This window comes from Brassica napus, chromosome A2, assembly GCF_020379485.1.
Source record: "Brassica napus cultivar Da-Ae chromosome A2, Da-Ae, whole genome shotgun sequence".
Lineage (NCBI taxonomy): Eukaryota > Viridiplantae > Streptophyta > Magnoliopsida > Brassicales > Brassicaceae > Brassica > Brassica napus.
This window is the reverse complement of record NC_063435.1, coordinates 16849434-16920346: the sequence shown is the minus strand read 5'-3', so window position 1 is coordinate 16920346 and position 70913 is coordinate 16849434. Positions and strand designations below refer to the sequence as shown.

The 70913-nt window shown below is 34.2% G+C and overlaps 7 protein-coding genes and 1 long non-coding RNA gene across 11 annotated transcripts; 1 reads left to right on the top strand and 7 right to left on the bottom strand.

Moving 5' to 3' along the window:
- Positions 1-10714: 10714 nt before the first annotated feature.
- On the bottom strand, positions 10715-14478 carry LOC106423455 (probable receptor-like protein kinase At4g10390). Its single transcript, XM_013864238.3, has 3 exons — positions 14258-14478; positions 11713-11750; positions 10715-11606 (listed from the first exon to the last, which is right to left on the bottom strand). Exons 1-3 carry the CDS (start codon positions 14476-14478, stop codon positions 10897-10899), a joined length of 969 nt encoding a protein of 322 aa, XP_013719692.2. The 3' UTR covers positions 10715-10896.
- Positions 14479-18560: 4082 nt separating this feature from the next.
- Positions 18561-21206, bottom strand: LOC125587640. Of its 2 annotated transcripts, XR_007323892.1 has the most exons (4): positions 21082-21206; positions 20954-21008; positions 19981-20817; positions 18561-19762 (listed from the first exon to the last, which is right to left on the bottom strand). XR_007323892.1 is itself a non-coding variant. In XM_048758489.1 (3 exons), exons 1-3 carry the CDS (start codon positions 21097-21099, stop codon positions 20483-20485), a joined length of 408 nt encoding a protein of 135 aa, XP_048614446.1. In that variant the 5' UTR covers positions 21100-21206; the 3' UTR covers positions 18561-20482. The 2 variants fall into 2 exon arrangements, 1 of the variants encoding a protein (XP_048614446.1); XM_048758489.1 differs by having other exon boundaries at positions 18561-20817.
- Positions 21207-24690: 3484 nt separating this feature from the next.
- Positions 24691-26609, bottom strand: LOC125587638. Its single transcript, XR_007323891.1, has 2 exons — positions 25523-26609; positions 24691-25175 (listed from the first exon to the last, which is right to left on the bottom strand). It is a non-coding gene; the product is annotated as an uncharacterized LOC125587638 (long non-coding RNA).
- A 2724-nt stretch (positions 26610-29333) lies between these two features.
- LOC106399355 (transmembrane protein 120 homolog) lies at positions 29334-32399 on the bottom strand. Its single transcript, XM_013839845.3, has 9 exons — positions 32002-32399; positions 31842-31936; positions 31647-31751; positions 31487-31566; positions 30549-30639; positions 30369-30476; positions 30188-30274; positions 29867-29935; positions 29334-29724 (listed from the first exon to the last, which is right to left on the bottom strand). Exons 1-9 carry the CDS (start codon positions 32264-32266, stop codon positions 29584-29586), a joined length of 1041 nt encoding a protein of 346 aa, XP_013695299.1. The 5' UTR covers positions 32267-32399; the 3' UTR covers positions 29334-29583.
- Positions 32400-43273: 10874 nt separating this feature from the next.
- Positions 43274-45924, bottom strand: LOC106399339 (probable methyltransferase PMT17). Its single transcript, XM_013839816.3, has 5 exons — positions 45044-45924; positions 44715-44925; positions 44335-44635; positions 43802-44269; positions 43274-43699 (listed from the first exon to the last, which is right to left on the bottom strand). The coding sequence occupies exons 1-5, from the start codon at positions 45689-45691 to the stop codon at positions 43465-43467; spliced, it is 1863 nt and encodes a 620-aa protein (XP_013695270.2). The 5' UTR covers positions 45692-45924; the 3' UTR covers positions 43274-43464.
- Positions 45925-46711: 787 nt separating this feature from the next.
- Positions 46712-47889, bottom strand: LOC106399345 (60S ribosomal protein L9-2). The gene is made up of 3 exons (XM_013839824.3): positions 47414-47889; positions 47211-47333; positions 46712-46993 (listed from the first exon to the last, which is right to left on the bottom strand). The coding sequence occupies exons 1-3, from the start codon at positions 47786-47788 to the stop codon at positions 46907-46909; spliced, it is 585 nt and encodes a 194-aa protein (XP_013695278.1). The 5' UTR covers positions 47789-47889; the 3' UTR covers positions 46712-46906.
- Positions 47890-56802: 8913 nt separating this feature from the next.
- LOC106399329 (subtilisin-like protease SBT3.10) lies at positions 56803-62630 on the top strand. Of its 2 annotated transcripts, XM_048758473.1 has the most exons (11): positions 56806-57616; positions 58025-58313; positions 58402-58493; positions 58594-58691; positions 58775-58930; positions 59010-59677; positions 59775-59836; positions 59928-60173; positions 60246-60360; positions 60431-60623; positions 60729-62630. In XM_048758473.1, exons 2-11 carry the CDS (start codon positions 58221-58223, stop codon positions 61298-61300), a joined length of 2295 nt encoding a protein of 764 aa, XP_048614430.1. In that variant the 5' UTR covers positions 56806-57616; positions 58025-58220; the 3' UTR covers positions 61301-62630. The 2 variants fall into 2 exon arrangements, with proteins under 2 accessions (XP_048614428.1, XP_048614430.1); XM_048758471.1 differs by having other exon boundaries at positions 56803-57616; positions 59928-60360.
- A 3433-nt stretch (positions 62631-66063) lies between these two features.
- On the bottom strand, positions 66064-70590 carry LOC106423442 (subtilisin-like protease SBT3.6). 2 transcript variants are annotated; one of them, XM_013864219.3, is made up of 10 exons: positions 69641-70590; positions 69455-69546; positions 69268-69365; positions 69008-69163; positions 68227-68903; positions 68048-68136; positions 67705-67953; positions 67490-67604; positions 67223-67415; positions 66064-67162 (listed from the first exon to the last, which is right to left on the bottom strand). In XM_013864219.3, the coding sequence occupies exons 1-10, from the start codon at positions 69737-69739 to the stop codon at positions 66591-66593; spliced, it is 2340 nt and encodes a 779-aa protein (XP_013719673.3). In that variant the 5' UTR covers positions 69740-70590; the 3' UTR covers positions 66064-66590. The 2 variants fall into 2 exon arrangements, with proteins under 2 accessions (XP_013719673.3, XP_048614424.1); XM_048758467.1 differs by having other exon boundaries at positions 68048-68903.
- Positions 70591-70913: the final 323 nt, after the last annotated feature.

Sequence of the window (70913 nt, the reverse complement as noted above, 5' to 3'; positions counted from 1 at the left end):
TGCTTCTTGAGAAGCTTGTGAACATTGTCCAGCTTAGCCTTAACATCGTCCAACTCCTCTTTTCCTAGGGTGGCCAATTTTCTCCTCTCAAAATCAGTATTCTTGGTGCTCTTACTAGACGCCAAGTTCTCAATTAGCCTCACAGCCTTTTCTGGATTCCTAGTGTTGAAGTTCCCTTTGCTAGCGGTCTCTGAAGAACATGCTGAGCAGCTGCACTTTATTGAATCGATGGTGTGGACAGTCTCTTTGATAGGACTTGAATCTCATCCAAGAGCTTCTAAATGACTTTGTAGGCTCATGAGTGAATATAGCAATCTTTCTTCTTAAGTCCTCTGCTCGTGACTCATCAAAGAAATTGCGCACGAACGCATTCTTGATTTCAGCTTAGGATGTGAGAGATCCTGGTGGTAACTGCTTAAGCCAACGCGAAGCTTCTCCAGCCAGTGAGTACATGAAGAGTTTGCATAAAAGATAGTCCTCAGAGACTCCATTGGCTTTAACGGCAGAAACCAGATCCTCGAACCGCTGCAGATGGTCTATAGGATGCTCGTGTGATAGAACACATGATGGTGTCTGCGCCACGAGTGTAAAGTATTGACATTTCAGCTCGAAATTGTTCCTATGAATAGCAGGATGACGAATAGCAGATCTGTTGGCGTAGTACTGATCTAGGTCGAGCAGCCTCATCTACAGCTTGAGCAACTGCATGGGCTTTAGCATCTTGATCAGGAATTACAGCCCTATGATCATCTAACCTCTGGCCTGCTGCATTACGCAGATAACCTTCCTGGTCATGCAAGTCTTCATTCTCATCCCGCTATAGGATTAAAGTCGCAACCATGTCTTGTGGAAGAATGCCGATCGATGTTCTGATGGAAGTGTCGATCGGCGATTGATACCACTCAAATTATCGTAAGGAGTGATTTATACTCTCTCAAATAAGAGGTCGAGTTGTAGTACTTAGAGATCGAATTCACATGGAGCTATGGAACCTAAGAAATCTAATATGATTTGTTAAGCTAGATGGTTTCATAGATTTAAATGTAAATTGCAGTTTTATATTGAACAAGTGTTTCTTCAATAGATTGATTGAGGTTTTGGTGCTTAAAAAGGAAATAGTTAGATTTAGGATTTTTATTCAAGATATTTGGGATTATAATCCTACAGATGCCTAATGAGTTGCATGCATGATAATGTAAAGCTCAACTACTTAGTTAACAAGTCCAACAGCGTTCGTAATGTTTGGACTTGTCTATTAACTAGATCTAATGATCTCAACTATCGTATGTCGACCAATAAAAAGTATCGATCGGTAATCCTATAGGGATATCGATCGATACATCTTTCGCTCCGTCAATCAATTATTCAATGATGATATCGATCGACGCGCTTCTAGTTAAGCTTTATGTGCGGGTTGAATGAATGCTTACTAAGCTCACTAGATCAACTCTCGCCTTACTCATAGCAAGAAAATTAGCTCAGTTAAAATGTTTTCAGGATGAGAATGAAGCTCTCGCTTTTATCTATCAATCCTAGCGCATGTTCTAGGTAGCTAATCTAAAGACATGTATTAATGAACAATCCTAATGACAATTACCACAACTCAGCAATCTATAGTTGGGGTTAATCTCTCCTAACCTATTTAAACCTTAAAATCTAACAATGAAACTACTCAGACATGGCTAAGCGATTCATAACATCAATTAGATAAGAAAACTTTATTAGAATAGTAAATAGATAATAATGAAGTTCCAATCACAAATTATAACTTTGGATCTTCTCTCCATTCTACCAAAATCCTAGAAAACATTGCTGTGAAAATAACAAAACAAGAAAATCACATTTTGCCTCTAACATGGTAGTAAAGCTTATATAATTAGGTTAAAACTCGTTAGGGGTAATCTTGTAAATTGGTGAAGACTTGGGCTTAAAGATGGTTGTGACCAAATGGGGTTTATGCGCCTTCACTGTCGATCGATGTCAAGATATGAACATCGATCGATTATTCCTCTCCAATATCGACCGATGGTCGAGGTTGATGGTCTTCTCGGGTGCTTACTCCAAATATCTCCAAAATGCTCCAAAATCATCAATTATCTCCAAATCACTCCTGATCTTATAAATATAATAAATAGACTGTATAATATAATAATTATTAGTAAAAACACCTATAAACCATGGATGAAAATTGGTCAAATCCATGGTCTATCCACTCCCTCAGACTTACCTTTTTGCTTGTCCTTAAGCAAAACAAACAGGCAGTCTCTCGGAAAGAAGTTTTAAAACAGCAGAGACTCACATGATTTAAAACTTAGAATCATAACCTCTACAATATTGCAATCCACATATAAAAGGTCTTAATCATAAAAGCACATTTTACCATATCCTAGCTTAGCAACCAAATTCATCTAGCCAACAACTTAGCAAATCTTGTCTGACATTCCTCTCTACCAACCTTATTTTTTTGCATAAATAAAAGTGTAGGTTTTACCTTGGGGGTATCGATCATAGGATGCAAGGACTTTCAAACAAGTATCTTGACCTGCAGGTAAACATTAGTTCATATCTTCTCTCTCTACTAATTTTCTCTCTTAGTCAAAATCTGCTTATTTAGCAAGATCATTGACCAAAATTGAACAGGCTTCCATGAATCAAGCCTTAATGGTGGTTGCCACCAAGTCATGTTCACTTCTTTTTGACCTATATCGTAGGATTATTTGTGAAGCAAGCCTTAATGGTTGTAACCACCAAGTCTTGTTCTAATCCTTTCCCTATAGAATTCTTATGAAGCAAGCGTTAATGGTTGTAGCCATCAAGTCATATTTGAATTCCTTCTTAATAAATCTCTAATAGATATAATAATAATTTTTTTTCTATCTATCTATAATTTCAAAAATAGAGAGACAAAGGGTGATTATTGTATCTACACAATAAGGCTTTACCTTCCAGACTTGTTTGAAGAATCCGATCTCATGCATACCAAGCCCCAAGACAAGTAGTTGTGTCAAGTATAGTGTTGGGAGTCAGCTTTGGTTCCTTCAAACAATCTTAGCAAGTGTGAATAGTTGATAGGTTGATCCACTTTAGTATCTTTAGTACTATCTTCAATCCGTAAGTCTAGAATGGTGCTAAAGAGTGGTTAGATAACAAGCAAAATCTATAAGTTCATTATCCCCTTCTTGACTCAATAAAACTTTTTGAATTTTTTTTAAATAAAACTCATAAATAAATTACTATCAGTAAACCTCCCCCAGACTTAAACTACACTATCCCCAGTGTAAATTCAGTCGGAGTTATGGTGATATCTAAATCATAAGGACTCAATGTAACAAGTTAGAACGATATACCAGATCAGAATGGATGTCGAATGATGTAGGGATGTTGATATCGGTCGCGGTAGGTTAGACAATGTCAATCGATGTCGACAGCTTCTCGTCGGTCGATATTCACGGCAATCGTCTACTTGGATCTCTCTTTTTTTTTTCTTTTTAACCTTCAATAATTAAAAACCAAAATAAATAGTATATCAATAAAAACTAAATAAATATTACCTAATAGTGGGTTGCCTCCCACTCAGCGCTTTGTTATAGTCATTTAGCTTGACATTGGAGGTGATTGGTCTAGTAGTGTTGAATGCTGGAACTTGTTGGAAAACAAGTATCCATCTCTTCTTTCCTCTTGTTGAACCATGTACCAGTGAAGTCTCTCATAGCGTCATCCTCTCTACGCCATTTTTCTTTCATTTTGCAGTTGTGTTTTCCATCCTCTGCAATCTTTCTTCAAGACTCTCAAGGTTGAACTGATTTCTTATAAGTGTGGCGTAAATGTCTGCTGACATCTCCTCTCCATGGTAATGTGTGTCGGACTTGTCTGATGTCATCTTTGGTACTAGCCGGCCTCGGTTTGTAGTGTTGTCAACCGATGTTCGATGATGAATGTTGGTCGATTTGTTGTTGTGTCTGTCGATGGATGACGATGCTTCTGGCCGACGGGCAATGTAGCTCTGAATCTCCACCAATTCCCCTTGCATAGTGATACCACTCAGATTACCCTAAGGAGTGTTACTCTCATCAAAAGAGGTTCAGATGTAGTACTTAGGGATCGAATCCACAAGGAGTTAGGGCACAATTAAATCTAGTGTTTATTAATTCTAAGAGTTGTAAATGTTTAAATGAAATAGCAATAGTAACAAGCGAAGTATATAGTAAATGTAACTTGGTTGGAAATGATATTAGATGCATGGCCACTATTCAGGTGTTGGAGATTATAATACCTATAGATGCCTATTTGTTGCATGCATGATATGTTAGAGCTCAATCGCATAACTCAGTGATCAGCTGTCGCATGTTTCACTGGTTAACAGGCTAGATCTCGTGTCTCAACGGTTAGTATGTTGACAACGAAAGAGTGTGGATCGATGGTCCTATTGGGACATCGACCGATACACCTTTGCCTACGTCGACCGATAGTCAGTTGAGGACATCGATCGATGGGTTCTAGCCAGGCCTATGCGCGAGTATGATATGCCCTATTAAGATACTAAATTGGCGGTTAACCCTCTCTAACAGTCCTAATATGATAGATAGATGTCAAGATGGGATAACAAGGGTGCTTGAGTATGCAATCCTATGATCAAGTTCTAGTTAGCTAGGCTAAAAAAGCAATGAATACAAATCCATCATGAATATCACAACAAGGCATATCTATAGTTTAGGGCTAATCCCACAAACCTATAGTTTGGGGCAATTCATAACAATGAAATGAGAATTCATAGAATAGATGAAAAGAAATAGAAACAAGGAGTTCCAATCACAAGTGATCTTCTCTCCAAAACTCTCTCTTCTCTCTCAAAGTAAAACTGTAACTAAAAAGCTCTTCTGCCGTCAAAACACTTAGGCAGTATATAATCTACTAGGTTAAAAACTCGTCAGGGCATTTTCGTAATTTGGCTTGGCCTTGGGTTTTAAGTCCGCTTGATCCAAAATGTCGCGTGTCTGATGTCTCGACATCGATCGATGGTACTTGTGTACATCGAGCGATATTAATCTTCATCTGTCGAGGCATCTCCTGGTATCGATCGTCAGCACTGGATGCGCATCGATCGATTGTTCTTCCTCTCGTCGACCTCTACATGGTCAGCTCGGGTGAAACGTCCTTTAAGCTCCAAAATGCTCCAAAGTCATAGCTTTACCCGAAATGCACCTGAACCTGAAAACATACCTAGAAGAGTAGAAAACGTAGATATATATATAGTAAAACACTTATATACCATGGATGAAAACGGGTCAAATCCAAGGTATATCAACTCCCCTAGACTTACCTTTTTGTTTGTCCTCAAGCAAAACATAAAGACAATCTCTCTGAAAGAGGTTTGAAAATATTAGGGACTTAAGATTTTAAAGCACATAAATCTTTTCCTCAACAATTTTGCAACCACATTTAAAAAGTTCTAATCACAGAAGCACACTATGCAATATCCTAGCTTAGCAACCATCTCTAACACAACTCATCAATTCACGTCTGACATCCCCTCTACTGATTTCATTTCTTAGCATAAATATAAAGTGAATGCTTTACCTTGGGAGTATCGATCATAGGATGCAAGGATTTTAGACAAGTATCTGGAGCTGCAGGTAAAATTTAGTTCCTAGTTTTTCTCTCTCTAATTTTCTCTCTTGAGTCAAAGTCTGCTTCCATTGCAGGATCAGTGACCAAGATCTGACAGGCTTCCATGAATCAAAACTTAATGGTGGTTTCCACCAAGCTCTGTTCACTTCTTTTTGACTTATATCCAAGAGTTCTTTGCGAAAGCGAGTCTTGAAGATTGCCGCCTCCAAGTCCCGTTTCGAACTCTTTTATTGGAGTCTTTATGAATCAATCCTTAATGGTTTTAGCCATCAAGTCTTGTTCAGACTCATCCTAAGTAAACAATAGATCTTATTTTTTATTTATTTATTTTTATTTATTTATAACTCACTAACTATTCTAGGGTCGAACTTTAGAGAGAGAAAATGTGATAAATAATCTACACAAGGCGTTACCTTCCAGACTTTTCTGAAGAATCCGATCCATATATACCAAGCCCCAAGACAAGCGGTTATGTCAGGTTTAGTGTTGGAAATCAGCTTTGGTTACTTCATACAGTCAAGGCAAGTGTGCAGTTGATACGTTGATCTGCTTTAGCATCTATAGTGCTATCTGCAATCAATAAATCTAAAATGGTGCTAAAAATTGGTTAGATATTCAAGCTTAAATCAATATAAGATATAGTCCTTATTTTCAATAGCTTAGCATAATTTATTAAAATTTCTTTTATATAAGAATAAAATAAATTATATCAGTAAATCTCTCCCTAGACTTAAATTACACTGTCCCAGTGTAACTCAGCCGGAGTTATGATGGAATAGTTCATGATGTACAAAATGTAATAAGTAAGGAAGATACATCTGACCGGATTAGATATCGATCGGTGGGTAAATATTACATCGATCGTCGTGTGGTTGTCTATGTCGAGCGATGTCGACGTCCCATCGGCGGTCGATATTCAGGTCCTCCTACTTGGTTCTCCTAAATCTGAAAGAAATAAAACGAAAGTAAATAAATGCTAGCTAATAAAACCAAAATAAAATACCTAATAGTGGGTTGCCTCCCACACAGTGCTTGGTTATAGTCATTTAGCTTGACTGTGGTAGTGATTGGCTATTGGGTGGAGAAGCAGCTGCTTGTTGGAAAACAAGCATCCACATCATCTATGTACATTCTGAACCAAGATGCAATGAAACTTCTTGTGGCCTCATCATTTCTTTTCCATTTTGTCATCCATCTTCTCAAGTATATTGGAGATGTTCTGTAGCCTATCTTGAACGTTGTCAATGCTGACCTTGTGAACGTACATCCCCTATGACAACTTAGGCTGGCACCAGGTCATGCGACAACGGATCACTGAGTTAAGGGGTTGAGCTCTAACATATCATGCATGCAACAAATAGGCATCTATAGGTATTATAATCTCCAACACCTGAATAGTGGCCCTGCATCTAATATCATTTCCAATCAAGTTACATTTACTATTTACTTCGCTTGTTACTATTGCTATTTCATTTAAACATTTACAACTCTTAGAATTAATAAACACTAGATTTAATTATTCCCTAGCTCCTTGTGGATTCGATCCCTAAGTACTACATCTGAGACTCTTTTGATGAGAGTAACACTCCTTAGGGTAATTTGAGTGGTATCAGCTCTCTCAAGTAGTAGAGAAGAATTTCAGTTTACCTTGATGTCCAAGACATGAAAATCAACTGGAACTAGGACATTACCAATCTACACCTCTAGGTGTCTTACAATTCCTCTTGAGTTCTTCTGGGAACAATCCACAAAAGTGAACAATTCCTGCGAAGGCTCTACCTGCAGAGCCAGATGGTCTGCCATAACCCTAGGTAGGATGCAGACTGATGGTCCTATGTAGCACATGGCATGTGAAAATTCAATACCCTTCACCGTGCATGGTATTGCAAATTTCCCAAGATCACTCTTCTTCTTCAATGTAATCCTCATCCTCATCTTTTCTCTAGCTTCACATAACATTCTCTTGATGTCTTCTTCTTTCTCTCTATTTTACATCCACAATCTGTGGGTAATAATAGGCATCTTCGGATGGCTTATCTAGAGGAATCCTGAAGACTCTTTTTAGGAAATTTTCTTTTTCTTTTTCATTAGCCCCCCTCTTCATATGTTTCGCCACTTTATCCTTTCTTCTCCTTAGGGTTCTTCCAGTAGGAACCCTATCCTCTTCCATATGATCTTCTCCATCATCTAAAGGTGTCATGACGGTCTCTGGTGGGTTTTCTGAAGGTTTGGGTTTGGTCCTGAGTGCATTAAGACGTGCCACATCTATCTATGGCATCTGCATTCGGTAGGTAATAGGTGCTCGTCGATCGATAGGCGCTGGAGGTTGTCGATCGATGGCGGCTTCTGTTTGTCGAGCGATAATAGATTCTCCATGTCGACCGATGGAGGTATCAGCTTGTCAAGCGATTCTTACGTTATCAGGGCTGGGCAGATGTGGGTGTTTTGCTGCGAACTCCTCGTGAGTCAGGATCCTCATGGCATTGCACGATGCGGATGACTCCGTTGGTGAGTCATCGGTCGATGCTCTGGAGATCTTATCGATCGATTCGGACTGCACGACGTCGATCGATGTTCAAAGTCTGGCGTCGATCGACACCAATGCAATCCACCGAAACTCATTAGACTTTCCACTTCGAAATCTCCTTCCTGCAGCTTCTCTTCCTTCACCACTTGCCAAAAATCATCCTCAATGATAGCATTCACGTGGTATTTCATTACATCATTCGAGGCTTCCTGCCTCTTGACAGCATCTCCTGTATGCACAACCTGCGTCTCCAGCTTCTTCACATGAGTGCTCAAAGTCTCAAACTTTGTGTTCATGGTGGTGTAGAAAGAATCAATCTTCCCATCGAAGTCCACTGTCATTCGCTGATGTGCCTCAAGAACCCTATTAAGCATCTCTTCAATCTTTCTCTCTTGAGTAGGTGGCGGTGGCTTCTGGTAGTAGAAACTTCCATAATTCTTGTTGTTGTAGGGTTTCTGATACTGCGAACTCTGGTTGAAATTATCCCTATTTCCATAGGAGTTTATGTTTCCACCCTGGTTCCTAGAACCTTGGATATCCAGTTCCACCAATGTAGTTCACCTCTTCTTCTTCCTCTGCTTTACCAAGTAGACATGCTTTCTGAGAAGCTTGTGAACACTGTCCAGCTTTGCCTTCACCTCATCCATCTGATCATTCCCAATGATGGTGGCAGACTTCTTCCTCTCAAAATCAGTGTTCTTGGTGATGTTGCTAGATGCTAGGTTTTCAATGACCTTCATTGCCTCTCCTGGATTCCTGGTGTTGAAGTTCCCATTGCTGGAAGCATCAAGAGCCATCTAGTATTGCACCGCGATGCCTCTGTAGAAAGTACTGAGCAGATGTACTTCGTTGAATCCATGGTGTGGACAGTCTCTCTGATAAGACTTGAATCTAATCCAAGAACCTTTGAATGATTATGCAGGCTCCTGAGTGAATGTAACAATCTTGCTCCTCAAGTCTTCAACACGTGCTTCATCAAAGAAATTGCATAAGAATGCATTCTTGATGCCGTTCCAGGATGTGAGAGATCCTGGTGGTAGTTGCTTAAGCCAATGCGAAGCTTCTCCAGCAAGAGAGAACTTGAAGAGCCATAGGAGATAATCCTCAAGGACTCCTTTGAATTTTATAGCAGATATCAGATCCTCGAACCTCTCCAGATGGTCCATAGGATGCTCGTGAGACAATCCATGGTAGGGTATTTGTCCCACGAGTGTGTAGTATTGTGCCTTCAACTCAAAATCCCTCTGAATAGTGGGAGGACGAATGGCTGATCTGTTGGTCTAGAACTGATCTGGACGGTTGTAGTCAGCCAACGTGTTGGGTCGCAGTCTCATCTACAGGTAAAGTAGTTCTTGTAGCATTAGCATCAGACTCAGGGATTGCAGCCCCATGAGCATCTATTCTCTGACCTACTGCATTACGCAGATGACCATCTTGGTCATGCAGGTCACCATTATCATCTCGAACAAGTATCAGTGTGGCAACCATGTCGCGTGGCTCAGTATCGATCGATGTCTGGGATAGAGTATCGATCGATGTCGGATGGATGATGTCGGTCGATGGAAGATGAGTGTCTTCGGTCGACGGTGGTGAACGAGTATTGGTCAACGGGACTAGTGTATGGGTTGACGGTGGTTGAACGAAATCGAGTGACGAACCGGTGTTGTTGTCGATCGATGAGGAGAGCACTTCTTTGCGGATTGAACGCTCTAAACTTGCAGGATCTGGTGAGAATAGTAGTTGGGTTTCCTTGTTGCTTCTAGTACTGCTGGGCATGTACCTGAAAATCCAAAAGAAAAAAAAATTGTTTCAGAAACTTAACAAAAATTAGATCGAATAGGCGATCAAAGCTCCCTGGCAATGGCGCCAAATTTGATACCACTCAAATTATCCTAAGGAGTGATTTTTACTCTCTCAAATAAGAGGTCGAGTTGTAGTACTTAGGGATCGAATTCACAGGGAGCTAGAAAACCTAAGAAATCTAATATGATTTGTTAAGCTAGATGGTTTCAGAGATTTAAATGTAAATTGCAGTTTTATATTGTACAAGTGTTTGTTCAATAGATTGATTGAGGTTTTGGTACTTAAAAAGGAAATTGTTAGACTTAGGGTTTTTATTCAGGAAACTTGGAATTATAATTCTACAATTGCCTAATGAGTTGCATGCATGATAATGTAAAGCTTAACTACTTAGTTAACAAGTCCATCAGCGTTCGCAATGTTTGGACTTGTCTATTAACTATATTTAATGATCTCAACATTTGTCATTTCTAGTTTTGACCTCGTTCGCACATTATCGCAAATAATTTCTGATAGGTCATCCATCCTTCTATTATTCCAGGTCAAGTATGTTTAACTTTAGAGTTTTAAACTATGCACTTTTGGTGACATAGATACCAAATTCAATTTCTCTTAAACATATTTCCATATACCACAATCACATTGACATGAAAACAATATCTCTTTCTCTGATTTTCAGACAGCAATCACAAAGAAGACCCAGAGGCTGATCCATTAAGGATAGACTCCCTTTAAATTTGTATAATTAGTTTTTGTATGTAAAAGTTGCAAGAAGTGTTTGGCGTTTATGGTAAAATTCAGCTATTGACACCCCTCAATACAAGTTCGAATCCATCCTATTCACATCAGAAAACAAAGAGTATTTAGTTATTTACATAGTTTCACACAGCCCTATTCAAACAAAAATTTAAACGCCATCCAAATCATTGGATGCCTTCAAATTACACTCTTTTACCAGAACCAAGGAAACTCAAAGATGGGATCTTCTGTATGAGAGTTTCCGTCACTTGAGAAGCTGAAGGTCTTAGAGATGGTGGGCTGCTGATACAGAGCGCAGCCACACCAAGCATTGTCTTCACTTCATCGATATCAATGCTATCTCTTAACATCCTCGGATCCAAAAACCCTCTCACACTGTCTTCTGTAATGTCTATACTTGAATCCAGAATCTCATGCATAAGTGGAGCCGCTACATGAACCAGCATCTCGCCATTGCCAGCAGAAAGCGCTTCTTTTCCGGAAATCAACTCAAGAACTACAACTCCAAACCCATACATATCCATCTTCTTAGAAGCAACCCCGGTTCTTAAGTAGTGAGGGTCTGTGTAGCCCGGAGATCCCACCATCGTAACATGTCTGGATCTTGGTGAGATCGCAGAAGGCTGAACCATTGAAGAGAACCCGACTTTAGCTGACCCGAAATCACAGAGCTTAGAGTTGAAGTTTTTGTCTAGAAGTACGTTGGAAGATTTGATGTCCCCGTGCACGATCTGAGGGATACATTTCTCGTGAATGTGTTCAATGGCTTGAACTAGCTGAAACGCAATGGCGACGCGGTTCCTCCATGGCAAGACTTGTTTGCTGTTGCTATGTAGATTCTCCTGTAGGTTTCCTTGAGGAAGATATTCGAGAAGAAGAGCCCCATTTTCCTCTGATATACGAAAAAGAAGAACATCAATTCATATGCAAAAGATTCTAAGACAGGCTTAATCACTTGTGGTCTTGATCAAACCACAAACTGGTTTCAGAAGCGGTACCTGAATCGTCGAAATAGCCGAGAAGCTTGACGATGGGTCTGTTAGATTTGTAATAAAGAAGAAGACTTTGGATCGGAAGGCAAAGTTTGACCGATTTTTAAATCTGCCATTTTTGAAGAATGTTGAAAGCTTCCTCTGAAGCGACGCTCTGAGTTCTGACGTTCTAACTACTACTACTCTTCCTTTTTAACTTTTTCTAATCATTCTTTTTCTTTGCTTTTGGTTTTCGCTCTATACACCGCATTTCTCACATTTTTGGCATTTTGGTAAATTTGTAAGCTTTATTAATAAATATCTCAAAAATAGTAATATCTATATATAAAAATTAATTTTATTTAATATATTTTCATTTTTAAAATAGTATATATAAATTTTATGTAAATTTTGTTAAATTATACATAGAAATAATTAAAAACATTATATATGTTTTTTTTATTTTTAAATTAATGTTTATATTTTATATAGAGAAAAAGACCAAAATAGCACTAAATCAAGTTTTTGTTCCCAAACTAGCACTCAAGACCAAAAGTCACAAAAATAGCACTCAAGGGGTGAGATTTAGGGTTTAGAATTTAAGGTTTAGGGTTTAGAGTTTAGGTTTTAGGGTTTAGAGTTGAGAAGTGAGGTTTTGGGGATAAGATTTCAAATTTTAAAAAATAAAAAAAAAAACTTAAATTTTTCAAAAGATAAAATGCTATTTTGGTCATTTTAGTTTTAGAGTGCTATTTTGTGATATAAACTTAGAAAGGTGCTATTTTGGAGATTTGCCCTTTTATATATATATTAATATCTTTTTATTTATTTTAAGACTCCAAATCCGGATCCGGATATTCGCCAGATATTACAATTTTTAAAAGGATATCCGACACCAAGATATCCGAGAATCCCGGATCCGAATAAGGATATTAAAATTTTAGATCCGCTGGATAATGATCCGGATCTGGATATTTTAAAATAGTCCGGATACCCGATCCATCTCAGGCCTACTATACACCACATTTCTCACATTTTTTGGCATTTTTGTAAATTTGTTAATAGGGGGAAATAGTTGAAAATAGTTAAATATAAAAGGTGATCGCGTCACCTTCGTTCAGATATGAAACCAATTTCAATAATCTTCAATGGGTACTTCCCTTTGGATATATTGTATACTAGGACAAGACATGCGCATAGCGAATGATGAATTTATAGAAAAATTATTTTAAAAATATCCTATGAAAAAGTGAAATTTATATTCTTAATCGAATAAATATTGTTGGCCCTTATACAATTTTTTGAAAACTTTTTTGTTAATTATGTAATTTGTTTACTAATGATCTGAATCCCATTTTAAAAAATATTTTAGGTCAAAAAATCACTTATCGCATAAGAACCTAACGTTTTGGCCAAAAATCTCAGATTTGCTATTTGGTTACAATGAAACTATGGCAGCTCGGTTTTATATCATGATTTAGCAATTTATAAGTTGTTGTTCAAAAAAAAAACAATTTATAAGTTAATTATGGTTATGAAAAGTTTACGTTCAAGTGCCAATCCTATCTATCTTCAATATTTTTTTCTTTTTTGTGCCGCTTTTTTATTTTGGTTATAGTTCGATATAAATAATGATTTTTGAGATTATTTTCATTTTATTATTTTGTTTTGGCCTGAGATTTAGAAAATGTTTAAGATTTGAAATTATTAAAGAGATACATACTTAGGTTAAGATATGCGCATTGAGCAGAATAAATATTTTATATCTATTACTTATTTTATGTTTTTCTACATATTATGAAATAAGAAAATAATAATTATATATTAAATAACTAAGAAATCATTTCTATTATGTAATAAATGGGTGTTCTCATATAAATCAAACGACCGCTCTTGTTTATTCGCAATTATTTTAGGGTAAATAAATCAAAACAATCAATCTTATATATCATATATGATATTAATATAGATATATAGTATACTTTTAATATCCTCATTTATTAAATGAGGTTTCAACTTATATGATTTTATGATTAGTTGCATATTTGTGTAACAAAATTTTACACGGACGATTTTTTTTAATCTTGTCACTTTGGGAAGAAGACATCTTGATAAGAAGATTCGAGGAGAGAGGGAAGAGAGAATTTTGAAAGATGGAGAAGTGTGGAGAGAATGGAGAATGAAGGCTTGCTGCTTATAGAAATAGGCAAGGTGACTTTCCGCAATAAAATAATCTTAGAAAAAGGTTTTCTCGAGAGAAAAAGGAAAACAAATTCCTAACCGTAGATTCCGATTAACAAAAAGTAAAATAACTCGCCCGCAAGGATCGTATCCGAAACTTGCAGGCTGGAGGGCTAATTGTTGGGGTCAAAAACAGTAATCTCGAAAACAACGTCCCGGATCTTCGTTTGAAACAACTAAAGTTCGGGAAAAATAAATCTTTATAAAAAGAAAGCCGCCAAAGGCAATTCGCGGCCAGAAACATCGCAAACAGTTTTCCCGAGTAAACTCTGGTCGCCCCCGGCGACCGGCATGACGTGAGGACAGGTCGCCCCCGGCGACCGGCTCATGCCTTCTCGGGTCTCCCCCGGCGACCAGCGCGTGAGGACAGGTCGACCCCGGCGACCGGCACGACGCGAGGACAGGTCGCCCCTGGCGACCAGCACGACGCAAGGACAGGTCGCCCCCGGCGATCGGCTCATGCATTCCCAGGTCGCCCCGCGGCGACCAGCTTGGCGTGAGCCCGGCTCGCCGTATCACTTCTGGTCCATTCTCTTCCGACTCTCCTAGCATCGAATCCAATCGAATTTACGGATAAGTTCAACGATAAAGGACCATCCAGGAACCGGTTCTAACCGGTTACGAACAACGGGAACGACCAGACCGGATGATAGTCGTCTTAGCTGTACGAGTGACCCAAACGGCCCAAAAACTATCCGGATAAGAACAGGCCTGCCAAGGATTTGTTCTTAGCCCATGAGGAAAGATGAACGATAAGTCCCCGAAGGTGATTTCAAAGATCCGAAGGTATACTCTCGTCAAAAGGGGCCGAGAATTAGGCCCAAAAGCGAGATGAACCGGCTTTGGAAGCATATATAGGGAGAGCCGAAGCAGGAGGCGCCAAAAAAAAAGAGAAAAGAAATAAACCTAGAGAACCCATGTTAGCTAGGACCTAGGACGTTTAGATGAGGGTGATTTCGACTCCAAACATTTGGGGCGTACTTCGATTCTACAATTCTCTTTGTCGATTTTTTTTGGCTAATAAGATTTTGGGTGATATCTTGTAACTTTATTCTTTGAAATCAATAAAACACTTTCATATATGTTTACGTCGATATTTTGGTCTATCTCCTTTTCGTTTTGTGTGGTTTTCGCAGAGATCCGAGACGTTTGGAAATTAGGGTTTTCCCGACTTTATTCATCAAACAAAAATCTACGGTGTGAATTTCGTTTCCCATAATAACTATCTAACACAGAATGAGTTTGGTATTTTCAGGGACCAAGAAGGCTATGCAAGAGCAATGGATGAATGACTGCTACAAATATCCATAGAGGACATTGCAGACATCCTTCAGATGGCTAATGGAGCAGAATATCTCTTCATGCAACAACGCAACACTCTAGAGTACCAGCAGAGATTTAGAAACGGGTAATATGACACAGCTGGTGGAGTAGATGATCGTTTCAAGCCAAAGTATCGACAACAATCGACATGAGAGTCTCACCATCGATCGACATATGTCATAAGTTTGGAAAAATAGCCTACGACCATGATGAAATAAGGATATTTCACTGAGAATAGAAGGATGAGTGTGGAGTCTACAGATATGAGCATGTACGCGCACAAGGTGTAGATGGACACATCATCCATGTATCCAAGGATGATATCATAAATCTTCAGGAAAGAGCCTCAATGGATGAGCACAACTACATATGTCTTCTAGAACATGCAAGGTCATTCACACAGACCAAGCTAGTACCAGAAATCTACACCAAGGATGAGATAGATGAAATGCTTTATGGAATCTGTGGAGCTCACGGAAAGAACGAAGATGACTTCCAGATGAAGCTTGATGGTTTCTACTACCCATTGAATGATATCATTAGTTGGTTGACTACATGCATGCAAGAGATGAGGCAAGACATAGCCAGAATGCAGACACATCGTGCGGCCGAAGCCACTACACCAGCATCGATTGACATAAACATCTCGCCGTCAATCGACGATGACCCATCACCATCAAATCCGACGAATTCTAAACCAGATTCTTACACCATAGTAGAGATTGATGGTAGAACAGATCTACGGGACACTGTGAGCATCAGAAGACAGACTTGATAGGAGAGATGTGATGACATCTATTTCCCATGGGACATCACCATCAGTTCTTTGACTTCTCAGACAGGAGCAATCCAGAGGGTGATAGTTGAGATTCAGAGATACATCGCGAGTCGTCCAGAGGCATCGACATCGATCGACAGACGCATCAAAATATCGACCGACAGTCACAGTAGAACATCGATCGACGAAGCAACACCAACAGACCGAGGAAAGCTAGTAACAAAGGTGACATCATACACGTATAATACAATCCACCATGAAGAGGAGCTCTTGGATGACACATACGCCACACTTGTAAGACATCAGTTCAAACTTGAATGTCTTGAAGACAGACTACAGAAGATAGAGAATACAACTGCAACAATGAAAGACAAATGACGCAGAGGAGATAAGGCAATAAGAGACTTCACTGGTACATGGTTCAACAAGATCAGAGAAGAGATAGAGACTTGCTTACCAGCAAGTACCTGCTTTCCACATTATTAACCAAATCCCCTCCAAAGTCAAACTAAATGACTATAACAAAGAGCTGAGTGGGAGGCAACCTACTATTAGGTAATTTTAATTGGTTTTCATTAGTTTAGTACTTATGTTTGTTTTTGAATTTTTGCAGGTCATTAAAAAAAGCAAAAAACAAAAAACAGATCCGAGTAGACGATTGTCACGAATATCGACCGATGAAACCCTGCTGATATCGATCGACAGAACAACACCTGCCGAGACTGATGACAACATCCTCACATCGATCGACATCTATTCCGGTCTGGTATATCGTTCTTACTTGTTAAATTGAGTCATTTTGCTTTATCACCATAACTCCAACTGAACTTACACTGGGGACAGTGTAGTTTAAGTCTGGGGGGAGGTTTACGGATATTGATTTATTTCATGAGTCTTATTAAAATGTTTTCAAGAAAAAAAAGTTTTTATTGAGTCAAGAAGGGGACAATGAACTTATTGATTTTGCTTGTTATCTAACCACACCATTCTAGACTTACTAGTTGCAGATAGCACTAAACATACTAAAGTGGATCAACCTATCAACTATGTTACATTTTCTGAGAATGCCTGAAGGAACCAAAGTTCACCTCCAACCTAACTGAGCTCAACTTTGCTTGTCTTGGGAATTGGTATACATGGGATCGGATACTTCAAACAAGTCTGGAAGGTAAAACCTTGTGTAGATATGTCACCCTTTCTCTCTATATTTCAAAAAAATTTAAAAAAATAATAGTAATAATAAATAATATATATATATATATAACTATAGATGATAATTTAGGAAAAGAATTCGAACAGGACTTGGTGGCTACAACCATTAAGGCTTGATTCATAAGAAATCTATAGGTAAAGGATTCTAACAGGATTTGGTGGCTACACCCATTAAGGCTTGATTCACAAAGAATCCTAGGATATATGTCAAAAAGAAGTGAACAGGATTTGGTGGCCAAAACCATTAAAGTTTGATTCATGGAAGTCTGTCCAATCTTGGTCAATGATCTTGCAATGAAAGCAGACTTTGAATGAGAGAGAAACTATAAGAGAGAGAGAAAAAAACTCCCATTCACCTGCAGGTCCAGATACTTGTTTGAGAATCCTTGCATAATGTGATCGATACTCTCAAGGTAAAGCCTACACTTTTATTTATGCAAGAAATGATGTTGGTAGAGGGGATTGTCAGACATGATTTTGCTAAGTTGTTGACTAGGTAAATTTGGTTGGTAAACTAAAATATGGTATAATATGCTTCTGAGATTAGGATTTCCTAAGGTGATGATTCTGAGTTTTAAATATATGAGTATCTGCTATTTTCAAATCTCTTTTAGAGAGACTGTATGTATGTTTTGCTTGAGGACAAGCAAAAGGATATGCCTGGTGGAGTTGATAGGCCATGAATTTTACTCATTTTTAGCCATGGTTTATAAATGTTTTAATAATTAATTACTATATTTCAGAGTCTATTTAGTATATTTATAGGTTCATGAGTGATTTGGAAGAAAGTGATGATTTTGGAGCATTTTGGAGATAAAAAGAGAGAACATCCGAGCTGACCATCGAGCAAGACCAGAGGTCGACATTCAAAGGAAATAATCAATCGATGCACGCCTTGTGACATCGATTGACAGCGAAGCGCGCAGAAGCCCGTTTGGTTTCAGCCGACTTAGAGCCCAAGATTTCACGAAATTACAAGATTTCCCCTGATGAGTTTTTAACATAATATTTATAGCTTGCCAATGTGTTTTAGGCAAAGTGTGCTTTCTTGTTCTCTTGTTTTCACATGAAAAGGTTTTCTAGGATTTAGTAGATTTGGAGAGAAGATCCAAAGAGATTTGTGATTGGAACTCCATTATTATCTATTCTATATCTATGCAGTTTTTATACCTTATTATTTCTATGAATTGTTTAGCTATGTCTGAGTAGTTCTACCGTTAGGATTAGGGTTCAAATAGGTTATGAGGGATTAACCCCAACTATAGATTGCTAGTTGTGATATTCATCAATAGGATTGTCATTAATGTATGTTTCTACCTTAGCTAACTAGAACCTTGACCTAGGAATTGTAGGCACAAGTTAACACTTGAATCTCATCCTGAATCCGTGCTAATTGAGCTAGGATTGTTAGATTAAGTCGAAAGCTGATCTAGTAAGTCTAGTGAAAATTATTCAACCTGCGCGTAAAGCTTGACTAAGAGCGTGTCGATCGATATTCCAATAGAATAATGGATCTACAGTACAAAAGGTGTATCGATCAATATTCCTCTAGAATCATCGATCGACACTTTCTAATTGGTCTGACCTACTGCTGAGACCATTAGATCTGGTAAATTGACAAACCTAGAAAGCGAACGCCGATCGGTTTGTTTTCAAGTGATTGAGCTCTATAATATCATGCATACAACTCTTAAGCATCTGTAGAATTATAATCATGATTACCTGAATAGAAACCCTAAGTCTAGTTATTTCATTTAAGTGTCAAACACCCAATCAAACCAACCGAGCAACTACATTGCTCACAACTTGCTATTTACGTTTAAACATAATCAACCAAGCTTAATCACTCTGATTAGATTTATTAGGTTCCCTAGCTCCTTGTGGATTTGATCCCTAAGTACAATAATTGAACATCTTATTTGAGAGAGTAATTTACTCCTTAGGGTAATTTGAGTGAGATCAGTTAACATTTGTTGCTTCTGCAGCACGCCTAGTATAAAACCATCTCATTAGCATGATTCGAATGTACTCGATCAGTGCCATTATTGGATACTCCCTGGCTCTAGAACGAGCGGAGTCGAGAAACTCAGCTAGGTTTCTAGTCATTATGTTGTATCCTGCTCCTGAGAATTGGGACCTAGCTCAGTGCTCAAACCCAATACTGCCGCAGCAGCACACTTAGTATAAAACCATCTCATTAGCATGGTCCGAATGTACTCGATCAGTGCCATTATTGGATACTCCATGGCGCTAGAAAGTGCGGAGTTCAGATACTCATCTAGGTTGCTAGTAATTATGTTGTATCGTGCTCCTCAGAATTGCGAGCTAGCTCAGTGCTCAAACCCAATCCTCATCAAGTAATATGCACAGACAATCTCAATAACCTTAATCTCGTTGAAGTGAATGTAGAAGTCTTCCAACCGGTAAGCCTTTGCTATCAGGTAAATCAGGCAATTCTTCTTGAAGATGGTTTGAACGTTTCTTTGTACATCAGGCACGCACAGTGATGTGTCTTTGGTACACCTGCCAGATAACCATTGTCAATTTCAATATTATAAACAGTAATACATTCGATATTGAAGCTAAGTGAATGTGTATAGTCCAAGCGATCATGTTTATGATATGTTATAACTTAGCGACTAATAGTTTTATTTACCATAATACAATTGTATCACAATATGATTGTCATCTATATTTATCATGTTAAGACATTAGATAATGGCGTAGTTCTCATTACTTACCCATTTTATGCCAGAGTAAATCACAGTGTGGCGATCAGAGACGAAAACCAATTCTTCAGAGTCCGGAACGACACTCATAAGCTTGTCGGAAAAACAAATCCAAGACTGGTCATTCTTTCTGTCTACAATCCCAAATCCTATTGGGAATATATGGTGAGGAGGCATCCTGCGAACTTCCCCTTGAGGTGTGTTCCGTCTATAATAACAACCTTTCTCATGTAAGGGAATCCCTTGATACTCGCACCAAATGCGAGAAACAAATATTTAAAGCTCTACGCTCAATCTGGTGTGGGACTGTTTCAAATGCTATTATAGACCACGGGTTTTCATTAGCAACCTGCTCTAAGTATGATGGTAACGACAGGTATGCTGTCTCAGCGCTTCCCACACCTTGGTCAATAGCCGACTCTCTTGACCTCCAAGCCTTCCAATACGAGATTGGAACTTTATGGTCATTTCTCATGATCACCCCAAGTGTCCATGGTCTTTGACCTCTTCCACCTCATGTCCCATATTTGTGCCCCATCATATCTCCAATAACGGTTGAAGTTGCATGGCTCTGGAATGCCCAACGATCATCAACTGAGCAGGTGTGCACGTTCTCCATTGTATTTATCTCAAACTTTGGAAATCCTCCAATCTTAGTGGCATACACCCTCCACCCGCAGCTTGCTCCTTCTACACACTCGAGCAGTATTTTTCTCGGCTCCAACTTCTTCACTAAGTATCTTAACTTGTTGGATATGGCGTACAGAGTCATATGAAATTTGAAAGCCTCCTTTCTTGGAAACACCTGTCCAACATATAGCTGATCCTTGGAAAACATGTGTGCACCTTCTGCAGATGTTAAAATATTTCACAATATGATGTTTTGTCGGTTCATTAATAATTTAATTGATAACATATAATGTAAAGGATAATTTAGATGTTACAAATTCAAAAGTATTGCTCAGTTGTAGTTGCGTATACTTACCCAGAATTTGACAGTCATCTGATGCCTCTTTTAAAGGCAATCCACTTAGATGCCTCTTCAAAAGGTAACGGATAATTTAGATGTTACAAATGCAAAAGCATTGCTCAGTTGTAGTTGCGTATACTTACCCAGAATTTGACAGTCATCTGATGCCTCTTCTAAAGAGAATCCACTTACAATCGGAGGCACTCTTGCCTGGGAGGTGACATCGAACTCCATGTTTAGATTTCTGATGACGTTAACTTCTACTATGATATACCATGGATTTTACCAGGTTTTACCCATGGTATATAAGGGGATTATTGGTAAGCGTTGTAGCTTTATATTTTTTGCTGTATAATTTAATATGTAGATTTTTTTGTTGTAACTTTCATTGTTGTAACTTTCGAAACCACTAATTTTTTGCTCTGAATATAAAGCTCTATACAGCCATATTTTGATTTTGCAGAGAATTTTTGCTGTAAGTTTTATAAATAAAGAAAAGCTCGATTGGTTGACATATATAGCTCTAGACTAAATTTTGGCTGTCCAGAGCATCTACAGTCACAACCAATCATCTCCTAAGTGTTTTAGAATATATATATATTATTAGAAATGAAGTACACATTGGAATTGTTTGGAAACATGAATATCAGTATAAATGAGAATTGTTTGGAAACATAGATAGCAATATAAAAAGAAGTATATTTTCCTTTTAGTAATTTCATTAATATAATTAAATTAATTATATTTCCATATTTCACTCAGTTTAACAATTTCATTAATTAAATTAGCTTAACAATACATAACATCGTTAATTATATTACCATAATAATAATAGTGCAGATTTTTATATATTAGTTTTTAATATTAATTTTGTGCCAATTATAAAATCAAAAAATTAAAATAATTGGGTTTTTCATATAGTTAAACGTTCGGTTTAGTTTACTTTACTAAAAAATTATTTTAGTTTCAATCGGTTAAAAAAATATATATCCAAATATGTAGTCACGTAATTTTTCACTCCATATAATTGTTTTACTAAATAGAAAAAATCTTTATGTTTCACTTAATTTAGTCAAACACATAGAAAGAGTCATTTTTATTAGTTTATAAAATCATTTAGGCATAACCATTGGCTTTCCATTTAGGTACGGGTTTTTCCTTTCAGTTATCTTTTTTTGTTTTTTTTGAAATTAGGTCCTACTTGAATATTTTAAATTTATATGTGGGTTTTTAGTTGGGTTCTTCTGTGTCTGGATGAGTTCGGTTCTGATGTATAGGAACCTAAAAATATCTAAATAACAAATGTATCTGCAACGGGTACGGATATTTGTACCAAAAATAACTATATTACGCGATTCGGTCCAGGTCTTATGAATACAATTAATTATATTACGACACATCTAAAATATATGACACTAATGATGAAAAACAAATATCAATGTATAAAAATGAAATAACCAATACCTACGCGGATGCACAGATCAATCTCAAGTATTTATTGTCTTTTGGATTCTTTTTAGAGTATTTACAGATTTAAGTATTTTTTGGAGTAATGTGATGATTTTGAAGTATTTTGGAAATAAAGATAGGAGAAACTCGTAGTTGTTCATAGTACAGCCAAAGATGATATTCAGAATCAACCGTCGATCGACAAACACTACTTGTCGTTGTCGTAGAAGAGGGCAACTTGTTTAACAGACAACATTTAATCAAAATATACTTTAATGAATAAATACAATTTTTAACAAAAATTGAGATTTTTATAATAGCACGTAAATTTTATAATTAATTAAAATTGCTATTATTAGTAGATATGCAATAAAAAGAATAGAAAGCAAGGAAAAAAAAATGTCCCACCAAATCAACAACCGAGTCGTTTGCATAGAAGCATGGGTTCATGTATGTGCAGTCGATGATCTCATATGTATTTATAAATACTAATTTATTACACATGCGGTGATCACAGCGAATAGTCCAAGAATCATTGTCCCAATACTTTTCTTCTTTTTCTTTCTCTTTAAAAAGAATACAATTTTGGCTCTTCCATTAATAAATATTGTCGTCAAATCCGAATGTTAGATTCTCTGTCCCTTTCTTTCTTCCAAGACAAACGTAAAAGATGCCACTGTAAATTCAGTCCCCTCCCCCACATATACTACTACCAAGCACCAACCAATCACCGACAGTCTACTCATATAATTTAGTGATGAGATTATAACACTGAAGGTCACTTTATGAGTTTATATTACACTTGAAAACATTTTCAACTATTAGGATAGTTTTTCAGAGTGGAATAACCAGACTACTCTTAGTATCAACTTCTTCTTTTTTTTGTTACAACTTCATTTCTCTAATTTCTCTCCCGACAAAGAATAGCTAACCCTTTACCCATCAAAATATTTTTAATCGGAGGAAACTCCTCCCAGTGTGCCTCCATTGTCTGAAAATCAATACTTCCCAACCTCGTATTTACCACAATCTTAAGTGGTTCGTTTCGATGTAGTAATGAATCCTTTGAATTCAGATGAAACTCTAATCTATCAAAAATTGGGGAAAATCATTTTCGATGGTGAAGACTCACCAGTGGCTGTCAAAAATACCATAACCTCGCCGTAAATCTCCACTTTGGCGGAAGACGGAGCACTAAATCGAGGATTTTATCTTCTGTTGTGTCAAGAGGAAGAGTGATATGAAGAAAGAGGTGAACTTTTTGTCCCTTTGATTGTTGTTCCCAAAATTTCTGTAATTTAAGTGGAGCAACATATTAACAGAGGTGAGATGTAAACCACTTTTGGAGGCAAATAAGATCGAAGGTTCTTGATTAACTAGTTTTTATATTTTTTTTGGTATTTGAACATTTAATTGCTTTACGGAGGTGAAATGTGTCTGTAAGAAGATCAAAAGATAACTCAAGAACAAAGGTTCCAAGAAACAAAATGAGGTCGTTTCTTAAGAATCCGATAACAACGGGATATGTTGCTTGTGTTGAGATGTTAAGCAGTGGTTGGAGAATGATATCAAAATTTGATTCAATACGAGCACATGATTTTATATTTAAAACATACCTGATGCTTCTTGCTCTAGATTTCAAGGTTTACTTGGTGTACACGTAGATATATGTAATCTTGTGTACATGTGGATAGAGTTTCGAAGATGTACATGTGGATTGTGTGTGGACTGTACATGTGGACACAATATATTTTCATCTTTATAAAGATTTCTCTTTTTATTTACAAACACATGTCCATAATAACCCGTACACAAGTGGATATCTATATGGATGTGTATATTCATATCAGTTAGTATCCATAACCCATTGTCTATTTTAATTTGTTAATATGGCTATGTTTTCATAAAGAAACAAACATTAAGACTTTGATAATATGTGATAACCTACCAACTACGCAGTACTTGATACTTTGCTCGATCCTTTCTCAACATAAACACGAGTAATGGCTTCAAAATATTCAACCCTTTATTTAAATAAAATTTTATCTTTACAGAGTTTTAAGGAGTAAAAAACAGCAACATCAATTGAGAGCTTGCACTTGATCAGTTAAGAAAATATTGGTGATTCGTAACTAATTCATAAGTCAAACTGCTACACATTGGTGTAGTCACTAATATTCATTCACAAGTATAATATTCGGTAAGGGTGTTACCTTGTAACTCTCTCCGCTCAAACAATGTGAACTACATTCAACAACCGAGACATGAGATTTCGTGGTGACACCAGTTGATTAAAACTGCTCTTACAAACAAAAAACTCCTATGCCATTTATATCACTTTGAAGTTTACACTACTATCTTAGCGACCAGAAATATCCATTCATATTCTCAAGGTATATGTTTGTACATGTGTACAATCATTATTATGTACAATTGTTTTTGTTGGTGTACACATGTACAAAACTATATTTTTTTTGGTGTATATACATACAATACATTTTTGTTGCAGGTTTCTACTTTCTTTCTTTTTGGTCAACTGGACGATCATAGTAGTTCCGCTGCTGCTCATGAAAAGCGGTGGTGGAGGTGGAGGCTTGTGTGATGGTGAAGATGGAGGCTTATATTGCACTCTTCTTTATTACCATGTATATGTTGCTTTCTTCATTAAACGCTATTAAGCTTAAGAGATAATTCAGAGGAATTGATGTAGCTGTTGTAACATAAACATACTACTCAAACTACTGTGATAAGGTCGTACATCATAATCCCAACATCTGCTAGAGAAATACTGGACACAATATCACAACAGGGAGGTCACCAGCAATGTAATACAATTCGATAACATCAAAATATGCCAAACAACAATCCTCTAATAACATGCAACAATTTATATCCAAAACTGAACTCCAGAAAACCAGTAAGCAAATTCATACGCTTCCGTAGCATTATTATACTTTTTAAAAGAAGTAGGATAGCATTTGACTATTGTTGAAACTGTTAGAAAGTACAGAGGTATGAGACTTAGTGTCTCCAGATTCAAGCACCAGTGCAAAAACATTGCAAAAAAAAATTGAAACTTTATAACAAATTAAGATTAATTTCAAAAAAAATTTCAATTCTCTAACAAGCTAATACCTTTGGAATTCGGAAGAGGTGGGGAGGAGCATAGTAAGCATCTTCTTCGATTCTTCTTACAAGGAAGACAAACCAGAGTCACTATCACAAGAAAATGACTCCTCAGATGGCTTTACAAAACACAACCCCTGTTGATAACCCATCTGAAGAAGGAGACGACGAAGATGGAGTCCGAGGAGATCTTCCTCCGCTGCTTCTCAACGGATTCGACGGTGGTTCTGAGATTGAAGTTGGAGAGTTTCGAGTAAGGGATTCAGGAGGAGTAATAGGTGCTGGAGAATACGGCTGAGGAGGAGGAGGAGGAACAGAAGACGGAAGAGGAGAAGTGGGAGTAGTGGTTGGCGGCCGATGAGTAGAAGAGGTGTGGTTTTCTTTCTGAGTAACGTAGAGAAAACATATGTTTTTTTTTCTTAATTGCTGAGAGGAAGAAGGGTAAAATTGGAAGTTCATGTTTCCCTTTGTGTTGAAAGCTTGGACAAAGTGTCTGAGTAGCATAATGTGTCCTATTATGATATTAAAAGATGAAAACTGACTCTGGATGTAATTGTTTCTTTAGTGATATATGATGTATCTGTAACTTAGATAAAGAGGTTCGTAAATTGATGCATATCAAACAAATAGTAATACATATCATCCCGAACAAATACAGATCAAGTACAAATTCATCTAATCAAATTAATATATCAAATTATCATATTTAACTGAATGTCAAAATATAAAGAATGTAAATTAAAGATCTAAAACAAAAAAAAAAAGAAGAAGATAAAACTTGAGGTACCATTCTGATTAAATTATGTGATTTTATTGTTGCTGGTACCATTTTTTCTCAACATACATATCATACATTAGGTAAATTAATATATCAGATTATCATATTTAACTGAATGTCAAAATACAAAGAATGTAAATTAAAGATCTAAAACAAAAAAGGTAAAACTAGAGGTACCATTCTAATAAAATTATGTGATTTTATTGTTGTTACCATTCTTTTCTGAACATATATATTGTACACTGGGAACTCACAAAAAAAAAATTAAAACTTTGAATGTCCTCTCAATAACAAAAGTCAAAGATGCTTCATACCGATTTAATAAATTTTGTTTGTTTCTAGAAAGAGGACCTATTTCAAATTGGAAGATATGATGTCCAACCGTCACAATCTATGAAGATCTATAAGGAGTCAAATTGTAAAATTTTATTTATTTGGATAACCATAATCGACTAGATAATACTTATCGACTTGAGGTAAAGAAGATAATAAATGCAGTTCCATCTTCTTCTTATTTTATCATCAGCATAAATAGACTCAATTAAGACTCTGTAAACCAAAGAAGGGACTCCGTGTCTATGAAGACAAATTGGGTCGGTTGATTGTGAGCACCGCGTGCTAAACTATATGCCCTTGTGTTTTGATTCTGGGATACATATGTGATTGCAAAAGTTGAGAAACTTTCTTTGATCCGTTGTATTTCTTCGAGATAAGATGCAAAAGCAGACCATTCTCCTGGTTCATAAACTATCTTCACCAAATTAAAACAATTTGTCGCAAACATCACATAGAATTGTCGTAGATTTTTCATGCATTGCATTACCCAAATAAATGTGTGATCCGCCTGTAAAGGAGAACAGTTGTTCCTTATATTTCTCGCCCACTTCAATCCATCAAAACTAGCCATGGGCATTCGGGTATTCTGTTCAACCATTCAGTTCCGGGAATATTGGATAAATCACTCTTATACCCAATAGGTACTTATGAAATTTTAGTTCGGTTTCGGTTAGGTTTCAGTTCGGTTTCATTTTGGTTTTGGTTCGGTTTTGGGTACCCGTTTAATATATGAATCAAATCTATTTATATATATATATATATATACAAAATACATTAGTTAACATGTTAATTTAAGTGGTTTAATGGTTAAACACTTATATAATCGTGAATTTGACCGGCGGTCAAGTCACTAAAGTGTTGTTTTATAAGTATTTATTGTATTTTAATATAGAAATACCATATATATATATATATATATATATATATATATATATGTGTGTGTGTATAATATAAGAGAGTACATAAAAGATAATGCGCTCTGGTGGTATAACAATGTTTTCACTCTTCTTGACAAACCCGAGTTCGTGTGAGGTTGATGACATTTTACCTTATATCAAAAAGCTAAAACTCATTTTTCGGATATTCGGGTATCCTTTCGGTTCTCGGTTCGGTTCCGGTTCCAGTTTGATTATTCGGGTATAGAAATATAGGAACCATTCGGGCATTTGAGGGTTTCGATTCGGTTTCGGTTTTGAATAATTTGGTTTGGTTCCGGTTCGGTTACGGTTCTGGTTTTTTTTGCCCATTACTAATCAAAACCTTTTAGTGTTCTATATTAACCACTGCCAGCGTATCTATAAAAAAAAGAACTTCCTATCCTTCTAGGGGTAGTTTGATTTTCTTCACCTTTGTTTTGAGTGGTTGTAATATAAGTTCCATTTAGCACACATGAAAAACATTCAAAAATTCACCATATACCCTATATATTAAAAGAGAAACATTACAACATATTTTTGTAGCCACATGTCATCACCACAATTGTTATTAGAATCCTTAGAAAAATATGTTGGTCCATATAAATATATAATAAGTTTTTTATTAAACTAACTATAAATTAATCATAAATGTTCTTCATTGTTTTCTTAAATAAAAATCGCGGAATTACCTAATGTGGCTAAAGTATATATGATAATTAATGATTTTGAAAAATAAAGATTTGATAAAAAATCAGTATATTCTCTATCATTTTTAATTCATTTTAAAATAAATTAAACAACCACATTAACTATATAATAAAAATTTAGATTTTTTGGTATATGTTATATTTTGAATTGAAAAAAACGAATATAAATGACTAAAGTTGTTAAAAATCTCACAATGAAATTTTTGTGATTCATGGTTTAAAATTTATGTTATAACAAGATACAAATGATTACGAAATTACATAAGTAGGAAGTCTCATTTAATAAATATTATATATATGCATATTAATATTTTTTTAAAATAAATTATATACCATATAAAATACATAAGTATTTTAATTTCAAATTTTATTTGAAATTTTTTGATAAACATTTTGAACAATTATTGACAACTTAATATTTAGATTTTAAACTTTGCATTGAATGTTTTTAAAATTATAAATTACTAAACCTATTAAACATCCCATAAATTTTTTATTGTTATCATTGATTTAAAATTTTTGTTATAAAAAATACAAAAGATCAAAAATAATATGAGTATAAAATATTTTTTAACCAATGTAAATATTAAAAATGTACTATATATATATGTTAATATCATTTAAACTTAATTTATAACATATAAAATAGAAAAAAATGTTTGTCTAGATAAACAAAATTTATTTAAGTATTTGTACCAATTTAGTTATATACGTAATAGTTACTAAATTTTTAATTATTCAATATATATTTATTATTTCATAATATGTAAAAAAATATATAATACTTAAAAATAATTTATATATAATATTCATCATGCGCAAGACGCGGGTCTTAATCTAGTCATAGCTTTATATCATAAGAGACTTGATGAAGCCTGAGAAAGCAGATTCAAATCCGACAAAACAGACTCGGAATCAAAACACCTAACTCAACGTCTCCAATCTGCTCAAACGAAAACTTAAACTTCTTGGTCGGTTTCTACGCCCACTCATACGAACTACTAAAGATAGACAAGAAAGCCAAACATAAGTATCAAACCATGTGTGAGTTACCGTATTCCCAATCCCACTGATGTTTCATGAGCCAAAAAAAAAAGGCCGGCTCTGTCTATTTCATCACAATCACCTGACACTTGCAGAGAAGCCTATAAAGTATAAGTTAAAAATTATACAAATAAAAGACAAAACCATCAAAATATCAGCTGCCACTTCCATATACAGAGAAAAGGATGTTCATAGTTTTCAGAATCCCAGGATGAGTTTCGTGGCATTGAAAAAAAAAACAAAATTTATGAAATGCGAGAAAGAGACGAGAGAGCCCAGAGTTGAGAACTATGAAGTGTGATTAAGCTCCGCTCTGCTTTTACTTTTCTTCATCTTTGCCTTAACCCTCGACTTTGCCATCAATGTCTCTACTGTGTTTATGAAGTTTCCCACAGCCATCACTACCAGAAGAATGCCACAAACCATCACCTGAAATATGACAACCATTGACAAAGTTCTCAACATATCTGTTACTTTCATTCACGTCCTCGTCGGCTTATACCAGAGTGCCGTGGAAAAAGTACCAGTGGTAAATAATGCACTAATGTTGCCAGAAGAGTAGAAATTAAACCTGCCATTCAGCAACAACTCCGGTTAATGCTGCCCTTAGCAACAGTACTCCAACGTATGCTTGAAACCCCTGCTTATTGCCAAAATTAATAAACATGTCAAGCCCAATAGGCTAAACAAAAAAAACTCTTAAGATCCCTAGCATAAACTGCACGAAGTTTCTTTTGGATTGGTGTGGAAAGAACAGAGTTCTATTGTTAAAAGCCAAAAGTAATGAAAACTAGTTAATATATGAAATGTCTAAGAAAGGGATATTTGACTTATAAAAATCAACGTAGGACAACATGGTATTTATAATCTCCAACGGGTTTTTCCTGATGACCTGTAAAATGAAGAGTATAGGACATAACAGCCATAACTGTCCATCAACTCCGGCCGTTTCTCCCCATACAACATCCATCCTCTTAGCCTGGAAAAAACATTCTCAACACAAATACTAGAGTTACTTTCCAAAAGCGGATACGATTTTTAGACTGAGGAAAAAAGTGCAGATAATAAGCCACCTTTCCCAGTGCTATGCGAGTGTATAATCTCTGGCGTTGGTATCTGTTTTGCAGAAGCATGGCAACACCTTGCATCATAGCCCATTGCAGGAAGAGATGAACTCCTCTCTGTAGATGATTAACCTCAGTCCTGAGATTTACTTTTAGTTTGCATAATAAGGAAATAACTCTAAGCAGTACCTGTTTCTGGACACAGTTTGGTTGCCCTTTGATTTCCCATGTGAGGCTGACAAGGGCCATCCCCATGGCACAGTAGTGATGATATAGCCACCTGCAAAAAAAACATATCAGGTTCAGAGTTGAAGTCACCCTCAACCCATGTGACTATTTTGCTAAGCCAAACGAAACACATCAATAAAAGTAAAGAGATTCTCTAAGTAATAACATATTAAACCCCCACCCAAAGAGGATTCCATCGAAGCTAAAGCTCTTTCTCCCTCTCTCTCTCTCTCTCTCTCTCTTTTTACACATGAAATAATATAGAGCTCTAGTTTTTACTAAGCAAAACAATATAGGCTACCGCTTCACCAAAAAATATCTACGCATATATACCAAATAAAAGAGACCCTTTGGAGGAGAGTATCAAGTAACAACATGTTCGACAAGGCACATGATGAGACAATACACTGTATTTCAAACTGATAATCCTGTTATTTACGCTAACTATGATATCACTGATTCAACAATAGATTCAGTGCACTCTGAGGAGCTACCAATAAACAGAACCCTACAGACAGTTACGAATAATTCTTATAAAGGTCAACACAGCCATCTTAAATGAGATTCAAAATGGATATTTGCGCACTAAGATAAGCCTTAGAATAATGAGATGAATCAGCAGCAGCATAGATGATATATAAGCAAGGTAGAGAGGACGGCACAAAAAAAAACAGAAGGAACTTAGATGCGTATAGTGAATATAGAACCTAAGGTCCACATGTTGCATGCAAACATTCTTACAAACAAAATGTTCTAGACTTAAAAGTTATTTTCTATGACTTCCATTGAACTAACTACACATAAGACCCAAGTTCAACGTATAGTTAGTATGACAATATTACTCTGAGATACACATTACTGAAGAGACCATAATGGAGTGAGCATAAGAGTAGTAGTACCATGGACGGATATCGCTCCCGTTGGCTCTTAATACGTTCTCTCGCATAGCCAACCCAGCATAGAGGAACAAGAGCCAAGCCTGATTTGATTTAAAAAGAAAAAAAAAACATTAATTAAGAAGTCATCGGTTAGAAAAGGCAAAACAGATAATATTAAGACCTCGTAGAGCTGAACAGGAAAGGCAGGCAAACATCCATCCCAGTAAAAAGATCTGAGAATCATGAGTGCTGCAGGAAAGAACAGAAAGAGAAGCGCAGTCTTGTCCTGCTCCATAGATAGAAACAAAACAGTAAGGTTGAGAAGAAATCAACATAGCCGCCACATGCAAGGGACAAAACACACTAACTAACTAACTCTGTAGCTATTGTACTCTTCTTTGACTTTGAGCTGAATGTCTTTACGCGAGGCTCGAACATTCACCGGCCCCAGAAACATTCTAACAAACCGTCCTGCTTCAATCAAAACGGGTCAGGAGCTAACCCCCAAATCGAAATTGGAGAATTTGAATGGAAACCTTGGGGTTTGGATGGGAGAAAGGAAGAGAGATCTCCATCAGCGAGCATGCATCTAGCCCGGTGCAGATCCTCCTCGAGCTTGGGATCGAGACTCTTGTCGGAGGCGAGAGTGGAGTGGAGGCGGCGGAGGGATGCGTCAACGGAGGAGGCTTTTTGACGAAGGGTAAGCTCTTGATGGGAAGAAGAAGAGATGAAGGAAGCGGCCGAGTCATGGAGCTCCTTCACCTCCTCCACCATTCGTTTAACTTCTTCTTCAACTTCCATCGATTGAGTGAGATCGGTTGATTGATATTTGGAGAGGTCTTCTTCTCTTCTTCTCGACAAAATGTTTGCATTTAGGAATTCACGAAAATAGTATCACGCTTGCTCTCTCACCCACACCTTTTCTTTCTTTCTTTTCTCTTTTCAATATCCTATTTTAAGTTTTGTTTTTATATTTTTTTTTATTACTCTTATCTATTTTTTATTAAATATTTTAATAGTAAACAAATAATTTTAATTTTAATTTTTAACATTTCTAAAAAAAAATTATATCTAAATATATTCCAATCACTGATAAACAAACTAGACAGATAATAATTAAAATTTTAAAATAAACAATCTCTTATTTATTTCATTCTTTTACTTTTATTTTAATTGTAGTTAATATTATTTTTATTTGTTTGGTCAACCTACTTTAACTATAGAAACTAGATTTTGACCCGCGCTTGGAAAGCGCGGAGTTGTTGGATTATATTATATTACAAAGTTTTATTATATCGAAAAACATAATTTTTAACAGCTATATAATCTACAAATTAGTTTATTTGAGATTTTATATGTACATTTTTACGTAAGTTTTTTTCGACATGAGAATTATATCCGGATCAAAAAAACAAACCGAACCGACCAAAATTATAGGTTTAGTTCAGGTCCAAAAAAGATAACATATTGTGTTTTTTTTTGAACCGTATGTCTTTGTTTGAGTTCGGGGTCCTACTCTAGACCCGATCATAAATATGTGTTTATTAGGTATATTTGGATATTTTGAATATGTTTCCGGTATTATGGATATTATTTTTAAGTTTTTGGTTCAGATTAGAGTTTTGATTTCATGTAAATTTTTCAAACTAAAGTTTTTTTGGGTATTTAGATAAAATTTTGGGTCTTTTTCAGTTCATCGTATCAGATTTTGAATAAGATTTTAAATTTTTAGGTATTTGAATTTTTTTGGTATTTGTTTGGAGTTTCAAATACTTTTCGTGTTTCGGATATTTTTCAGATTTTTTATATATTTCGAATTCTTTTAGGATCTTAAATATCCGAACAGATGTGGACTCATTACGTCCATATCAGGTCCAACAACCTTTTGATATAGATTTTTAACGTTATTGTACAAAAACATGGTTGATGAAATATTTTTCTGAGTAAAGGTATCATAAAAAATAATATTAAGATCTGTTAAAAATATTTGAAATATTGTATGTTTAGAATGATTAATGTATTATCAGAAAAATAATAAATAGTTATACATAACTCTAACAAGTTTTTTATATTAGATTTTTTAAAACTCTTTCCATTTTAATAGTATTGATTCGTTTTAAGTGAAAAGTATATAAAAATATAATATCTAAACAAATAATTTTCAAAATCTTGAATAATCAATACTGATATCGTGAAGTCGGGTTAGCTTTAATAGAACCAATGAATTTCTTCATTTTTGTGAAGGTAACATGAATATTCAGAAAAATTATTTTTAAATATGAAAATATTATCAAACTATAGACAGTTGAAAGTTTAGTATATGATATGAGATCTTAGTGAAAAAGTTTATATATGATATGATTACTTTATTATAAACGAAATAGGAAGTTAGAATGTACATATATATGTCTTGTAATTTATCTTGCTTTAAATTATATATTATATGATAAAAGTGATAATATAAATCATTAGTTTCAATGCTTTTACAATTAAAAATCAAAATGATAAATATAGTAATAGTAATGATTAGGATTTAGGAGTGAGATTTAAATAAATAAAAGAATTGACTAAATTTATTGTTAGAGAAATATATGGCAACATATTGTTAGTATAAATTTAAGTTAAGACCAAAAAATAATGAGTTAAATGAAAGGGTCTAAACAATTTTTATAGGTAGATTTTTTTAGATTCCTTCTCTTTTAATATATTGATATAGGACCAGAAAATGCAAGTGACGTTAAATGTCAAATTTGGATCCTGATATATAACGGTGCTTAATTGCCATCGTAAAGACGGCATTTGTTTGATTCCAAGTATTATTTTTGTTATTGCTTGAGTTTATTTAAAAATTATAAGAAATTAATATAGTCTTACTATATTTCTTTCTACTAAATCATATATAATTATCATTTTCTGTTTTTAATAATAAAAAATGTGTGTGTTATAGATATTAAAAACATAATAAAGTTTGACTATAAGTGCATTGTAATTTTTTATTTAATAATTAATCATTAATTTATAAAAATACATTTTTTTTGGCATCAATTATAAAAATACATAAACTATTTCACAGGTTTATCTTTTAAAAGTACTTATTAAAATGAAGGAATAATATTTTTACAAAATGATGAGCATTCGTTTTCTTAGTTCAGGTCGGGTTTTTTTTAACAGCAAAAAGCTAAAACGAAACTAAGTTGATTTCTGATCCAAGAGCCACTTCGGAGGAATTGAGTCAAAATAATTTATAGCAGAAGGCTTCTTTTTAATATCTCGTGTCAGTTTATCCGTCATTATGTTTTGTGCCATCAGAATATAGTAAATAGTAAAGGGATGAAAAGATTCCTTACATCGCAGAAACTCCTCCATGTGTGTAGTGAACGCCGGTTATTCTATTGGTGTAGACATCATCTTCACCAGTTGAGAACAGTCAGTTCAGGTCAGTTTAGATTATTTGATTTTTGGATTATTCGGATTGAATTATTTAAGCTCCGTCTAAAAACTGGACATTTTTGAAAGGGATAAGATCGGTTCAGGTAATGTCAAGTTCGAGTCGAGTTTCTAATTTTTTCATAAAACCTAAAGTGGAATCGAGTTTAGTTTGAATTTATAACCAAAAACTAAAAAAACTCTGAAAACTTGGAAAACCGAAAAGTACTTGATTTGATTTCAGTTTAGCTTTTAGATTTACAAAAATATGAACTTCTCGAGTTTTTCTAAATTTCGGTCTAATTTTAATTTTGATTTTTTTGTTTGGTTTGATTTTTAGATTTCACATAATATGCCGAGGACTAGTTTTACATTTTGGTCAAACAAATTTTCTTTTTTTTTGTCATATTTTTTGGTCAAACTATTTAAATTATAGAAAATAGGTACCACAGAACGGTGGAGTTAATAATAGCAGCCAACTAGTAATATAGTGAATGACAAATGTGGATCATGGTATATAACGTTGCTTTACTGAATTACAAGTGGCCTTTAATCCATCAGAAAGACGACATTTGTTCAATTCAGAGTACCTTTTGTATGGCTTGTGTTTATTATCTTTTCCTTTTAAGTGTAAAATCTATTTATATAAATAAAATGTTCTTTTATGGTGATTGCAAAGCATCATTTGTTTTAGATATTGAGAGGAATCTCTTATATAATGATTGAAAAGCATTTTAATAAATGACATATGATAATGCGTCACTAAACTAATAAAAACTCTCGACTAAAGATGAATCGTAAAAAAAATTCTAAACTAAAAATCTTACAAAATAAATATTTAACTAATTTCAAATTTTAAATACTATGACAGAAGATGACATACATTGACGATTTAGAAATTAAAAGTTAATAATGTTGAAAATTTAATTGAATTGTTTCTTCAGATTCAAAACTATTCAATGAATTTTATCATTAGAAATCATAAAACATTTTAACACTTTTATTTTCACTTATGCATTGTTTTAAATTAATTTATAAGCTTTTAAAAATAATTTATCAATCTTTATACACTACTTTATTATAAAATTAATTTGTAAATCCTAAATTAGTTATTATCAACACTACTTAAAACTCAATATAACTTAGAATTATTAAACTATTTGCTATTTGGCAATAGTGATATAAGAAAATATGTGTCTTATATTCTCATTGTCAAACATCAAATAATTTAAAATATTTTAGTTATATTAACTCTTAAGTAGTGTCGAAGATAATTTCATAAATTCAATCTTCCTATTTAGAGTAGGATGCCAATCTTCTTTTCTTATTTTCACGATTTCCGACCTTCAGATCAAAATTCCTCATTCTCTCAAAAATAATGCAGGGTTATTTTTTTTCTGAACCAATACGTTGTATTTTTCCCTATTAATCAATAATAAATAAAATTTGATATATTATTTTTTATTTATTACTTTTTTTGTTTATATAGTGTCACGAATAACTTTCTATGATTTTATCCTAACAAGTAGCAGAAATTTTATAAACTTATAAAATTACCGTGAAGCTGTATTAATCATTTGTTAGAGTGTTAAAATATTTATAAAGTTTTATAAATCGAATGTAAGATTGATAAAATAATGTATAATAATTTATAAATTAGTTATAAAGTTTATAAATAAATTTTGAATAATGTATAAATGATAATACAGATTTTAAAACATTTAATGATTTGTAGTCGAGAGGTTTCTTTATACAGGTTAATAAAAATAATACAGAGAAAATTCAGATATTTTATGGTATTTCAATATATCCCAACACTAGATTTGTCTCTCGGGACAATTTAGATTACATTGTGATGATTTGGATCTTTTTACCGTTTTTAGCGGCTCTTTGAATCTAATCTGCTCTCGAGCATAAAGTGGTTTCAAGGTTTTTTTGTAATCAAATCGACATTACTTCAAAATGAAATTTATACTTTAGCAACAAAAAAAAGAACTGTGCTAAACAAATATCCTCTATATATTAGTAGAGAAACATTAAAAAAATTGTAACTTAAGTTTATAATAATTACAAAAAAACTTGATGAATTGTCATTCAATTAAAATGTTAATTTACCTTAAGTGACACCTTTTAAAACAAAAGTTGATCAAAATTTGAGTATGGGATTCAACCTCCCCATTGAAAACCACAAAATATGTCACTAACATAACTTATCAATTTCATTGTTCTCTATTTCCATTATGAAAGCAGTATGACACTCGGTGAAACTATCAATATAGAGCTTGGTCATAGGGCAATCAAAATATTAATTCAAAGCTTTGTCACCATCAAAAATCGTTGTGTCATTCGTCTGTAAAGCACTAAAGCAAATTCAAAGCTTCATCACCTACATATTGATAGTTCAACGTCGTGAGAAATCAAACTTTTCATATACAAACTATCATGTTTAGTGTAGTTCTTTAAAGTTCTTGGAAATTCACAAACCATTACATTAAATTTGTCCAGATTTTTTTTTTGATGAAATGTGAAATTTATTGATCAAGTAGAATGAATAGGCATTTACAAAGATTAAAAAAGCCTAAAATAAAACTTTACAATGCTGTAACAAAATTGGTTAAGTCTTCCTTCTACTAAGCTGTGACTTCAAACCATCTTTGCATCAGTCCCATCAACTTGTGATCCTTTTTGTAGCGCAGAGAAGTGATCCGATTTCGAATCCCCTTATGTATGATCCGGATCAATTGCTCCACTGAACCGTAGCCAGTGCCGTGTCTTCTCTCATTCCTCTCCTTCCACAAATGGTATATACAACTTTGGAATGCCATTTTCAGTAGCGTCTTGTCCACTACGTGCAGATTATTACGACAAACAAACTGCAGCGTTGCTGTCTAGTCAGGGTCAGTTCTGTGGCCACTCAGCCGATTCACCAATGTATTCCAAACAGTGAAGGAGTAAGGACATGCAAAGAACACATGATCCCGTGTCTCATCTCTTTCTCCACATAGCATACAGCTCTGATGAATTCCCCAAGCTCTCATTCTATCGCCCATTGACAACCGGTTCCTTACTGCAAGCCACACAATGAAGGAGAAGCGTGGAGTTCCTTGAGTAAACCAAATGCCTTTGCTCCAAAACACATTGCTCCTTTTCTCTCTGATTTGCTCTCAAGTCTTGGCCGATGAAAAATAAGGTTTATATTCTCCATCTGAGTGTTTCCACAGCACAACATCTTGTCCCTGAGAGAGGTGAGGGACCGGAGTACTAAGAATTCGTTCATAGAGATCATGGAAAAAATACTTCTTTGTCCTCTTATATTCCAAGCTTCCTGCGTGACTGCATCACACACCCGAGCAGTACGAGCCACGCCAAGATGATAAGTGCCTGCTGCTCCAGTTATGTCGATAAGTTTCCCTTGCTGCAGCCAGTCATCAAACCAAAAGAACGCTGTCTTACCATCATATACCTCATATCTGATGAACTGGTAGACCTGCGCCCTAAGTTTTAAGAGTTTTCTCCACATCCACGATCCCTTTCCATCCTCTTTTAGCTCCCAAAAAGAATTTTGTCTCAATAAGTAACGTTGAATCCATGAAACCCATAGTGAACTCGCGTTAGAGAAGAGCCTCCAAATCAAACTCATAGCAAACACAGTAGCGGAGTCGCGCAGCTTCCTTATCCCTAAGCCCCCTTCTTCTTTGGGACAACACAAATCCTCCCAAGCGACTTTAGCTTTGTGCGTCTGATTCGGAGAGCCTGACCACAAGAACGCACTACACATGCTCTTTATCTCATCTAGACAAGCCTTGGGGAGAATAAACGCTTGACTCCAGAAATTGACAATACTAGCAATTACAGACTTGATTAACTGAAGCCGGCCTGCATAAGATAGGTATTTATTTCTCCAGGACAGCATTCTTCCACGGACCTTGTCTATCAGAGGCTCATAGTCTGGTCTTGTTAATGCCTTGGTGGTTAGAGGCATTCCTAAATACCTCACCGGTAATGTGCCTACTGTAATTCCTGTGCTCGTAGCTTCGTTCATCAGAGGGGTTATGCTCTGCCCTGTAGCGAAGATAGAAGACTTTGCTACATTGATACCTAAGCCCGAGATATCTGCAAACTGCTTCATAACCTCCAGCACTCCTTTCAGAGAGTTAGCAGAACCATCCGTAAACACTATGATGTCGTCAGCGAAGCAAAGATGCGTGAGTTTCACCTCGAGGCATTGCGGGTGATAGCCAAATTGCTGAGCCTCAGCGGCCCTATTCAACAATTTAAAAAGGACATTGTTCAGGATTACATATAAGTAGGGTGAGAGAGAGCAGCCATGTCGTATTCCTCTAGCACTGGTGAAAAAACCCTCTAGGCTTCCATTTACAGACACTGAGAACGAAGCCGTAGATATACAGACCCTGATCCAATGAATGAACTGTATCGGCAACCCCATAGCTTTCAGAACTGCGGTGATAAACGACCACTTCACAGTATCAAATGCCTTGGAGATATCCAATTTTATTGTTGCTCTGTTGCTTAGCGTAGTTCTGTGATACCCATTGACAAGCTCCGAAGCTAAGAGGACGTTTTCAAGCAACAACCTTCCTTTGATGAACGCTGTTTGGTTTGGCTCAATTGCATCCGGAAATATCATTTTCAGTCTCCTTGCTAGTATTTTGGAGATGACCTTATAAAGAAGGTTGTAACAGGCTATTGGACGGTAGTCCTTCATAGTCCGCGCCTCCTCTGATTTGGGAATGAGGGATAGGATCGTTGCATTGATTCCTGTGGGCAAAAATCCAAACAGGAAGAAGGACTGTACAGAGATGATGAATTCCTCCCCAACAATTGGCCAGGCAGCAACAAAGAACTCCTTCGTGAATCCATCAGGTCCAGACACCTTATCATTTGGTAAGGCATGAAGTGCAGACTTGATCTCCTCTCCGGAAACCGGGGCTACAAGGCCAGCAGCAGTACCCAAATCACATCTGTATGTCAAGACGTCCTGTAGCAAGGGGTAAGAATCTTCTTCATTACCCTGATCTTGGACTTGGAGAAATCGCTGAAAGTGCTGACCAGCCTCCTTTTTTATGTCTGATAGCTTAGTAAGAGTTTCTCCAGCCTCATTAACCAGGATCTTGATAGTGTTGCGAGAAGACCTAGTCTGAACTGCTCGATGAAAGAAGACCGTATTCTGATCCCCTGCTCCCAACAACTTTACACAAGACTTCTGTCTGAAAAAACGTTTCCTCAATACTTGCAAGCTTGTTCCATCTATCTGAGGCTGCAGCCGCTGCTGCAAATGTTATCGGGTTTGGATCCAGTAAGGCCTGATTCTGACAATAATACATTTATGTGAAGGCCTGCTTCGTTCTTCCCGGCAAGTCACCATAATGCGTTTTGTTTATCATACGCATCTCATACTTCAGCATCTTCAACTTAGCGTGGAATCTGCTCAGAGCCGACCGGGAGTGATGAATTGCTTGAGTTGAATCCCAGACTCTCTTAACTGCAGGTAGAAATTCAGCGTGCTCAGTAAGATAGTTGAAAAACCGGAAAGGCTTCCTAGCTTCATTAGTGGACCCTGTAAGATGAACCACACAACGGGCGTGGTCTGATATTCCTCCTGCCTCAAAGCTTGAAGTTGACTGGGGGTAGCTCCTTAGTCAAGCCGCATTGACCAATGCTCGATCCAATTTTTTCCCTAAAGGGTCCTCATCCCTCTTATTCCACCAAGTGAACAGCGCTCCTGAATACGCAAAATCAGTTAAGTTGCAGTCCCCCACGAGATCCTGAAAGTACCTCATACCCAACTGCAAAGAAGCTATGAAGCCTCTAGAGTGCTCATTAGAAGCCAGAGCTACGTTAAAATCCCCCATTACTATCCAAGGAACATCCAGATGACTATATGCAGCCTGAGTTCCCCTTATCTCATCCCACAATCTTCTTCTCTCTGCTTCAAAGTTCGACGCATAAACTGCAGAACAAATGATCTGCTCACCCGTCTCAAATACTTGAACTGCACAAGTGATGATCTGATCACTCATATGCAGCTTGGTGACAATAACCTTATCCGACCAGAAAAACCAAATACGACCCAGCGGATGATAGTCATAATTAGCTAAGGACGCCCACTCCGGTAGTGCTGAAGCCATACACTCTCCATATTTCTCATGTTGCACCCTCGTCTCCATAAAACACCCAAAATAAAACTTCTCTGCCTGAACCCATCTTCTAACCTCCCGATGTTTGCGCGGCATGTTGAATCCCCGCATATTCCATACAAAAAAAGACGTCATAACTTCCGAGAGGAAGTTTTCTTGGTGTTGGTGTTTATCCTTTGCACTTTGAGGTCTTTAGCTCGAGCAGGGACTTGCTTACTAAGTTTGAAGCTGGAGCCAAAATCATGTCCAGGTTTTTATCATTAATAACATATTGAACTATAAAATTCAATAATAAATAAGACCATATTTGACCGCTTGATTTATAGGTCCACAATATTCGTGAAATATAAATTTTGTGAATTTTTTTATGGTAAATCATTCTTCAGTAGTATTATTGACTATATACTTTTTTCCAAGTGCATGATTTTGTTTTATAGTTAGTCATAATCAATCCTTAAATTTGTAAAAGCACTGTAGCCTAGTAGTTAAGGTTTAAAAGTTTCTACACCTAGGCCTGAGGTTCAAATTTCAGGCTATGCAATTTCTTGCAGATTGCACATTACATGAGGTCCAGGTTTCAATTTCAGGAGAAAGTGACTTATTAAACAATTATGCAAACGGTGGAAAAAAGGCTTACAAGAAATCTTCAACATGGTGCAAGTAAATCCGGTCAGGCGTAGGTCTTCGTAGGACGGCTCATGTGATGCAATTAAGCGTAGATCTTCATAAGGCAGGTAGTATTGTCGGTTGTCGAATCGTCTATGTAATTTTTCTCATAATAAATCAGCGTTAAAAAAAAATCAATCCTTAAATTTAGGGGATGTCTATATTTTTTTTGGCTTGGTATGCAAGTTTATATATGATTCAGAATTGTTCGTTTATAGAAACAAAATATATAGATTAAATACTACAGATTTAGTGTGTTATGCTAATATGTTAGTTTTGCCATAATATTTTAGAGACATTAAGTGATGTACATATTTTGTAAAATATATACGATTTCAACACATTTTATTCTGATGCATTGAATAGCAGATTTATCAAAAATGGAGATACCAACCTGGGATTTGTTGTCATATATGTAGATTTTTGAAGGCTTCATATACATCCTCACGGTTTTAAACTTCCAAGAGGGATGGGAAAGGGTCCCGTAAGATACCTTGCCTACCACCTATGGGAATCGAAGCAGGTACACTCGCAGCCTCCATCATTTGGTCTCTCTGGCGATCGCGAAACAATATCATCTTTGAGAAGAGAAATTTCACACCAGAGGAGACACTACAGAAGGCGCTGACGGATGTTCGAGAATGGAAAAGAGCACAACCCCTTCCAAATCCAAAGATTTCGAAACCGTTGATCAGACTCGAACCAAGCCCTAGAAACCCCGATCTATGCTCGATCTTCATAGATGCTGCATGGAACCCCTCCACGGGTGCTGCAGGACTTGGTTGGGTTGTTGATGATCTGGTCTCTCCATCCCAACATTCAGCGGTTGAAACTTCAGTTTCATCGCCCCTTATGGCAGAAACGTTGGCGGTTCGCTCCGCCATGATCTTTGCCCTCTCTTGCAGATTCGAGTGCGTCGCTATCTTCTCAGATTCACAGATACTGATCAACCTAATCACAAGGAAGACGATGAACCTCGAGATCTTTGGAGTATTAAAGGATATTTACCTTATATCTACCGCTTTTAAGTCTATCACTTTCTCTTTTTATTTCCCGCTTACAAAACGCTAAAGCGGATCTTGTGGCTAAACAAGCCATTTGGGCCTCAAACCCATTTTAAGTTTAATTGAAAGTTATGTTTGCACAAAAAAAAAAGCTGTATGCGGATCTTAATCACTTATGCATTTGTTTTGAGAATATAATATTACGTATATAACCAAGCATTGAATCAATCCTAAGGTTGTGAAAAAATCAATTCTAAGAGCATCTCCAAAGGCACTCTATTTTTTCCTCTATAATTTACATTAAAATAGAGTAACATCCAACTCTATAATATAGTTACTCTATTTTGAAGTGAAATATAGAGAAAATTATAGAGTACCATTGGAGATGGTCTAAGTGATTATGTATATAACCGATCAAATCATGGTCTATTACCAAGCATTGCAAAGTTTTTGAATCATTCATAAGTGATTACATATATAACCGATCAAATATACAAATATAGATATGTTATTATATTATATTATATATTTTTATAATTTTTCACTCAGTGCAATGCGCAGATCTTATCCTAATAAAAATAACATATAAAGTATGTGAAGTCCAAAGTCTTCTTGAAATTGTTTGTTACTACACCTGATTGCGTCATTAAACATGAGTTTAGAAAAGAAGTAGAAACAGAAATTTAGTAAAAAAAACACACACGAGAGGACATGGACTTCAAGCGACCAAAGAGAGTTGAGAACACTAGTTGTTGTTGTTGTTGTTAGAAGGCTGACCAGTCCAATAAGTTTTAACAGCAACAAGAATCTTCTCAGGATTGTACGGACCTTTCTCATGATCTACAATCTGAGTGTTCCACTTCATTCCCTTGGCTATCCTCTCTACTTTCGTCAACGTCTCCACATTATCTCTCATCACAACCGTTCCTTCTGGTCTCAGTATTCGATCCATCTCCAACAATATCAACGTCAAATCACACCTTACAACACATAAGAAACTCACATCAGAAGTAAAAAACTTAAAATAATATATAACGCACAAAGTTTTGAGTCGGAAGCTTATCATACTTAACGCTACTTACTTGTTTTCGTATAAGCTAAACAGTCCTCCCGCGTGAATCATATCATAAGTTCTTGGATAAGTAGAGAATCCTTCACACCAGTCTTGATACGTCCCAATCAGTCCACGCTCGTATATCACACCTAACGTTTGTTTCTCTGCATCGACCGGAACAACATTCATGACCCATGACGGGTATTTCAGCATGGACGCGGCGAATCCACCGAGGTAAGCGTTCATGTCCATTATGTTCCTGAACCTCCCATGTGAAATCTCTGGGACTATCTTCTTGTAATACGCTATCCTCTCTTTCCAAACCTCATTGTCTTCTCTGAACTTCTCCGCGTTGATGTCTTGTATCGTTCCTCTAATGATCCTAGGAGGAACCGCGAATGCTCGGTCTGGCCAATCCTCGAGCGCACCGTCCGAAGATTCCTCTGGATTGTTTGTTTCTGGTAATGGCGTTATGCAAGATTCCAAGTCTTTGTACCTAAAACAAAAGAGAGATCAATTGTTTCAACTCTTTTCCACAAAGTTAGACCAGATGGGAGTTACCAAGCGAAGTCTGCGTTGTTGTCCGAGGTGCACAGTGGAGGTGACTTGTTGTTTTGTTTGAGCTTCTTACACTCAATGTGATTGATGGGCTTTCTCCAAATGGCTAAATCGCCTTTCTCAGTCACTTTCTTCCAGCAAAGACTCTTTGCTACATCCTCTATTGAATCTTGTTCTTTCTTTAAATCCTCCTCTGTTCTTTCCCAACCTCTCCAGTACTGTTTCCAGTTTATAGGTGGACCGGAGAGGATCCAGTAACCGCCCGGTCTTAAAACCCGGTCAACCTCCATCAGGTACAAACCCTCTGATGAAAAAAAAGAAAATTAGTTTGTTAATGGACATGAGAAAAAGAGACTAGTTCCATTCACATGGGAGAGACTTACCATTTTTAAACCAAGGGATCAAACAACGAGAGCAATGAGCAAGATCAAAAGCTCTAGCTGGATAAGGAAGTCTTTTTGATCCCATGATCCCGATTATGGCAGGAACTCCACGTTCTAAAGCAAACTGGACCTGAGCCTCATGTGTGTCTCTTGGTGCAAAAGACACAGCCATAATGTCTCTCTTCAAGAGGTAAGCACCAAAACTCGCAACCTGATTCAAAACAAAAATCAATGAAGTGATAAGAGAATATAATATTACCAAAAAAAATGTATGAATTTAACATGATTACCAAAAAAAAAGAATATAATATTGAAACTGAACAACTTACACCACATCCAGTGTCAATAGCAGTTCTGATTCCACCAGCAGTAAGGGGAATGAGCCTAGCAATGTCATCAATATAAGCATCAGCTCCACGGGGGAACATAGTTCCTCCACCAGGGAATCTAAACCGGTCACCTTCTACTTGAATCCAGTTTTGGACTGCCTTCTCAACACTGAGCTCCTTGTGAGGGATGTTGTCATACCAAGCGTAGTCTCTGCTTTGAGGCCATTTGAATGGAATCTTATAGTTTGGTGGAGGAGGAATCAAACAATAGAGAAGCTCATCTTTTGAAGGACAGTGTCTTTCTCTATATTTCATCATGTTCCTATCGAATCTTCTTCCTCTTTGTCGATCTTCGCAAGGTGTGTATTCACTGAGGGATAAGTCACATGGTTCCAAGTTCTTGATGGTTAGGTTTGTTTCCTTGAACTCAAACTGATTATGGCTTTTGAAATCTAAGTCAGCTGACTCAGAAGAAGGATTTGATTGAGTCTCACATCCTATTTTGGAGTAAGAAGCAGGGACATTGCTGGTTTGCCATGCGCCTAAAACGTAAAACAAAATACATAGCCCGCTTACACCAAGAACCAAAGTTAGTTTCTTTCTTCTTGCTTCTGTTTGGTGATGAAGACCAGTGTTGTCTTTCGCCATTCTTGAGTGCAAATACTGAAAACTTTGTGAGAGGCAAAAAGAGTGATCGAAAAGAGATTGAACAATGGATCAAAGTTTGATTACAAATTATGACTTATTGGATAAGAAGGAGAAGGTCATGGTGGATTTTTGTAAAGGAATGTCACATGTGAATCACCTCCATCATAGAAAGCATAATTAAGATTACTGAACGATGGAAAAAAAGAAGATAAAACAAAATTAGGCAACAAAACGGGAGATTCTTTAGCAAAACAAGAACTAAAGGTCAGTTAGTTAGAGAGAAAAGAGGAGGTTGACCAAGAACAAGCCTCATTTTCCTCCATTGGCTCTTTTTTTTTTTTTTTTTTTTGAAACACTTTTTTTGTTTTTGAAACACCCTCCATTGGCTCTTTATTCTCGGTTTGCCATATATAAACATTGTTTCGTGAATTTAAATGAAACCTTAATTATGCATATACATATATATATACTGTACAGAAATCCATGTGAAGAATAATAGACAGGCTACATTTTTCTAGACAAAAATACACAGTGTTCTAACAAAATATTTCTCTGTCATACATACTAAAGAGAAACCTGGTTAAAAATGATATTGATTCCCTTTAGAAGCTATGTTTTATGGAACTGTGAGTTCAAACCATTTCTTCATTAACAAGGAAACCACTCGCATTTAACAGACTTTTAAGTATATGGAAATGGAGGCATACACAAAGTATTGAGGGTTGTGTATATACCTTGAAGCAAGGGAAATTCGTGGAGACTTGGGAGTAAAGTTGAATCACTATATCTATGAACCCTAAGTATCGAAACAAAAGGTTTGCTTTGCTTCCTATTTGACTGACACAACTCTACAAATGCTTTCTATATCTCCTGTTTTGTTGAGATAGACAAATCTTGTTGGAGAAAATCAAGGTTGGGAAGCTAAACGAGTATATTCTTAAATTTAGTTTTTTACTGGATCTCAACTCTTATGAGGAAACTAGAAAGTATATATTCTTTGAAGTTGAATAAAACAGCATATAACTGAAAACCAATTCCAAGTAAAGAAGAAAGATAGTCTCAAAAACTTTAAAGAGAACATGGTAAATAAAAACCCAAACATAAAGGATAATGAGTTTGCATTATCAATTGGTCCAGAGGAAACAAAACTACAAACCCATACGAGAAGTGAACAGAAAGCTACGACGACTATATCACTCTTCCACCATACTGCCTTCATTCTTCAACAGCGATCTTGCCCTTCTCGCTCACATAGATACCATCAAGAAACTTTCTGATATCCTTCTTCTTCACATGGCATTTCTACAAAATCAAACAAACAGCAAGATGAGAATATTGTTGACAAAGGAAAAAGACTGCTGCTTACAATTGCAAAACATCACCAACCACATCGCAATCAAGATTCAACACCATTACGTTTCATTTTTCTTAGTTTATATACAACATTATGTAGACATTACAATTTCATACATTGACCATTTTCATTTTATTATCAGGAAAACAAAAGAGCAGAGAGTACCTGGTTGATCAAAGCGCATGAACGTGAGACAAGCTCGATATCATTTCCCTCAAGAGTAATCTCATCCTTAACCTTCTCAGACCGAACAATGGTAACACCATCCAACATATCAACCTTCCTCACCTGTTCATACCATTTCATTACATTACCAAACAAAAGACAAAACCTAACAAATCAAGCAAAACAGAAGAGCGAAACGAAACCTTCTTCTCCCCAAGGAAGTTACGGATCTCAATAGACTTGTTGTTACCGGAGATGGAAGCGTTGATCGGAAAATGAGCGTAGACAAACCTCATCTTGTAAAGGAAACCCTGAGTGACACCGGCGATGAGATTGCTAACGTGGCTCAAGGCAGTCCTGATGGAAGCACTGGCTTTGCGAGAGCCGAACCACGAATCGATCTTGAGCTGTCGCTTGCCGGTGACGGCGTCTTTGATGAGCTGGAAATCGAGGTTGAGATGCTTGAAGTCGCGAGTGAGTTTCCCGCGTGGGCCTTCGACTTCGATAACCTTGGCGTGAACCTTGATGACGACGCCTTCGGGTATGTCCATCGTCTCAGATGACAAGATCGTCTTCATCTTTCGTGAGTGAGAGAAAAAGCGACGGCGGCGGGTTTCGGTGTGGAGTTTAGGGTACAAGAGTAAACCCTAAGTTCGCTTATAAATAGGTCACGTGCTCTGTTAGGTTTTTTCCCCTCTGATAATAATACTAAATGGGTTTAAAGGGCAATACAAAAATGGGCTTTAAGTCAACTAAAACCCATCGGATTCATTACTAAATTGTTGTTTGTCCTTGTCCTTGTATGAACCTTGATCACTAAACGAACAACACACCAACTAAACATTAATAACATCGACATTTAAACGAATAACACCAGCAGTCTTCGATTAGTCGTTGTTATTTGTCGATGATAGCAACTTACAAACGAACATTATGTGAAACTCTGTAACATCAGATCCTTGAAAGTTTATGATCACAATGGATATCTTGAAAACATACGTTAAAGAGGTAAAATATATTTATATCTATTAGATTAATTAATTTAAATTTAGAGTTGAGATCGGAGGAACCAGGTTTTGAGAAGGGTTGGGGCTTAGGAAAAAAATAATTAATTTTTAAAATTCAGAAAAAGATTAGATTTTGAAATAAAATGTTTTATACTGGAGATTATGAATATTTTAGATATATATATATACGGAGAGCATCGGAACAAATATTAAATGAGGCAAAATTATTCATCATTTTTGGAAACCAAGTTGATAATTCTCTAAAACAAGATATTAAAAATGTTTTGGATCTTTTAACTAAAGGAGGCATGGGAATACTGTACCTAGGATTGCCCAAGCAAAATTGTGGATCGAAGATGACAGTTTTCTCCTTTGTACAAGATCAACTCAATGAACGTGCCTAACACATGGTCATCACGATTGCTATAAAAAAAGAAAAAAAATAAGTCTAAGTAAAATCTGTGATTCAACCGGTTCCCACATTTGTGATGTCGTGTTTCCTTCTTCCATAAAGCAGTATTGACAAATTAAGAATTACAATTTCAAATTTTTGGTGGAGCTCAAAACAAAACATCACATGTTTACATTGGATTGCATGGGATGGAATTTGTACCTCAAAGAATATGGGGAGAACTAGAATTTCGAGATCTCCATGATTTCAATATAATGCTTCTTACAAAACGATTATGGAGACTAATTCAATTTCATCGCCCTTATTGGCACGTGTTTTAAAAGAAAGATATTACAATCATGCATCTCCTTTAGAAGACCGGCAGATGTATTCACCATCATCCAAATGGCAGCGAAACAAATACTTAAGTCGGGTTTACAGAAAACCATTGGATCCGGTCATGATATGAGGGTTTGGAGTGAGCTTTAGGTCCCAGATTCAGTTGCTCGACCACCTCGACCTGCCAACCACATTGTTTACAGAGTGCCAGACATACCATGGATTTTACCATTTTTAGACCATGACATATGACCTATTTAGAGTCTATTTTAGAGTGTTTTCAGGTTTAGGTACATTCTGGAGAACTATGATGATTTTGGAGCTTTTTGAGGTGCAGAACTACACATAAACGTCAGATGTTTAGATATGGATGGAGACCTTAATAGGTTGCGATTGAGCCCATATTTTGATACAGAATAGAGCTTTGGGTTATCGCCGGTTTGAGGTTAATCAGCATCTTATAGCAGACGTTATGCATGATTTACTGAAGAGTGGTACGTCTGTCTCGCGAAAGGAAGCTCTCGAGGAGATGAATGAATGTCGATCGACGACACATCCTTGATGTCGATCGACGGTGATGCCAGAAGACGGGTCGAGTCTATTTCATGACCGACTTAAGCCCATAAGCGACCACAATTTACAAGAATGCCCCTGGATGACTCTGGCTACGCTTTCTTTTACTTCTTTAATTCATAGTTTTAGGGTTTGAGAGGAGATCAATTCTCCTTCAGAGGAGAATTGATTGGAACTCCATTGGTTTTACCATTGATTTATTAACTGTTATATTATTGAAACTATGATTTGTGTTATTGCTTGCATGTCTGAGTAGTCATCTTGTTAGATTTAAGGATTTCATGAGCTTATTGTCAAACTGATAATCAATAAGGATTTCTAGGTTATCTATAGATCTCTACACCAGAATAGTTTGTAATACTAGGATCTAGAGTAGTTAGAAAGCATCACAGTGTGACTGATTATTTAAACCTAGAATCATAGGACAATTAAAAAGCACAAAAATGCAATCAATTAACAGAACCCGAACTCCAGTGGAGTTTTGAAGACTAACAAAACAATTAAGATCAATTGGTTTTGTGAACAAATCAACTAGCCATTTCTTTGACAAAGTGTTCAGTACTTTTTATTCGCCAAATAGTTCTTTGATGAATTAATGTGTATGTCATGTTATTGGTTCTTTAGGTGGAGTAGTAAAATGATGGGTCACCTATCAGAAAGTAAATAATGATATCGTGTGAGTGAGGTCAAAATACGGAAAAATGTCATATGCTGATTACAGAATCAGTAAAAAGATTTTCAAGTCTTTAAAAAAAATTAATGCACCGCCCGTTGTACGAAATGGGTATACATAACAAGTGGGTATGAAAAGTCCATTAACCGTGAGTGGTCAGAATATTAAAGAAGATTTCTATTTTTTATATACTTTGGCATGTAAAAATTTTGAAATTAAAAATTAAAAATTTTTATTTCTATTATTTGTGAAGTGATTTTTCGCATTCGAGCTCTCACATTAAAAGTAAGTCTAGTTAATATCGTTTATACCTTCAATGAATAAAATTTATAAATTAGTCAAAAAATAAAAATTTATTTGATTAGATAAGTGATTTTGGATAATAATAATTATCATCCAAAATATAAAAGATATATTTTAACTAAAGGATAATTACTATATATATATATTGTGTTATTATCTGAAAATATCTTTTAATAAAAATTTAAACTTAAAAAAACATAACTAAATACTGATCAAATAAATTTTTAATTTTATATAACTGAAAATAAAATATTGAGGATTTTTAAGATTTATTTATTAATAATGAATATAATGTACAAAAACTTTCAAAATATTTATAATACATAAGAATTTTGAATGAGTACATAAAAGTAAGTTATCATTACATCCTCCTATATATTAATTGAGAAGTCACTTTAGTGATTTATGCTGACGTGTCGCTCATAGAAGAACTCTCCAATTAATTGTTATAATTTTGATTGGTTGATGGTTATTTATTTTTCATTTATTTAATTAAAGTTTTTAAAAGGAAACTATCATAGAATTACCTAATCTAATCTATGTTTCTAAACATACAAACAATTAAGCATCTTAAACATAGATAAATTAACATAATTTGTTTATAGAAATAATTAAATATATATATATTACATTATATAAATTGATAAGATACATATAAATACATATTATACTATGGAAACAATTATAAAAACGGTTTTATTATGTTTATATTAGTAGTGAATAAAATAAATCATAGATTTTAGAAAACTAATTAACATAAACTTAATAAAATTAATTAAATTTACTCATTCACTATAAATATAGTACAAAAATGTGTCAAATGAATGCAAAACAATCAAATATATAATTTAAAAAAAAATCCAGTCATTTTTTAATGACAATGTGATATCATATATGTGTTACCACTTTTAGAAATGATTAAAATATTTTTTATATTTTAAAACATAAAAATTATATGGTAAGTTATTTAAATGTATATTAATCATTAATTTTTTTATTTAATTCATCTGTTAATATAAACAGATTAATTAACATTATTATATGGTAAGTCATTTAAAATTATATTATTTGGTAATTCATTTAATTTATTTTATGGTAAGTAATTTAATTATATTAATCAATGTATTTTCCACTGTATTTTTCTATAGTTAATATTCTATTCATATAATTCATAAAGCTTGAATTATAATAAAATTAGCATGCTTATTTTTAATAGAAACAAATAAGACATAAATAAGAGAACAAGAGGGAAGAATAATAAAAATGTGTTTGTTGTGTTCTTGGTATTAATATTCTTATATATTTAATTTTTATTTGTTTGTCGATGTACATGTACTTTTTGTGTTACTATAAATGTGAACTAATTAGTTTTATCTGTTTTTAAATGTTAAGATAAATTTAGTAAGAAAGTTCAATAAAAATGATCATCTCTACAATTGTTAAAATCAAAGATGGAAAATACAATATAAATTAAAATTAAGAAAAATTATTTAAAAATTAATGAGATGTATTTTTACGCTATAATTAGAATTTAAAATGTACGATAATAAAATTTCAATAAAATTTATACAAATAAAAATATTTTATTTCATATAATATTAGATCTCACATTAATCATCATATATATTAATTTAGAAATCACTTTAGTGATTTATGCTGACGCGTAGCTAAGAGAAGAGCTCTCCAATTAATTGTTATAATTTGATTGATTGATGGTTTTTATTTTTCATTTATTTAACTAAAGTTCTTAAAAGAAAATTCATAGAATTATATAATCTAATCTATGTTTACAAACATACAAACAATTAAGCATCTTAAATATAGATGAATTAACATAATTTGTTTATAGAAATAATTAAATATCTAGATTACATTATATAAATTGATAAAATACATATAAATACATATTATACTATAGAAATAATTATAAAAACAGTTTTATTATGTTTATATTAGTAGTGAATAAAATAAATCATAGATTTTAGAAAATAATTAATCTATACTTAAAAATATTAATTAAATTCACTATATATATAGTATAAAAATGTGTCAAATGAATGCAAAACAATCAAATATATAATTCTAAAAAATTCCAATCATTTTCCAATGATAATGTGATATCATATATATGTTATCACTTTTAAAAATGATTAAAATATTTTTATATTTTAAAACATAAAAATTAGATGGTTAGTTATTTAAATGTATATTAATAAAGAAATTTTTTATTTAATTCATATATTACTATAACAGATGAATTAACATTATTTCATGGTAAGTCATTTAAAATTATATTATTTGGAAATTCATTTAATTAATTATATGGTAAGTAATTTAATTATATTAATCAAAGTATTTTTCACTGGATTTTTCTATAGTTAATACTATATTAATATAATTCATATAGCTTGACTTATAATAATATTAGCATGCTTATTTTTAATAGAAAAAATCAGACATAAATAAAATAACAAGAGGGAAGAATAATAAAATATGTTTGTTGTGTTCTTGGTATTTTATATTCTTATGTATTTAATTTTTATTCGTTTGTCCAGGTACATGTACTTTTTTGTGTAACTATAAATGTGAACTAATTAGTTTTATCTGTTTTGAAAATGTTAAGATAAATTTAGTAAGAAAGTTCAATAAAAATGATCATCTCTACAATTGTTAAAGTCAAAGATGGTAAATATAATGGAAATTGAAAGTAAGAAAAAATTATTTAAAAATTAATGAGATGTATTTTAACGCTATAATTAAATTTTAAAATGTACGATAGTAAAATTTTAATAAAATTTATACAAATAAAAATATTTTATTTCATATAATATTAGATCTCACATTAATCCTCCTATATATTAATTGAAAAGTCCCTTTAGTGATTTATGCCGACGTGTAGCTCATAGAAGAGCTCTCCAATTAATTGTTATAATTTGTTTGGTTGATGGTTTTTTATTTTTCATTTATTTAATTAAAGTTTTTAAAATTAAACTATTCATAGAATTATCTAATCTAATATATGTTTCCAAACATACAAACAATTAAGCATCTTAAACATAGATGAATTAACATAATTGGTTTATAAACATAATTAAACATCTAAATTACATTATATAAATTGATAAAATACATATAAATACATATTATACTATAGAAACAATTATAAAAACAATTTTTTATTATGTTTATATTAGTAGTGAATAAAATAAATAATAGATTTTAGAAAACTAATTAATCTAAACTTAATACTATTAATTGAAGGGGTTCTTTCAAAAATGACTCAAAATTTCAAGTCAACCCCAAAAATAACCTACGTTTTTTGAAATTTTGTTTTGTCCTATTTACCCTAGAAGCTCTAGTTATTCACAAAAATGCCATTATTTTTTTTCAAAAATAATGTTTTTACCTTACCATCTTCATCTTCACCAAATATTTACAACTTGCCATTGACATCAATACCTCCAGCACCAGGAACTACCAAATTGAGAGTGTTAATGCTCTAAAGTTTCGAACTTTTTCTCATCCTTTCTCATTTCCTATCCACACAAACCACATATCTTACACTCTCTCTCAAAATTCATTTAAAAAACTAAAGATTTTGATTACAAATTATATAAGGTTCATAAGGTCTCGATTCTTGGTGATTAACGAGTAGATAGCTGTTGTGGTGACGTTCTGGGTGATTGGAGAAACCACGCAAGTCATCTCACGAGTTCAAGGTATGAAATCGCGAACTACATTTTATTTTTCAGATATGTTCGATGAAGAAGACTTCTAAAGAAGTCTTCTGGTCAATGCATAGGTTAATTTTGCAATTGACCTTTTGCAATTGACCTTTTGTGTGTGTTCTAACTTTCCTTTGTAAAAAAAAATTCGAAATTCCCAGAGAAGTCTTCTCGGATAAACATGTTACTTTTAAATTTGACCGAAGTTGGTCAGAAATTTGACTTTTTGTAGAAGACTTCTATAGAAGTCTTCCTGGGAAAAACTTCTAAGGAAGTCTTCATGGAAAAAACTTCTACAGAAGTCTTCTGAAAGTCTTTCCTAAGTCTTCTCAATCTTGGAAGATGTCTGCGTGGGTTACTTTTGCAATTATAAAATAATAGTAAAAAATTTAATATCAATGAGAAGAGTGAAAGATGAGAATCATGGAATGAAAAATCTGCAAAAAAAAAAGAAGATAAATTAGTGAGAATACATAAGAAAAAGTGAGAAATGGATAAAATTTGAGATTCGAGAGAGGTTGGAGAGTTTTAGAGTGAGAAACATTACATTTTTGTTGTAGTCATTTGAGAGGAAGAAAGAGAATGTGTAAATTTTCTTTATATATGGAGACAAAAATTCCAATTAGGTTAATTATTTTCGACCCAGAAGACTTATCTAAGACTCATGGAAGACTTATCTAAGACTCATGGAAGACTTATGGAAGACTTTGATTTAGGCGGGAAATCTAAATTTTACTTAAATTTAGACGGGATGTGTCGGAAGACTTCTTTTTAAGTTTTTTGTGAGTCTTCTAGACCCTAAAATCAAATGACTATGCAAACAAAAACCTTTTTAAACTTAAAAAAACTTAGAAAGTGTTTAAATCAAATTATTAGATAGTTACTAAATATATATAGGTCAATTTGAAAAAGGAAAAAAATGAAGATAAGATTTCAAATCTAACCCTAAAGATACATACAATACTATAACATATGTTACCCAACCCTAAACCAATGACTCATGAGCCAATATACATTCACTAATCTATGTTGAAAATAATTCAATTTCAGATGAACTAAATTTACATCATTAAGAAATGTTTATTATTACATGATTTCAATTTTTTACCTATCAAAATATTTTTTATAAAATTATAAAATTATTTTTAAGATCTACTGAACGAGAAGACTTACAAAAAAGTCATCCTAGAGAAGACTTCTTTGTAAGTTTTCTCTAACGGAGGGTTATAATGATAAAACCGAATACAAGTTTTTTGTTTGTTCACAAGAGGGCTGTTGTAATTTTCACTAAGCTTTTGGGGTTACTTTTGGCAAATCTCCCTTAATTAAATTCACTCATTCACTATATATAATATAAAAATGTGTTAAATGAATGCAAAACAGTCAAATATATAATTTTAAAAAATTCCAATCATTTTTCAATGACAATGTGATATCATATATGCGTTATCACTTTTAAAAATAATTAAAATAATTTTATATTTTAAAACATAAAAATTATATGGTAAGTCATTTAAATGTATATTAATCATTAATTTATTTATTTAATTCATCTGTTAATATAAACAGATTAATTAACATTATTATATGGTAAGTCATTTAAAATTATATTATTTGGTAATTCATTTAATTTATTTTATGGTAAGTAATTTAATTATATTAATCAATGTATTTTCCACTGTATTTTTCTATAGTTAATATTCTATTCATATAATTCATAAAGCTTGAATTATAATAAAATTAGCATGCTTATTTTTAAAAGAAATAAATAAGACATAAATAAAAGAACAAGAGGGGAGAATAATAAAATATATTTGTTGTGTTCTTGGTATTATATATTTTTATGTATTTAATTTTTATTTGTTTGTCGAGGTACATGTACTTTTTTGTGTTACTATAAATGTGAACTAATTAGTTTTATCTGTTTTTAAATTTAGTAAGAAAGTTCAATAAAAATGACCATCTCTAAAATTGCTAAAATCAAAAATGGAAAATATAATGTAAATTGAAAGTAATAAAAAATTATTTAAAAATTAATGAGATGTATTTTTACGCTATAATAAAATTTTAAAATGTAAGATAATAAAATTTTAATAAAATTTACAAAAATATTAAAATTTACACTAATAAAAACATTTTATGTTAAACACTAAATTAAAAAAAAAATAAGTGAGAAAGTGTGATTTGGAAAAAAAATTATGAGAAAAATTGTTTAAAATACCATTTTCCTAATACATGTTTTTATGTTTACCTTAGCCAAATTTATTCTTAGTTTTAAAGAGATAAATCCTACTATATATTAATTGAGAAGTCATTTAATTGACTTTTGATTATGTGTCTTTAATAGGTTAAGTTTTAAAAATAAATTATAATTTAATTGGTGGTTAACATTTATTAGTTATTATTTAAATCTGATCTAAAAATTAAAGGTAATCCTAGAACTAATTAATACAAATTACCAAATAACACAAAAATATTACAAATAATGATTTATGGTAACTAATTGTAGAATTAGAGAAATAATATATATGTTTTATCAATTTCTTTATTTTTATGAATTAGTTATATATAATTAAATAAAATACTTTAGCATTGTTATAGAAATGGTTATATATTATTTTATAAAAGAATTATATTTGTAGGTAAGGAATTATTATAACTTTTATGTTTTTAAAGCCCACACAAAACCGTTTACAAAAGATCTTTCATGATAAAATCATCCGATCATTGTATTGGTCATATTAGAGTTACACAAAAAAACACGCTCTCTTTTTTTTTTTTCTTGAGAGCTAGAGTATTTTTGGTTTTTCATGTGTTAAACTAAAATATAAAGTAATTGTACAACCAATTATCTGAATTAATTATAATATTCTTTTCTGTAAGAGAAAGATTTTTAATGACTAAGGTTTATATTTCTGAACTATTTAAAATTCACATATCTTCTAAAAATATATACTAAAATTTTTGATTATCCAAATATTTGAAATTAAAAATTAAAATTTTTAATTTTTAATTATTATTCAAAAATTATAATAGTGTAAAGATAATTTATATTTCTTTATATAATATAACTACCCACAAAATTGCGGGCAAACACCTAGTTTTTTTAATTAATAATCCATGTATTAATAAATAATTATAAAATGTTTATGTGTGGATGACAAAGCAACTTAAGGAAATCAACATAATCTCCCATACTGTTCACTGGAAGTTTCATATACTAAAAAGGAAAAAAAATCTTCTGTGAACTTCTCTTTCCTTCTTCATTGGAGACATAATATCAAAAAAAAGTAATACAAGTTGAACTATAAAAATCAGAGGCATTGATGTCCCAGAGTCCAGAGATGGAGAATAACCTACGAAATAAGGTCAGGTGATGCAAGAAAAAGGCAGAGGTCAGCTTTGTACATCAGAAACTGTCAAAATTTTCAGATTTTGCTTTCTGTCTCTTTCTTTGAGTTGTTTATTTCAACTTGAACTTGAATTTACTTAACAAGATAGAATATTCTATGAACATTATGTTTTATTATTTTCTGATTGGACTCCTTCAACAATATATACTTTTAACTGAATTAGACAAGTTCTCGTCTCAATGGATATCTATTCGTAGTTGCTTATATTTGAAATACTGTGTGCGATAAATTTGTCAAGAAACTAGTATATTGTTCTTAATCTGAGCAGTTCTCATCTCTGTATAGAGATTCATAGTTTCTTAATATTTAATGTTATATGGTTGAGAAGATTATTTAGTCAAAAACAAACTACTCTACTGTTTCTAATCTGATCAAGTCTAATATCAGCAGCGACCTAATCAGGGTTGGTTAATACTTAAAAATTCAAGGCCTGAATAAGGTTTGAAACTCGAAAACACGGGACCAACTAAAGAAAACAGAGAAAGCTAATGGTGCAGCACATCTTATATAAAGGCCTTTTGCTTCAGCAACAATTCCCAACATAGAATTATCACATATCTCTATATCTCCTTTCTCGAGAGAAAAGATGGGCCAAACCATAATTCTTGTAGCTATAATTCTGATTGTTGTTATGAATGCTCAGAGCACTTTCGTTGTAGGAGATGCTGCTGAGAGAAAGGTATTTGACATTAATGGATATAACTTTTTTATTAGCAAATGTAAACGCATCTGACATGAAGTGCTGTTGTTTCTTTCTTATCAAATAGGTTTACGTAGTTTACTTGGGAGAGAAGGAACATGATGATCCTGCTTCAGTCACCGAATATCACCATCAGATGTTATGGTCACTTCTTGGAAGGTATGATTCAGTGCATCTAAGTAGAAGTTTTTGAAGAACAGAATATTGAAATATATCTACTGAAAGATGGCATATTACTTACTTGATTGTTATGTTTCAGCAAAGAGTCTGTCCACGATTCAATAGTGTATAGTTATCGACACGGCTTCTCAGGCTTCGCTGCCAAGCTAACAGAGTCCCAAGCCCAGCAACTTTCAGGTAACTCTTCTTAGGTTTCTTGACTTCACATAATCACAAGTAATTATTTGTCTGAACAAATCAAACGTCTTTTTTGAGAACAGAACTGCCTGAGGTTGTTCATGTCATACCAAATACATTGTACGAACTGACAACAACTAGGACTTGGGATTACTTGGGTCTGTCTCCGGGTACTTCAAAGAGTCTTGTACATAAGGCCGACATGGGGAGGAAGATCATTGTTGGAGTCATCGATACAGGTTTGTTGTATCTATGGAGAAAATGTCTTTAATTCTCTCAAAATATATATGTTTATTGATAGAAAGGCATCAAATACAGGAGTATGGCCGGAGTCTGAAATGTATAATGACAAAGGCTACGGACCTATACCGAGTCGTTGGAAAGGAAGCTGTGAATCCGGAGAACTCTTCAACGGTTCGATTCACTGCAACAAAAAGCTGATAGGAGCTAAATACTTTGTTGATGGCCTTGTTGCCGAAATCGGAGACTTTGATAGAGCAGAGAACGCTGAGTACGCATCCCCGAGAGACTTTAACGGTCATGGGACACATGTATCCTCAACCATCGGCGGTTCTTTTCTGCCTGGTGTAAGCTACCTAGGCCTTGGAAGAGGGACAGTGAAAGGCGGCGCGCCGGGTGTTCGTTTAGCTATTTATAAGGCTTGCTGGCTTCAGTCAGGGTCCTGTTCAGGAGCTGATGTCTTAAAAGCAATAGACGAAGCTATACATGATGGTGTTGATGTTTTGTCACTCTCTTTAGGATCAAAGGTTCCTTTATATTCAGAGACTGATGTGAGGGAACTGACCTCTGTGGGAGCATTCCATGCAGTTGCAAAAGGAATTCCTGTTGTTGCTGCAGCTGGTAATGACGGTCCCTCGGCTCAGACTATTTCGAATGTAGCTCCTTGGATCTTAACGGTCGCTGCAACAACTCTAGACCGTTCCTTTCCCACAGCTATTACACTTGGGAACAATATAACAATACTGGTATACCTATACACTCATGAGCAAAAATCTTTTTAAAAGTGTTGTTCTAAAGTTTCTAACACCCTTGTTCTGATGATTTTGAGTTTGTTTAATTCAGGGTCAAGCAATCTTTGCCGGTCCAGAACTCGGCTATTCCGATCTAACTTACCCACAGTCCGGGTAACATTGATTTGCTTACTGCATGTTTTGATCATTGATTGTTTAAAAAAGTTATGCCCACGAGTTATGATTGATGCCTGTCAACATGCAGTGATTGCCAGAAGCTCTCTGCTAATCCCAACAACACAATGGAAGGAAAAGTTGTGTTATGTTTCACAAGAGAAACAAGTGTCACCCCTGCGGTAGATGCTATAATAGCAGTAAGAAATGCTGGAGGTCTTGGGGTAATCATTGCAAGGAATCCTACACACTTGCTTCTTCCATCTCGTAACTTTCCAAGTGTTGCGGTAGACTTCGAGCTTGGAACCGACATTCTGTTCTACATACGCTCCACAAGGTATCATTCATCTCATTCACCAAATACTTTCATGAATTACCATAATATTTTTGGATTTTTCTCTCTCGCCAGATCTCCCATTGTAAAGATAGGGGCTTCAAGAACCCTCGTTGCACGACCTGTGGCTACAAAGGTAGCCACTTTCTCATCAAGAGGACCCAGTTCAATTTCCCCAGCGATTCTTAAGGTATATCAGCTCTTTTTATTTTACATGTCCATTCTCTTAAGTGTACCTGACTTTGTATGTTCTGATGCAGCCGGATATAGCAGCACCTGGTGTGAACATACTTGCAGCTACTTCCCTTAATGATTCTTTCAGTGTCAATGGATTCTCTATGAAGTCTGGGACGTCAATGGCTACTCCTGTAGTTTCAGGAATTGTAGTGCTCCTCAAATCATTACATCCTCACTGGTCTCCTTCTGCTATCAAGTCAGCTATTGTCACCACAGGTTCTTAGTTCTTACATCTTATTAATAATTTTTTTACTTTGACCAATAACGTTTTCAAGAAGTTATTGATTCTGAGAAACAATTTTTTTTTTTTTTGCATTGCAGCTTGGAAAACTGATCCATCAGGAGAGCCAATCTTCGCAGATGGGTCAAGCCGCAAGCTAGCTGATCCGTTTGATTACGGAGGAGGCCTCGTGAATCCAGAGAGAGCTGCGAAACCAGGTCTCGTGTACGACATGGCCACACATGACTACGTCTTGTACTTGTGCGCTGCTGATTACAGTGACATGTCCATATCCCGTGTCCTCGGAAAAGCAACCGTCTGTCCTACTCCCAAGCCTTGGGTTCTTGATCTCAACTTGCCTTCCATCACAATCCCAAACCTTAGAGATGAAGTCACTCTCACAAGAACAGTCACAAACGTTGGACCTCTCAATTCAGTATACAAAGTCGTGATCAATCCTCCAACGGGAGTTAATGTGGGTGTTACACCAACGACATTTGTGTTTAACTCTACAGCTACAAAGTTATCGTTCACGGTCCGCGTCACGACCACACATAGAGTAAACACTGGCTACTTCTTTGGAAGCTTGACTTGGAGTGACAACATGCACAATGTAGCCATCCCACTATCTGTGAGAACCCAGATCCTGCCACGATACTATGACGAGAACTGATGAATCATAATAAGCCTAAAGCAGATTTGTGAAAAGAATAAAGCTGATTGGTATAATAGTATTGTGTAGTTTTATTATTATTTGTTCTGTCATATTGTATAATTTATGTTGTTAATAAATCCCTAAATGGAATTGTCATTAAGAAATTTAGTTAGTTTATTGATTCATACTCACCAGTAAGATCAACGGCAAGTTTGAATCGGTGCCGAACGTGACTGGCCTGAGCATTTCCATGGATGAAGAAGATTGTAGGTAACTTGTCATTGATCATTATTAGCATTGAGAAAGTAGAATCGATAATTATTGATTGTATGTAACTTGTCATTGTTCCCAGTGTTGATGAGGTCGATGTAGACAATCATATAGAGTAGGATGCCATTGGTGTTGTAGATAAAAAGTGATGCATCGGCAATGGAGTTTGTAAGAACAGACAATGGCTGAACTAGAGATTGATGTCTTGTGCTGTTTCTGAGATATTTACTATCTTATGGTTGGTGAAAGAGAAAATGACGTATTTCAATCAGAACAATTTCGATCTTGCCAAATACAATCTAAATAGTTACTAAATGATAAATAAAATCTAAATAGTTACTAAATGACAAATACAACGTGAGTTTAATAAAGAATTAAATTTTCTGAAAACAAAAATTAAATTATCTTCCCGAACATGCTTCAATAACTCAAAATACTACTTTGACTAGCAAATCGTTAGTTGATCGATAGAATAGATAAAGCGACCTCGTTTTGTGTTTGAAAATAAAAATTTCTCAAAACTGTTATGGTAGGGATTCAAACCAGAGCAAGGACACCAACTTCACATAAATAGACTAAAAACTCGCCCACTCATATGTCTGTTTTTATGATATAACATTTTTTTTCTTGGTACAAAAATATAAAAAAATGAAATAACATCTTTTATTTGACGTTGTTGTAGTTGAAATATTTGTTTTTAAATTGTTACTATTAGGATTCGAACCCAAGCTTAGAGCATCTCCAAAAAGACTCTCTATTGTAGAGTTTACAAAATTATATATTTGAAATTTCAAGATGTTCTTCTCTAAAAGCAAAACTTCAAGTTTTTACAATATAGCTCTTATATTTGTCATAATTAATATAAATCCATCAAACTTTTTTAAATACCTAGCTTATAATATAAAAATAATACAGTAATATTAATTAATAAGACCTTACACTAAAATATAAAACTATAAATAAAAAACATAATTAAATATTACAGTATAAGCAAAATACTAGAGTATTCCATAAAACTATTTCTCTCATGCTCCTCCATCTTCGGTTATACAAAAAATACTCTATAACTTCAAATAAAAAGTTTTTTGCTCTCTAAAAAGAAACTTCAAAACTTCAAATTTGAAGTTTTGAGGAGTGAAACTCTATATTTGAAGTTTCACTACTCAAAACATCATATTTGAAGTTTTATATTTTTATTTGCATTTTGGTCCCTATAATCACATCACCTTTATGATTCAAAAATATTTTCTTGTTTATTGTTTTAATCCTTCAAAAAATTATTTCTCATAAATATTTTAAATTTTGTTTACAGATTTTAAATTTAATACATAAAATTAAATAAAACTTTAGAATAAGATTTAAAATATTTTAAGCTAGATTTAGACAACAATAATATACAAAAAAAAAACTTAACAAAAATATTTTTAAAAATTACATGAAGACATAACTCTTATACAAATTTAAATAGTACAACAACACTAATAGTCAGGTAAGTTTGATCCAGAACCTTCAAATTTTAAAATATTGTCCAAATTTGTTTTGTGTAACTGAAGATGGTTGTTGTTGTTTTTGATGTCTTTTCCGTACAATTCTTTCTTGTTCATATCGAATATATTCACGAGTATTAATATCATCGAAAAAATTAGTCTTTTAGCAATAATTTATGTTTCTCTTTTACTTTCTTGTTCCGATCTAATGTATTTACAAGTATCAATATTACCCGATTTCAACAACTTTTAGCTCGTAATCTACAAAGCAAAAATGAGGAGAGCCATTTTTACTTCAAATTTACTAATAGATCATATATGCATTACGAAAATCATTTTATGAAATAATATGCTATTTTGTTTTAAGTATAATATTAATTAAGTTATTTTTATTTAAATTTTTATATTTAATAGAATATTTTATTAATTAATACTGTTGTAATATTTTTATATATGTGCTAGTTATTTACAAAAGTTTTATGAATTCAAATTGGTGATGACAAATATAAGGACCATATTATAAAATATAAATAGTTTTGTAGTTGAGTTTAAAGTTTTGCTTTTGGAAAAAAATATCTTTAAACTTCAAATACAGAGTTTTGGAAACTTCAAGATAGAGTTCCTTTTTGGAGATGCTGTTAGTGACTAATACACCTGACACATTAACTACTCGTGTATTCGTATTTTAACAGTTATAATAGAACATTTATATACCTACTCAAATGAAGTGAATCATCTTCTTCCTCTAGACACCAAAGCAATGAATGTGGAAAACTTTCACAGTACTCTTATGACAGAGATCTTCAACACGATTAACAAGATTAGTTGGAGTAGAAGAGACGGGGCCACAGGGGAACCAAGTTCCATGACCATCGATTGAGGTAAAAGCCAAAGAGGACCTGACATTGTAATTTGTTCTCCTCGGATTGACAACATTGACAACGTCGGAGCTCAATGATTTTGTGGAAACATTCTCGACTCAAAGAAGCTTCTTTAGTCGAATTCATGGTTGCTAGAATGATTACGGGAAATTATCTGACAAAAATGTTTTAGTACATTAACTTATCTACATATTATAAATATTATATGCATCTGACGTAAATATAAGTAGACCTTGACCCGTGCGGTCGCACGGGTTGTTAATTTTAAATTTCAATTTGCGTATGTATTTAATGTATATTTGTAGATGTAGTCGTATTTGTAAATGTAAATGTTACATTTGTGCTTAATTTTATATTATTTCGTTTTAGCGTAAAAAGTATCATTATATTAGATATCACATAAACAAAGTCAACATTTATTAAATTAGATCCACGTCTAAAATATATGGTGAAAATAATATTAAATGAAAAGTACAAAAATATACAACTATGAATTAGCATGCTATTTATATATGATACATTAGCTAATAAAATTCGTAAGAAATAAAATGATTGCTAGTCTTCTACAAATTTGGAACATATAAAAAATAAGATATACACAGAAAAAAATTCTGTAACAATATAACTTACATTTATTTATTTACACAAAAAAAATAAAGTAAATCTTTGTGGGTGTGGGGTGGTGGGGGAGAGTGAGACAAATGTAATATTGTTACAAACTTTTTTTTTGTATATTATTAATGGCAATACTGTTTATAGTATTTATATGAAATATATAAAATAAAAGATTTTTACTGAATTTATTATGAATTCAATTTAGGAAATGCTTTATTATTTTTGAAAAAGACATGGAAAATATAGGATTAGGAGTAATTATTACATTATTAATTTTGGAAAAGACAAAGATTACTTAATAATAGGTTCATTAATTAATTCAGTAGCATAAAGTTGTAAATAAATTGCAAGTTTAAGGAGTAGTTCTTATTTGTACTTCTATTTTAATAATATAGATTTGTAAATGTAGTCGTATTTGTAAATGTAAATGTTACATTTGTGCTTAATTTTATATTATTTTTTTTAGCGTAAAAAGTATCATTATATTAGATATCACATAAAAAAAGTCAACATTTATTAAATTATATCCACGTCTAAGATATATGGCAAAAATAATATTAAATGAAAAGTACAAAAATATACAACTATGAATTAGCATGCTATTTATATATGATACATTAGCTAATAAAATTCGTAAGAAATAAAATGATTGCTAGTCTTCTACAAATTTGGAACGTATAAAAATAAGATATACAAAGAAAAAAATTCTGTAACAATATAACATACATTTATTTATTTACACAAAAAAATAAAGTAAATCTTCGTGGGTGTGGGGTGGTGGGGGAGAGTGAGACAAATGTGATATTGTTACAAAATGTTTTTGTGTATATTACTTTTTGTGTATACTATTAATGGAAATACTGTTTATAGTATTGATATGAAATATATGAAATAAAAGATTTTTAGTGAATTTATTATGAATTCAATTTAGGAAATGGTTTATTATTTTTGAAAAATACATGGAAAACATAGGATTAGGAGTAATTATTACTTTATTAATTTTGGAAAAAACAAAGATTACTTAATAATAGGTTCATTAATTAATTCAGTAGCATAAAGTTGTAAATAAATTGCAAGTTTAAGAGGTAGTTCTTATTTGTATTTCTATTTTAATAATATAGATTTGTAAATGTAGTAGTAGTTGTAAATGTAAATGTAAATGTTACATTTGTGCTTAATTTTATATTATTTCGTTTTAGCGTAAAAAGTATCATTATATTAGATATCACATAAACAAAGTCAACATTTATTAAATTAGATCCACGTCTAAGATATATAGCGAAAATAATATTAAATGAAAAGTACAAAAATATACAACTATGAATTAGCATGCTATTTATATATGATACATTAGCTAATAAATTTCGTAAGAAATAAAATGATTGCTAGTCTTCTACAAATTTGGAACATATTAAAAAATAAGATATACACAGAAAAAACTTATGTAACAATATAACTTACATTTATTTATTTACACAAAAAATAAAGTAAATCTTCGTGGGTGTGGGGTGGTGGGGGAGAGTGAGACAAATGTAATATTGTTACAAAAAATTTTTGTGTATATTATTTTTTGTGTATATTATTAATGGCAATACTGTTTATAATATTGATATGAAAATATATAAAATAAAAGATTTTTATTGAATTGATTATGAATTCAATTTAGAAAATGTTTTATTATTTTTGAAAAAGACATGGAAAACATAGGATTATGAGTAATTATTACTTTATTAATTTTGAAAAAGACAAAGATTACTTAATAATAGGTTCATTAATTAATTCAAGGGATAGTTCTTATTTGTACTTCTATTTTAATAATATAGATATCAGCTAGTGGTTAGTGTGCTTTGTCAAGGGAGTGTCTATCGTATGGTTCAAAATCCCTTGAACATAGTATTTGTTTTTACTTTCATCTACAGACAAAACAAAACGATGTGTTAGTTGACCGGTTGAAATACGCCATTTTGGTTCCTTTGAAAAGGAACTGATCTTTGATCCACAGTGTAAATATATAGGGTTACAGTATTAATACACGTTCACAGTTATTTTTTTGGTTCAATTCTCATCATAGTAATTCTGCAGAATTTGCGTTCTCACGGACAAAGGAATTATAACGTCATGCACAGAGTCACTCCACGTCAAGCTTCCAAAATAAAAACCAGTGTTGATCTTGTGTCTGGTCGAGACTCTGACATGATAAGAGAGCTTTTTAGTTTTAGAGTTGAATACTAACTTATTTGGCATCACGGTCACTTGAACTCCCAATGGTGGCTCGACCTTTACTTTATAGACTGAGCTGGGCGGTCCAACATTAGTGACCGTTCTCGTGAGAGTGACTTCTTCTTTGAGGTCTGGAATTGTAATGGAAGGTAAGTTCAAATCAAGAACAGATGGTCTGGGATTTGAACAGGTTGTTCTTTCACCGACAAGCTGAGAGATTGACGAGTCGTTGTAACCAACAGAGCACATGTAGAGAACATAGTCTTCGAGGTCCAAATCATATACAAGACCTGGTTTTACAGCTTTCTCTGGATTCACAAGCCCTCCACCATAGTCAAAGGGATCGGCTAGCTTCCGAGACGACCCTTCTGCATCAATCTGCTCTCCAAATGGATCTGTTCTCCAAGCTGCAGAGTAATTAAATCAGCATGGTCTATTTAGATTGATTGGATGAAGAAGATAAGAACCTGTAGTGACAATGGCTGATCTAATGGCAGCAGGAGACCAATCAGGATGGAGAGCTTTAAGAAGTGCAACAACTCCTGAAATAACAGGAGCTGCCATTGATGTTCCTGACAGCATAATGAATCCTCCGTCGTTTAAGGTGGTATTGGTGGTTGTAGCGGCCAATATGCTCGCTCCTGGTGCTGCTATATCCGGCTGTACTTCAGACAATTCATATGATTTATAAACAATTCTTTTTGAGTAAAATAATTTAATTGATTATGACATACTTTGAGAATAGCAGGGGCAATTGAATTAGGTCCTCTTGACGAGAAACTTGCCACCTTTGTACCAACGGGCTGTCCTACAAGGGTTGTAGATGGTTGTATCTTCAAAACAGGAGATCTGCAAACCACAAGTCCACAGAAAAATGTCTCAAATATCACCAATATACATTGTCTTTACTTACAATTCTAAGCGGTGAAGATCTTAGTCATTTAAATACCCTGTGGAACGTATGTAGAGAAGTATATTTGTCCCAAGCTCGTAGTCAACAGAAACGCATGGGAAATCATCTAAACATGGTTCGAGATCGGAGCCTGGATGTCTTGCTATGATTACAGCTAGACCACCAGCTTTCTTCACAGAACCTGCAGCACTTGATACTGAACCACTAGAAGATGATGCTGTGAAACACAAGACCACTTTCCCCACCATTGTATCATTAGAATTCAAGGAAAGATCCTCACAAGTGCTGCATTACAAGAACCAGTGTGGTGTCAAAGAACTGGGCTTCTTTATATTGCAAGATTTTGTGAATACTAAGAAACCAGAGATTTGAAAATTACCCACTAAAGGTTTCGTTGCTGTTCCCTGGATCCTCTGGGTAAACCAAGCTAGTGAAGCCAAGTTCTGGACCTGTGTACATTGCTTGACCCTGTAAAATAATGACCAAACTCAAAATAAGACACATATCATCAGAATATTTTCTTAGTAGACATATAATTTGACCCTGCAATATAGTTACCAGTATCACTTTATTGTTCCCAAGTGTGATAGGAGTGGGAAAGGACCGGTCTAGAGTAGTTGCAGCCACAGTGACAATCCAAGGCGCCGTGTTTGTCACTGTTTGAGCCTCGGGGCCAGAGTTACCACCTGCACAAACAACGGTGATACCCTTTAAGACGGCATGGAAGGCTCCGGTGGATATCCCATCGCGGATATCAATTTCTCCATGCAGAGGAACCACAGAGCCAAGAGAGAGTGACAAAACATCAACACCGTCATGAATTGCCTCGTCCATAGCTTTCAAAATGTCAGCAGATGAACAAGTTGTTATGTCTAAATCATCCAGATACCAACAACCCTTGTACATTGCTATACGAGCACGTGGTGCCCCACCTCTCACAGTCCCTCCAGATAGGCCCTTGTAGCTAATGTCCTGCACGTAAGAACCTGCCGCGATGGTGGCGACATGCGTGCCATGACCATTGAGGTCTCTAGGGGAAATGAAATCAAGTGATTCTTTAGAGTTGAAGCTTTTGTTCTCCTCGAGGAAGCCATTGATGAAATACTTAGCTCCTATGAGCTTTTTATTGCAGTGGGAGGAGTTGAACATCTCTCCTGATTGACAGCCTCCTTTCCAGTGGCTCGGCACCGATCCAATCCCATCGTCGTTAAATACTTCAGATTCTGGCCATACTCCTGCAATAAAAATCATAGAGAATCTAAGAAGAAGACTCTAAACCAACACTATATTTCAGAAATCTGTAATGAGCTGAGAGGAAATGTAGAATAAACAGTCATACCTGTGTCAATAATGCCGATGATAATTTGTTCACCCATATTAGTTTCATTTAGAAGATTCTTTGGACTGGAGGCAGAAAGTCCTAAGTAGTCCCAAGTCCGAGTTGTTTTCAGCTTGTAGAAACTATCCGGTATGACATGAACAACTTCAGGTAAATCTGTCACCAAAGATCAATCATTAGCAACGGAAGAAAACAAAACAAAAAAACAACTTCACACATTTGCAGACACAGGCTTCTGATGTGAGATTAAGACTGAGTACTTGCTATTTTCTTGGCTTGGGACTTGGTAAGCTTGGCTGCAAAACCTGAGAAGCCATGTCGGTAACTGTATACCATTGAACCATGGGCATCCTCTTTACTGTAATCATGGGAACAAAACACAAGACATCTGAGTAACACTTTTGACACATTACCATCATTGAGAAAAAAAAGTCTCCATTTACACACCTTCCAAGAAGTGAACACAACATCTGATGGTGAGATTCTGTGACAAACTCAGGATCATCATGTTGCTTCTGACCCAAATATACTATATGAACCTATTGATCATTGCACAGGAACCAACTTTGTTTTGGCAATTGGTCTCGGTTCATGCTGTCTGCTTAAAAATGAACTTTAAGAATTTTGAAATACCTTGCTCTCAGCTACGGCTCGTGCAACAAAAATGCTCTGCCCGTTGAGAAATATTATCAGACTTAGCACCACAAAAATTAATGTTCTGTAATTCGTCATTCCAAACTTTAGGTCAGAGAAAGAGAGAGAGATGAAACCATAATTAAGTGAATAATCATTTATATAGATGCTCTCGTAAAAGACGTGTTTTCCATTTCTTGAAATTGTTGCCAATATTCATGATTGTACAAAAGTTATTAATCAAAGCCAAGTAGCTAAAACAAAAGATATATCAAGATGAGTGCTTGGTCAACTAAAAGTCAAGTTTTATTGCAACAGTGTGAAAAGTCAAACACACCAACAGAGCAACGAGAATGATGATACACCTCAACAATTGAACAAGTTGGGTTGATTCCTGCTCAGTCTAACCTTCTGTGGTTATCTGAGTTGTACGCATGGTTGAAGTAGTCTGCACCACGATTAAAAAGATGGTTACATAAGTTAAACGCACTACAAGTTTCGAAAGATGGGAAAAAACTTGGTCAAAGTGCTCGCTTTAACTACCTCCAACGGTTTTGTAAATTTTTATTTTTAACATAGATTTTATTTATATAAAATGTAACATTACACATAAAAAAAAAACATACAACCAAATGCAAATCTAAAATAAAAGATAACATTATAATACATTGAATATATAATTTTTGAAGAAGTTTTCTTCTAAACTTTCTTAATGCAATCTTCATGTTTGGATATCGGTGGTGATGCGACGGTGGTTTGGAGCATATGTTCAATGGCATATGTTCATTGCCTTATCTTTGTTACATTCTACGTATAAATCACGCGCTATTTTTAACTCATCATTATCCTTTTGTTCTGCAAATTAGAGATGGAATTATGGGTTTGTTTAGTTGTAAAAAATATCTTATATATTAAAACAGAAGTCACAACTTTGATTTATGTGTGAATTTTTTTTTTTAAATGAATCTAATGGACCTATTCCTAAAAAATCATGTTATATTTAATCTCTAATTTTATCATTTAAATTTGGGTATACCATAAATTTTTATTGGGCTATCAATAATTGGATTTAAACAATAGATGATCCATTGGATTTATAGATAGTATAAACTAAATATATATAATTTAATGTTGTAATACTATACTTCCATATGTCAATTATTTAAATATTTGTCAATGTTAACTTTTAAAATGATAAAAAAAAATTAAATAACAAAAATCATATTATCTAACAATGATTAATCTTTACTACTTTAAACCAATGATTTTTTTA

Bases quoted from the DNA above. Each gene is read 5' to 3' on its own strand.
- LOC106399329 (XM_048758471.1), top strand. From the start codon at position 58,221: ATGGGCCAAACCATAATTCTTGTAGCTATAATTCTGATTGTTGTTATG. The intron at 58,314-58,401 runs GTATTTGACATT...CTTATCAAATAG, and splicing joins GAGATGCTGCTGAGAGAAAG to GTTTACGTAGTTTACTTGGG. The intron at 58,931-59,009 runs GTTTGTTGTATC...CATCAAATACAG, and splicing joins TGTTGGAGTCATCGATACAG to GAGTATGGCCGGAGTCTGAA.
- LOC106423455 (XM_013864238.3), bottom strand. From the start codon at position 14,478: ATGCTAGGAGAGTCGGAAGAGAATGGACCAGAAGTGATACGGCGAGCC. The intron at 11,751-14,257 runs GCATGAGCCGGT...CAAATCTAACAG, and splicing joins GCCGGGGGAGACCCGAGAAG to ACCCATCGTCAAGCTTCTCG. The intron at 11,607-11,712 runs GTACCGCTTCTG...TTCGTATATCAG, and splicing joins CGGCTATTTCGACGATTCAG to AGGAAAATGGGGCTCTTCTT.
- LOC125587640 (XM_048758489.1), bottom strand. The intron at 20,818-20,953 runs GTAAGTATACGC...TAACATCTGCAG, and splicing joins AGATGACTGTCAAATTCTGG to AAGGTGCACACATGTTTTCC.
- LOC106423442 (XM_048758467.1), bottom strand. From the start codon at position 69,739: ATGACGAATTACAGAACATTAATTTTTGTGGTGCTAAGTCTGATAATA. The intron at 69,164-69,267 runs GTACTCAGTCTT...CTTTGGTGACAG, and splicing joins CCAAGCCAAGAAAATAGCAA to ATTTACCTGAAGTTGTTCAT. The intron at 67,163-67,222 runs GTTCTTATCTTC...ATTACTCTGCAG, and splicing joins ATCAGCCATTGTCACTACAG to CTTGGAGAACAGATCCATTT.
- LOC106399345 (XM_013839824.3), bottom strand. From the start codon at position 47,788: ATGAAGACGATCTTGTCATCTGAGACGATGGACATACCCGAAGGCGTC. The intron at 47,334-47,413 runs GTTTCGTTTCGC...TGGTATGAACAG, and splicing joins ACTTCCTTGGGGAGAAGAAG to GTGAGGAAGGTTGATATGTT. The intron at 46,994-47,210 runs GTACTCTCTGCT...TTGATTTTGTAG, and splicing joins CATGCGCTTTGATCAACCAG to AAATGCCATGTGAAGAAGAA.
- LOC106399339 (XM_013839816.3), bottom strand. From the start codon at position 45,691: ATGGCGAAAGACAACACTGGTCTTCATCACCAAACAGAAGCAAGAAGA. The intron at 44,270-44,334 runs GTAACTCCCATC...CTTTTGTTTTAG, and splicing joins AACAACGCAGACTTCGCTTG to GTACAAAGACTTGGAATCTT. The intron at 43,700-43,801 runs GTAAGTAGCGTT...ATGTGTTGTAAG, and splicing joins TTTAGCTTATACGAAAACAA to GTGTGATTTGACGTTGATAT.
- LOC106399355 (XM_013839845.3), bottom strand. From the start codon at position 32,266: ATGGAAGTTGAAGAAGAAGTTAAACGAATGGTGGAGGAGGTGAAGGAG. The intron at 31,752-31,841 runs GTTAGTTAGTTA...TCTATGGAGCAG, and splicing joins AAGAGTACAATAGCTACAGA to GACAAGACTGCGCTTCTCTT. The intron at 30,275-30,368 runs GTGGCTTATTAT...TGTTTTTTCCAG, and splicing joins CTCGCATAGCACTGGGAAAG to GCTAAGAGGATGGATGTTGT.